The sequence below is a fragment of the Papaver somniferum genome, chromosome 5 (genome assembly GCF_003573695.1).
Source record: "Papaver somniferum cultivar HN1 chromosome 5, ASM357369v1, whole genome shotgun sequence".
Lineage (NCBI taxonomy): Eukaryota > Viridiplantae > Streptophyta > Magnoliopsida > Ranunculales > Papaveraceae > Papaver > Papaver somniferum.
Genome location: NC_039362.1, coordinates 169834830 through 169906918, shown reverse-complemented (window position 1 = coordinate 169906918; position 72089 = coordinate 169834830). Strand labels below are relative to the sequence as shown.

The following is a 72089-nucleotide window of genomic DNA, read 5'->3' as shown; positions in this document are numbered from 1 at the left end:
ACAATTCCTTTGGTTCTTATTCCAAACAGTAAAGGAACAACAAATCTGTTTGGTATCAACTCTATTCAACCAAGTGATGTGAGTCGGACAAAGACTCTTCTGTTTATCTTAACATAAACTCATTCGTCAGGTTCTTAGATGTATCTTATGTTCAACTACCAAAGGTAATTGTTAAGATTTTTCAATCAATACTTTTAACCACAAAGAATTGTATTGATGCTGATCTACACAACTAATCAATCCAATCTACCACAAGGATAAACCGATTATAGTTGGATCCTCTTATAACAAAACAAGTATTGTGCACACCAAAGATTATGAACCCCAAATCAGAAATCTTCAATGTATTCTTTGTCTTCAAATCTTCTTAGATATTCAGTAAACACATGCACACAACAACTTGAATTTCTTGTGGTCAATCACGCACAGAACGGAATCTGTTAACAATAGATTATCACAAGACCGTCTTTAGTACTAACAACAGTCTAAAGATCCCTGTCGAAACTTCGATCTAGTTTGAGTGAATCTTATATCAGAAGAGAAGATTCTCAAGCATAAACAAACTAGGTGCAATCAAATTTCAACCATCGTTAATCAATCAAATCAATCGAAAACACAAGATAAACCACAATTATCTAGTTTCCCACCAACGGTACTTGTAGAGCTTCGAAATCCCAAAGAAGACTTTAAACTGAGCGGTCCTAAGAGATTTCGCCTAATTAGGTTACTCTCCTCTCTGAATAGGCGGCTACACCAGTAACAACACAACCGAGGAAGTTTTCCGTCACGAAGGATTAGTTTGCTAGAAATGCAAACTTCAAGTATTTATAGACAAGGAAGTTTGGACACCAAGGAATTTCCAAAACCAAAAATATTCTCAATGATATTCAATATATTCCAAATTCGGTTTCCATAATTCCTGAAAATGCTCTGTCCAAAATAACGACCAAAAATCTCTTTGGAAAATCTCAACTAGTAAATGCACATTACTAATTCTCATTTTCCTAAAATAAAATTAACAACCTTAATTAAAAGATTCTTAACTTATTTATATTTCAATTCTGGGATTTTCTTCCTGTAGCTATTAAGGAATAACTTTGAACAATAAAAGATATACATTACTGTACGTGTTCAAAGTATACCGACATCCTTACTTTGTAAGTCCTCTTTCATACTTACAACCTTGAAACCGATTTGCCACACTTCCAAACAAGTTTAGAATTGGTTCATCTGACTTTCAAGAATTATGTGATTGATTAAGAAACACTCAATCACAAATCATGGGTTTAACGGTTCTACCAAAACAAGTTTCGGTTCTACCTCCATATGAGTACTGTGCATAGCCACACTAGCTTTCCGAAATCCGGTTGACTAGGTACTAGGATCGGTTCCCCATATATATATATATATATATATGGTATCTAAATTATATGTGTTGCCCATGTCCATAGGATCGTTTCCACTTTCTTCTACAAACTTGTTGCACCTCATACAAGGATCGATTCCCTTTTGTGATGTGTTGCACCTACTCATATGATCGGTTCCCCTTTACCCAGATTCAGTTCAACAAATTACAAACTCGATCATACCATCTCAGGTGATTACTTAAGATCGGTTTCACTAATAAAAGTCATACCAATACATAAGTCAGGCCTTTGTGAATAGTTTTACCAAGAACACAAATAATTCGTGAGCGGTTATACTAAATCACACATATTGAATGTTCACAAGATATGCAATGAATAACAATCCCAATAATGCCTGGTGATTTCCTTTTCGATTCATAAACAAGTTAATGAACTTACTTCCTTAAAACACATGTAAAAACATTGTTTCCTAGGATGAAATCCTCACCTCATATCAACAAAGTTTAATAGTAAGAAATAAACTTCATATCGTATTCCTTAATACTATGTCTATCTAGAGTGTTCATGATTCGCAGTTTTGTTTTCAATATGCACGACTTGAAAGATACGTTAGGGAATGAAACAGTTCAAGTCAAATATCACTAACCTCAAGTGGAAGGATGATGTTGTCGTTGTAGCTTCTTACTTCTTCACTTCTTCAAGTCTTCGCAATACTTGTAATGTCTCATATCCTAATACTTTCAAGCTAACCTATACGAAGTTGACTCTAGTACATAATAAAGCGACTCTTAAAATGAGTTTTGATTCACTAAAATATAACAACCAAACTTGACATACCAACACTTGGTGGGTTCAACCGAGCTATGCTCTAACATATACTAAGTTCAGTAAAAAATAAAATAACATTATTATTTAAAAACTAAACTAAAAATTAAAAAAAAAAGTAAACTAAACTACATATCTTAAGGGGAAAATATTATAGTTGGATTACTTTATCATCTTCGAAATTGTTGATATCAATTATATTCAACCTCTTCAAAATATCACTTTTATTTTGTCGATAACATTGTCACTTGGTTGGGCCTAGGTTACTAAGATCCATACCCATTACTACATTATCTTGTTATTGTTGCGATTGATGATTTTGTTGTTGGTTACACAACAAATTCTCATGGAATTGGGCTTGTCGCTGGGTTTATTGGTTTATTTCTTAATCATGATTCCTTAAAATACTAGTAAAATATTTTTGCATTTTGTTTATTGATACTTGATTTTTCTAGCTGGATTGAATCACTCCTCCGGCCAACTTTTATTCCCTGAAAATACCTTGCTCACGATCCTTCTTCAGCAGAACTTCTTTTTTAACACATGTTAGAGCATTACTCGGTCACAAGTATTGCTATCTCAAGGTTTTTTTCAAAACTATATCTTGATTTCTAGCCTACAATTTATTATATCTTAGACTAAGATAGAAATGTAGTTGAGAAACAGTGGATCACGACAGTTATCATTGCGTTCTACCGTTTGAAGGCGAAGATCAACCGAAGCTTTTGGAGAACTTCATCAACAAAGGGTAAGTGAAGACTGAACCACTTATAACTCAAGTTATATCCACTTTTCTATAATCTGAGACGATGTCTCAAAACTAATTAGACTATTATGCATAGACAAGAATTTCGAGTCAAGTTTATCTTGATAATTAATTCTCGAAATATAATGACTAATCTTAATGAACATTTGTTCATACTTGATGAATTTCGGTTAAGGAAAATTTATTGTTCGGAATCAAAATCGCAATTCAAGTTTATCATTCGAAAATAGCCTGGAACAGTGATATGTGTCATTCATTTTATTCGGGAATGTTTCGAATTGATTTAGAGAAAAATATAGAATTATTATAGATTCAGATACAAGACGATGTTATCAGTCTTACAAACTGGGAGAACTGTGATAAGTCTGAACCCGTATTACATGTACTTGTACACGTAGCAGACTAGCTATATATCGACTTACAAATTTGTGATATGCATATTATTATGCACATCATGTGAAAATACGTTTAACTCGTGAACCAGATCGGTATGCATACTTGTATGAAAACCATTTTTTAACTATAGTTACAGAAGCAGGATTTGTAACCAAACCGATACGCAAACTAAAACAATTATGTGTCCCGAACTCGGTTGTGGTTCCATACCGGTACACAAACCGATTCAGTTCTTTGAACTCTGGAACCGGTGACAGTCTTAAGGTTTCCAAACCGATATGCAAACTTTAAAATTTTTGTTAACTCCGGAAGTGGTTTGGTTAAATATTTACAAACCGGTATGTGTGTTGTGACTGAACCGACTCACGAACGGCAATGGTATTTGTACCTTGTTGATGTGATTTTAACAAGTTGTAGAAAGTGGTACTAAAGATTCGTTTCTCAGACTAATAGAGATTTGATTTTAGATTTTAATTATAAAAATAACTAGGAAATTAACAAAATATTGTAACAAAGTTGTGAGATACTGGGACTCGGGATTCCACCAAGATTCATATTCATGTGGTTCGTATATCAATTCTTTAGACAATTATAGCTCCAAAAATAACAATTATTGACTCTGAATTTTTGCCAAGGTAGATTTTGTAAAATATTAATTGTAAATGGTAAGCATGGACTATCAAAACACTTAAGCTAAGCATAACCCATCAAACTAAACCACAGCTAATTAATAAAAATCATGATTCAATTTAAATCAGTGCAAAAATTCATTAAAAAATTGATATAATTACCACAATGACGAAAAATGGCTTCCTCCATTGTCCCAGTGATGGGATTTAGCTCATCATGCTTAAAACACACTCAAAAGATTGATACATAGCTCAAATGGTGTTTAAGATATGAAAAAGTGCTAATACAGAGATTCATAACGTTTATAACTGTTGCAATGGAACTGTTACAGGAAACGATAAAATATATGTGTTGTAGAATGAACGACTTCTCTTGGGCGTAGTATGTTCTTCCTCTACACCAGCAGAAACCAAATTCCTGCAACTTCAACCCAATTTCTCAGCTCCATGTTCTTCCAAACTTCCCCAAACTCCTTCCCTCCCTTGTATGACCTCCCAAACATCTATTTATACACCACAGGCTATTTTAATCTCTCGCAAATCTCCTTGAAATCTCTTCTTTCCTTCCAAGCCAAGTCACGGGAAAATCTCTCCTGCTTCGCTTATACACGTACTCTGATTTTATTTTTAAACCAAACTCTCATCTGTTATTGAAACAGTCGAATCCGTTGAATACAGAAGGAGATATTATTGCTGATTCTTCCACGTAGTTACCAAAATTAAACCAAATACCCAAAGCTTGTCCCTGTTTTCCCGAATCTCATTCAAATCTTCTTTTACGTGTCTTCCAAGTAAAATCAAACGTCCCAGAGTATCTCAAGAATAATATCAAATCGACAGAGATCATACTTTCTGGTTTTGCCTATTTCCTACCCCTATAATTCCTAGATCCTATCTTTACTATGCAAACTAAAATTTGTATAACTCATTTTATATTGGGTAAACAAAACCCACTTAATGTTTTCTAATCTCCATATTAACCTAAAACGAACTAATTAGGTTTAGAAATTTATTTGTACCGCCTTCACCAGGTTTGCAGATCAAACCGTAACTACTTTGCATTTCCGTACCTTCTCTAATAGCATGGACAACTGAAGTAAAACTTCATTAATATAAAATTGAAAATTGGGCTAATTGGATTCAAAACCTAATTGAAAAGAAAAAAGAAAGACTGCATAATCGATTCTGCGATCAAAGTATATCTTTTGTGCTTCTCATTTGGGCACCGAACCTTTTTTTTTTCTTTTGAAGCAAAACCGAACCTTTACGAGAACATGTGAATGGGAAAAAATTGAATATAGTGGTTAATATATAGGGGACATGGTGGTGCTAAATTATGATAGGGAAAATGTATGGTAGGGTCTGTTAACCAAATGTTACAGTAGGGGAAAAGTTAGGCTGAGATCTGGGAGTGAGGAAGAAGAAGACGGTGGTTGATTAACTTTGTTAGATACCTATAGCGTATGTCAGGGTCTGTTTTGTTCACCTAACTTATAAAAAGTCAAACAAAATATAATGTGTAGAGTTGGGATGGGATACAGGGAAAATGAGGATAGGAAATAGGTAAAACCTACTTTCTTTATCTGTTCGTAACTAACAAAAATATGTCTGGAATATCCTTTTTCTCATGTTTCGGTCTAATCCGATATTCTAGCCAAATTTCACCAAATCTAACGACCATACCTTCTCTGTTTTGTTCATCCAAGTCATCCTAATAATAATCAGCAGTTGAGTCTCATTAAAAATCATCCAAGTTTCGAACCCTAATTTTCAACCTTTACGTTTTCCCGCCAAATTCGAAATTTTAAATGAAGAAGAAGGTACCCCTTATCCAACTGCCTGGGTGCCAATAATAATTTGGGTGCCCCTTATCCACTGCTGGGGTCCGTTTAATAATTTCCTCTGTGTGTCAATATCATTTTTCTGAGGTGTCTCCAACATACTTCCGGGAAGTCTTAAACACGTCCTCTGGGTGCCTTTAGCAATTTTCTCCCGAGAGTGCAAATTCCACTTTTCGAGCTAATTTCTCCAAAAACACCTACAAAGACATAAAAAGCCATAATAAATACAAATCGAGCACTAACAATACATACAATTGAGATCAAATTAGACACATAAATACGTCTATCAAATAGCCCCAAACTTATTATTTGCTAGTCCTCGAGCAAATCTAATCTAGAAAATAAAATCCTAACTCACTGTCGCAGGCATCGCGATTGCACTTAGCGTGTGCAACAAGCCTTTAAACCCCTAGGTGGCCCTAGTGGCGTATTTATAGTCTCGGGAGGGTTTACTAGAGATATACCCACAAAACCTTTCCTCCAGACCGTAGCTATCTATGCAGAACCTTGGAATAACACTAACGAACCTCCTTGGTTGGCATACTCTCATTGACTACAGGAGGAAGTACCTTGATGCGAAATTCCAATTGTTGTACCCGAGTTTACACTCACATACTAAAATTCATATATAAGTGACAGAGCTCTACTCAGATAGTCGCACCATGGACATCAATAAACTGAATCAACAAATCACACGAATAGATTAAGTAGATGTATATAAAGAAAACGTACATGGTTTTAGATGTTAACTAAGGTGAACGATGTTTCCCATATTTGTCTGAAGGCCACCGCCAAGATGAACCTATCCTAATGGATTGAGATACTGGTCTGACTAATATCAACACAACTGGCATATACAAGGGAAACAATGGTCGACAATCTTAATTCTAGATCAACTCAGCTGGCATATACAAGGGAACCACTGATCGATTTATTGAACAATTTATTCCGGTTGGTCAAATGGTCTGTTTTTTTTTTATGTTTTTATACAGTAACTCAATCACCCTACTTCATCCCAATGGTGGCAACAACTCGATGTGTGTGCCCCACCAAACCACTTAGAGAAACATATTTTAAAAAGAAAATAAAATAAAAACAGAAGGTGAAAAGGATTCAACGAGATATGACGTAATTACCATGTAATTTCTAACACCTGAGCTCTGTGCTTTTATGAATAGACTCTATTTAGATGTTTCCATCCACTCAGATTGGTTCCTCAACTCCTACAACCAAGATGCTTCCATCCAATTAGATTGTTCAGTTCCATCCTTAATAAGCATAAATTTCTAGGCTCTGGAGTTTATTGATGCAACTAAAAAGTTTCTCCCATACCCCCAAACTAAATCTAACATTGTTCTCAATGTTCTAAAGATAGAATTAAAAGCATGAACAATGAGAAATTGTTACCATTTGAAGCAAAAGAGTCAAGAAAGATATTACCGTGTTGCATGAGCATGGGTTACCTCCCAATTAGTGATAAGTTTAAAGTCTTCAGCCGGACGTCAAATACCACAAATGGTTAATCACCTTTCAAATCATATATCAATAGTCGACACAACTGTGGATCAACAATACCAAATAAAACTGCCACAATTATGAGACAACTGCACCGGATTAGAAAAATACATAGACATGACACAACCTGATCTAAAACTTCTTACAAGACAACTGGGTTTATCTGTGGCTCCCTCTTGGGATTCGTATGAGTGTCTTGACAAATAGATTCATTCGAACAACATGTCTCTAATAGCTGGATTTCCTCCTGGAAAGTATCACGAGGATCAGGTTGTGGAGTCAGAAGAGACTCAAGTAATACCTCAGGCACACTAGGATCGATTCCCAAGTTAGGGACTTCTAATAGGGATACTTGACAATCACTTTGGATAAGGGCACACCCAAGACAAATATTAAGGGCTATTTGACCATTATTACCCCCAAACTTAGGGTAGTCTGTATTACCAGACAAACCTCTAACTATTACTTGAATTTCCGGATCCTTGGAGTCTTTAAAATACTCAAGAGATTCTTCTAGTTCAACAGTTTGGTCACCTAACTGACTTAAGAGAATATCGTCAAATTCATCCAAAGAATATTCCAATAAAGTGTCGTCCCAATTGTGCTGAACTAAGTCCTTAACTAAAGTGTTTATCATATTCACTTCATACGATTCATCAAAAGGTTGTCTAGTAACATTATATACATTCAGTTCAGTGGTCATATTACCAAAGGACATGTTCAGAATTATGGTCCTACAGTTTATGACTGTGTTAGTTGTGGCTAAAAATGGGCGACCTAAACTCACGGGTATTTGAGCACTAGGTTCCTGAACAAGCTGAGTATCTAGAACAACAAAATCCATTGGATAAATAAATTTATCAACCTCAATCATGACATCCTCTATGACACTATGAGGTACTTTGACAGACCTATCAACTAACTGTAGAGTCATTGTAATCGGTTTCAACTTACCAAGACCTAGATGGTTATACACATGATATGGGAGTAACTTAACACTAGATCCTAAGTCAAGTAATTCCTTATCTACTGAATAATTACCGATCACACAAGATATAGTGGGACGTACAGGGTCTTTATACTTAGGGGTTGTTTGGTTTAAAAGAATTGAACTTACTTGACCAGTTAAAAAGGCTTTCTTATTGACTTTAAGCTTACGCTTTCGTGTACAAAGATCCTTGAGGAACTTGGCATAAGCAGGCATTTGCCTAATTTCTTCTAATAATGGGATGTTAATGTTCATGTGCTTAAATGTTTCCATTATCTCGTTGAAAGTCGACTTTCTCTTTGTTGGAGTTAACAACTGTGGATATGGGGTTCTAGGAATAAATTCGGACCTATGAGGAGCCGCATTAGCATCACTAGAAACTTTTTCAGTCTCTTCAGCTAGTAGTTCCTCTTGGTCCTCTTTGGAACTAGAATGGGAACTAGAAGGTGGACAAAATTCACTTGAGCATATGTTTTATCTCCCTTGAGATTAGGATTAGTTTGACTAGGGAACCTTCCGTTCTCTCGTTCACTTAGAGTCTTAGGTATTTGACCTACTTGAAGTTATAACTTAGCAAGAGTCTGGGCATTATTTTGTAAACTCTACCTGGTTTCTTGTTGAAATCTAAAGTGGTTGTTTGATAGCATTTCATGGTTATTTGCTAGCATGGTAAGAGTTTTCTCTAAACTAGACATTGTATTCTCTGGAGGGTTTTGGAACTGGGCTGGACATGTAAAGTTCTTATCATAACTAAAACCTGGGGGGAGCTTGAGAATTACTAATCTGACCTTGATTAGGACCTTGAGACCATGACAAATTAGAATTCTTTTTCCAACCGGGGTTATAGGTCTCTGAATATGGGTCAAACTTATGACGGTTATCAAACACGGAGTTGTTATAAAGGGCATGGGCTTGCTATTCACTAATATGTCCTTCCCAAAATGAGTTATTGGGCTCTATTCCACAACTAGATACTTGAAAGGTTTTAAGCCTATCATTTAAACAAAAGACTTACGTTTAAATTGACTTAATTCTAAAGATGCTAACCGTCTAGATAAGGCAGCAAACTTACCATCCGACTCAAAGCTCGAGTCTACCATATTGGTGATATTTCTATTTACCAAAAGACTTTTAGGGGGCTCTACACATGATTCCCACTGTTGGGATTTGTCAGCTCCGTGTTCTTCCAAACTTCCCCAAATTCCTTCTCTCCCTTTTATGACCTCCCAGACATATATTTATACACCACAGGCCATTTTAATCTCTCCCAAATCTCCTCGAGATATATTCTTTCCTTCCAAGCCAAGTCATGGGAAAATCTCTCATGCTTCGCTTCTACACGTACTCTGATTCTATTTTTAAACCAAACTCTCCTCTATTATTGAAATAGTCGAAAATATATAATACAAAAGGAGATATTATTTCTGATTCTTCCACGTAGTTACTAGAATTAAACCAAATACCCAAAGCTTGTCCATGTTTTACCGAATCTCATTCAAATCTTCTTTTACGCGTCTTCCAAGTAAAATCAAACGTCCCAGAATATCTCAAGGACAATATCAAATCGACAGAGATCATACTTTCTTTATCTGTTCGTAACTAACAAAAATATCTTTGGAATATCCTTTTTCCCATGTTTTGGTGTAAGCCGATATTCTAGCCCAATTTCACCAAATCTAACGACCATACCTTCTCTGTTTTGTTCATCCAAGTCATCCCAACAATCATCAGCAGTTGAGTCTCATTAAAAATCATCCAAGTTTCGAACCCTAATTTTCAACCTTTGTTGTTACATTTTCCCGCCAAATTCAAAAATTTAAATGACGAAGGTACCCCTTATCCAACTTCTGGGTGCAAATAATAATTTGGGTAACCACAAATGAAATATACCTTCATTTAGATATGGGTAACCGTACCTAAACGTGTATATTGAGTTTTCTTTACAATACTTAACCGAAGTTAGCCATATGAACACTTTTGTATTAACCACATTCATCTAACACTTCTAGATCAATTATGATGATCAATCAATCATGAAAGATAATCAAATGAATCTAATTGTGTTACTCATAGAGTTGTTCAATTGTATATATCTTAGGGCTCCACAAGACCCGACCATGATCCCCAAACCCGCCTGTACCCGCAAAACCCGTGAGTTTTTTGTCCAAACCCGCCCGCTGTGTGTGCGGGGTTGGTTATGAAAAAAAACCCGCTGTCTGTGTGTGCGAGGTTGGTTTTAGCTTATACCCACCCATACCCGCCCACAAAACCCGCAAATTATATACTATTAGATAGAACTAATCCTAGCCGTCCATTATGAACTAATCCTGACGTGCAGTCTTGGAACTATGCAGGTCCATCGACTAGACCAACTAAGATTCATCGTTGTATTTTGCTCCGTAGCCTCCAAAATGGATTTAAGGGTCGTAGGATGTAGGATATCCTCATTGAATTGCAACTGCTGAACACTAGCAAAATCTAGGCTGTAAACTCTTATTTTCTTGTCAATTCGATCCAAGTTTTTTTTTCCTTTTCATTTTAGGCTGCGTGCAGTGTTCAGCATTTGTGTATGTAAAAGTTTAGCAACCTGAAAAAGCATCTACATGAAAACAGTTTTAATAGAAAACTCTGAATGCTTCCTGTCACCAACTAGTATTCTGATTTGGAGTAAACAGTAGTCATTAGACTGTCTGTTTGTACAAATTAAACATTACTATAAGAACTCCGAACCCCTTCCAAGGATTAATAATACTAATTAACTTAATTAATTAAGCTATAATGATGTACTATAATAGTATATAATGATGTCTACTGAATGATTATAGAATATAAAGCGGGTTTAAGCGGGTTTAAACCCATACCCGCCCAACCCGTAGCGAGGGGGTAACAAAACCCGCCCGCTGTTTGTGGGTGCGAGGTTGGTTATGAAAAAAAAAAACCCGTAGTATGTGGGTGCGAGGTTGGTTTTAGTTTATACCCCCCATCCCCGCCCATGTGCAACCCTAATATATCTCATAGAAGTATACAAGAAACAATTGAAACAAAATCGGATTGATTCATGATTGTACAAAGTACTTATGCAAGAATCAATTCATGAATATTAAGCCACGGTTTGCAAAGTTTACATTTCTTAATTTATAAATGTATTTGTTCATGAGTATGAAAACATACTTAACCGAATTTAGAATTTTAACCACTAAGTTTGCAAACGAGTATGCAATTATAGTTCCGGACTTTGGTCTTGTCTAGCCGTTTGCAAACGGGTACGCAAAAAGCCATCCCGGACCTAAATCAGGTAGAACCGTTCGCATACTAGTATGCAAACTTGGTTCTCGGACTTTAACAGTTAAAACAGTTTGCATATCGGTATGCAAACAAGGTTTCCGGACCTGAATCATACCAAAACAGTTTGTATACTGGTACGCATACTGTTGTGTATCCAGACAATGGTTAATTGTTCTAAACTCCCATTTCAATCATTGAAACATCCTTAAAACACAATAATAGCCGTCTCACACAAACTATTAGCTTACAAGTAATTTTCAAGTGATCGAATGATCAATACGAAACATTCCGAGCCGACATCAAATGATTATTCCACACAAATCATGTAAGATGTTTCAAGGAAATTTTCACATGATCATCTTTTGACTTATTATTTAGTTTCCATAAATTGTTTCCAACTAAACACGTCAAGAATAATGATGAACGTATCTAAAGAAAAGAGATTCCAACACATATTCCGAGAAATATATAAGCGATTTAAGCTCGGCTCGAAATATCAAATGTGTATAATATAAAAGTGTATATAGCTATACGACTTAGTCTCATTAGGATATAGAATATAATAGACTTCTGAGTGATAGATAAGTTTTAGTCTCCACATACCTTTTGTTGATGAAGTTCCTCCAAGATCCCCTAAGTAGATCTTCTTCCCCAATCGATGAACGCCGTGAAGTCTAAAGATCAACTACGCATTCTATCCTAATCCGAGATATAGCTATAAGTAGATTAGAATGATAAACTAAACTTGACAAACAATCTTGAGATAACAACGTACATTGCGAGTTCGACCGAGCAGTGCTTTAACATATGTGTTCATGAAAATGAATATTAAGCTTTTAAGTTCACATCGGCTAGTTTCGGCTAACCACGTTGAACATAGTCTTTTACACGGTTCGATTAAGGTTTCACATAACCAGTGTGTATATTTTGCTTATGTAAATCAGATTCAAAGATTCATCAAACAGTGGATATTATTTGCTTGGTTCCAAAGCTATCTTAGCTTAAACCTAAAGCAACATATACTTTGAATCCCAAGTAACTGGGATCTTTGAATCCCAACTCTACTTTTTAGTGTGTCCTAGTTGTATCTAGAGTCGTCCTCTCCAGAAACCCTTTTAGGGTTTAGTGACTACAAAGTCTTCATAGGTATTCGAGAAGCCATGTCCAGTTAATTATCCTTTCTTGATAACTCGTGTATCCTGATCTTGTTCGATTGTTGATTTATCACTTGAATAAGATTGATAAAAATCACAAAGTTCTCTTCCTCTCAAACTTTGTGATTCCACATGTTTTATACTTGTGAGGTGAACAATAATCTAGGCTCACTTCGGGTTGCATAAGTCCGGATTTTGAGGTTATCTAGACTTTGTTTATTGCTATTGATTTCCACACCTTTGATCAAACTATTTGATTTTAAAAGGAGATCATATATATATGATTTATATATGGGAGGCAGATTGGTTCATTGTATTCAATTGAGTTGAAGAAACTCTTAGTTGGTGTGACGTCATCTAAGGGAATCAATTGCGTGGAGTCCTGTTGGGATTCAAGAGGCATAAGGAGCGCGACTGTACCTTAATTGGTAGGATGACTTTTAAGGCTCAACTACATTCCAGACCGAATTTAATTGGTAGTAGGCTAGTGTCATTAGCGGTTTAATACAGTTTGGTATTCAATCTGGACTAGGTCCCATGGTTTTTCTTCATTTGCGGGTTCCTTGTTAACAAACTTCTGGTGTCTGTGTTATTTATTTTTCTGCATTGTATTGTTTATCTTTATAAATGAAATATCACAAGTTGTGCATTGATCAATCATAGTAGAGACATCCGACCTAGTTTGGTGGGTAAGACTTGATTGATTCTTGCACATTGGTCTTTGGTAGCGTCCAAGTAATCTCTTTATGATTAGGTTCACAGACTTATTTCTATAAACGATCTAATAGAAAGAGAAAGAGATATAACTGTAGATAATCTTCCTTGATTGATTTTAACTCTCGGAGTTGTATTGAGTTTGTCCATACAGATTGCCTAAGAAAAAAGTGGTGGTGTATTTTAGTACCCTGCATTTTCAATTGGTATCAAAGCAGGCAAACACGCTAAGACCTAATAAGTTAGTGTTTGAAAATCTCGTGGAATTTGTAGTCACACACAAAATTGTCTCCTGCTGATTTTGATTACACCAAGTTTCCGGGACTTACCTCAAAGGATAACTCGTTAATTGATTCTTCTGAATCCATAGGAAAAGATCTTGTGTTATCAGTTTCTGATAATATGCTTCCCTTAATTACTAATGGTTTAATATATCAGAATCTGAATTAGAACTTACCAGAAGTTTAGAAAAATCCACTGAAATCATTGATTTTCAAGCCTCTAAAATTAGAGATCTTGAGGGAAAATTTGCTCGGGTATTTTGATGAGCTTGATAAGTCCCTTGATAGGGAACGTGAACTCTCTGGTTATATTAAGTCTTTTTCTGACGATATGAAAAGATCTGTTCAAGAAATTATTATTCGTAATGAAAAGATTAGTATGCTTGAAGATACTGTCAGAGAAAGTAAAATAAGAGAAGAACGTTTATTCAAGTCATACTCATCAGAATTGGACTGACTTCGTGTTGAAAAAGAGAAACAAGTTGGAGATCTACTACTAGATCAGGAACAGTGTATATTTTTGAAAGAAGAAAACTATGTTTTAAAAAGTAAATTTACCTCATTATCTGATGTTACTGTCCCTGTGACGTTATCTAGCATTGAAAAAGTTATTTCCGAGAAAATGTCTGATAAGAAACGTTTTCCAGCATCTAAAGAAGCTGTTAATAGAGACAACACATTTTTTTTATTCCACGAATCTGTTTGCAATGCGGAAAGAAAAATCATATTGCCTTGAATTGGAAAGAAACAGATCGTTGATCTTCAGAAACTGCTTAATTTTACAATTGAAGAGGTGAAAAATATGGATGCAATAGATTTAAGTGTGCGAAAAACCAGAAAAATTATAGAAGAAATAATCTGGGTGGTTCCTCACGAAAATTCTATAAGCACAATTACTTTCACAATAAAGTGTCTAACAACACTACAAATATCAGCTCGTCTACTGGTAGTGAAAGTAACTCTGGAAGATCTAAGTTCAGAAAATGGAATCCAAGTTCCTGAAATGAATCTCAAGAGGTCCTCGTCTCGCCTCACGAGGAAACACTTCTTCAGAAAAACGTTAAAAAGAGGAATTTTCGAATATTCTTGTTACAAAGGGAGTTAGATCAATTCATCACACAAAACATAATACAAGAAAGGAAAGAAAACAAAGACAACATCACAAGAAAGTTAATCTCGATTTATCACCCTCTGATATTAGTGGTGAGACTCTGTGTCATTTTGTTGATTAACCTCGACAGGTGAGTTCTTGGAACTAACTTGAGAGTTACAAGGACTATACATATATCAAATATTATCTTTGGTATCGATATTACTCAAGTCTGATTCTTGTTTGAGTGTTTCTAGTTGCACCTCTTCGGAAAAGGATTAAGCAATTGGCAGGTTTTGTTCATTTTTTTCAATACCTTCCACAACAGTATCCATCTAGGTGCTCTAATATGTAGTGTATCTAGTACACTAAGTTTATTGAGCTTAGAATATGTTTTTATGAGAAGGGGAAACTTGTCTTTTGTTAACTTTCAACCCAGTAACCTCCTCTTGTTTCGAACTATAATAGGTAAACTATGGTTTTGAACCGGTTCACGTAACCTAACTTGGAGCAGGTAAAACCTAGGGTTTCCTTATAAAAGGAGGTTGATAATTCCTATTGTTCATAAACCTTTTGGGTGAAGGGATACTTAGTCGAATTCTAGTTTTCAATGGAAATCTCAAAAAGACTCTTGAAACTATCGTTCTTGATGAAGATAACTCGAAGGAAGAAAGTTCTTGCCATGAAAGAATGCTGAAAAGGATTGCTTTAAGAAAAAAACATAACTCATGGATTGTTGATTCCTTTAGGGATCTAACTCATACTCAAAATGACACTAAGATTGAAATTACTAACCTCCAATTGCAATTAAATCAGCTCATCGACGGCCAGTTCAAGGTGATCGAAAATCAAAAAGTCAATATTAGAAACCAGAAAAAGCTCATATCAGAATATAAAAACTTAGACAACATATTCGTATTGTGAATCGGAAGGTTTGCATGCTATGTCAGCAACACAACACATCAACCATTCAACGGGTGAAAGATGTTGGTGAATCATTCTTCGATGGAGTTGCAAAAAGGTATGAAGAAATACATGTTATTTTCTTTTATTTTTATTTATCTAGGAAACTTCTAGTGAGAATTTATTCTTATATTTAAAGGATAACTAGGGTTTGGTATAACAAAAATTGTGATTACACAAGCATTTCCAACGTTTTTCATCTCGCATGTTTTTAGATTTATTTATTTAATTTCTAGAGTTGTTGGAAGATGAACTTGCAGTATGCAATCATTATTCGTTTAATTATTGAAAAGGTCTTATGAAATATATGTGTCTTTACGTTTTCGTGAATCGAGATGATATTTCATATATGCTCAGAAGTTAAATCTATTGTGTTTTTACAAAACGGAGAATAAAACAAATTATTTGAGAATTTTCTCGCGATATTGATATACTTGTGATCACACTTTTGTGTTTTTACTGCTTGACACACTCCGTAAGATTTTCTTATATTGAGTCATATCAATCAAAATTATCTTTTTGTCCGTAACTGGCGTTGAGATTATTTTAAAGTCGATTTTCCGGATACAAATCCTTGTGATTTGTTAATGTCCAACAAAAAAATTCTTTTTTGTAAAGCAAGGTCATTCATGTTGTTCTCTTTGGAATGACATCAAATGGGGGAGAGTTCTTAAATGAACTTGTACTTAATTGCTATATCTTTGTGGGGTGTATGGATGTGGAATTGAAAGGGGATGCTTGTATCTTTTTAATCTCTTAGATGAGCACTAAGTATTTATTACTATGTGATATCATCTAAATAAAGTTGATACGAGGAGTTTCATTTTAACTATGTTATAATATGGAATCTCAAAACTTCCTTAAAACTTGACGTATCTTTTGATTGTATTCATTATGATCCCGCGATTTTCGTACCTTTGTTAATTTTATTGACAAAAAGGGGGAGAATTATTTAGTAGTTTCATACTACAAACATATGGTTTACGGATCATTATTTAAGGGGGAGTGAATTAGTAATCTATAGGTTTTACCTATAATGCAAAATATGTAAGTATTGATTAAGGGGGAGAAACATATCACCGTAGTATTACTTGAGAGTTGGGATACGATTGAACTTTGAAAAAGGAATAATACTATGTTTTTGTATAACGTTTTCAAAAGTTGTTATCGCTATGGAATTGGTTCTTCAACAACAAAGATGCTGAGTTGAACACATTCAGAATTATTGCAGCTTGAAATTACGAAGAGTTCAAGGAGTTGAAGATTCCAAGGAAATCAAGACATGATGGATTTTAGAAGTTGTCAAAGATTTATTTTTTATCCATATGTATTGATAGTTTTGTCACTAATATTGACAAAGAGGAAGATTGTTAGAGCATTGCTCGGTCAAACTCACAAGTGTTGCTATCTCGAGCTTGTTGTCAAATTTAATTGTTAAAACTATATCTTGATTTAGAGTATATAATTAGTTAAGTCTCATACTAGGATAGAAATATAGTTGAGAAACAGTGGATCACGCAGTCATCATTGCGTTCTACCGTTTGAAGCTGAAGATCAACCGAAGCTTTTGGAGAACTTCATCAACAAAAGGTAAGTGAAGACTGAACCACTTATAAATCAAGTTATATTCACTTTTCTATCATCTGAGACGATGTCTCATAACTAATTAGACTATTTTGCATAGAAAGGAATTTCGAGTCAACTTTATTTTGATAACTAATTCTCAAAATATAATGACTAAGCTTAATGAACACTTGTTCATACTTGATGAATTTCGGTTAAGGACGATTTATTGTTCGGAATCAAAATCATAATTCAAGTTTATCATTCGAAAATAACATGGAACAGTGATATGTGTCATTCATGTTATTCGGGAATGTTTCGAATTGATTTAGAGAGAAGTATAAAACTACTATAGATTCGGATACAAGACAGTGTTATCAGTCTTACAAAATGGAAGAATTATGATAAGTCTGAACCCGTATTACATGTACTTGTACACGTAGCAGAGTAGCTATATATCGACTTACAGATTTATTATACGCATATTCTTATGCACATCATGTGAAAATTTATTTAACTCGTGAACCGCATCGGTACACATACTTGTATGAAAACCATTTTTGAACTGTGGTTACAGAACCAAGATTTGTATCCAAACCGATACGCAAACTAAAACAGTTATGTGTTCCCGAACTCGGCTTTGTTTCCAGACTGGTACACAAACCGATTCAGTTCTGTGAAACACTGGGACCGGTGACAGTCTTAAGGTTTCCAAATCGGTATGCAAACTTTAAAAGTTCCGTTAATTCCGGAACCGGTTAAATGTTTACAAACTAGTATGCGTACTGTGACTGAACCGACTCACGAACGACAATGGTATTTGTACCTTGTACACCTACTAACCATGTCGATTATATTTTCCAGTGTGATTAAATTATTTCTGCGAGATAATTTGCATTTGATTAATTATCTAAAACACTAGACTTATTTGATCACATGTATATATGTAACTCAAGATTAATGTCTTATTTGTTCATGAAAATGAATATTAAGCTTTTAAGTTCAAATCGGCTAGTTTCGGCTAACAACGTTGAACATAGTCTTTGTACACGGTTCGGTTACAGTTTCACTTAACCAGAGTGTATATCTTGCTTATGTAAATCAAATTCAAGGATTCATCCAACGGTGGATATTGTTTGCTTGGTTCCAAAGCTATCTTAGCTTAAACCTAAAGAAACCTCTGCTTTGAATGTCTATAAAAGGAGAACTCCAAGCAACTGGGATCTTTGAATCCCGAGTCTACTTTTTAGTGTTACCTGGTTGTATCTAGATTCTTCCTCTCTGGAAATCTTTTTAGGGTTTAGTGACTACAAGGTCTTCGTGGGGATTCGTGAAGCCAGGTTTAGTTATCTTTCCTTGATAACTCGTGTATCCTGATCTTGTTCGATTGTTGATTTATCACTTGAATAAGATTGATAGAAATCACAAATTTCTCTTCCTCTGAAACTTTATGATTTCACAGGTCTTATACTTGTGAGGTGAATATTAATCTAGGCTGCACTTTGCATAAGTCCAGATTTTTGAGGTTAGCTAGATTTTGTCTATATCTATCGATTTCCACACCTTTGATCAAACTATTTGATTGTAAAAGGAGATCATATATATATATATATATATGATTTATCTGTGTGAGGCAGATTAGTTCATAGTATTCAATTGAGTTGAAGCAACTCTTAGTTGGTGTGACTTCAGCTAAGGGAATCAATTGCGAGGAGTCCTGCTGGGATTCAGGAGGCGTAAGGAGCGCGAATGTACCTTAATTGGTGGGATACTGAAAAGACGAGGGTACCCAAATATACCTCAAGCCAAAACTTTTCCTACCTATAAGTCTTTTCTCCGAAAGTGATTGTCTATGGACTGAGTCGAGACAATGCAACTAATCGGTTCACACTTCGTGTGATCGTCTATGGATACGAGATCGAGACAATACAACAACGAAGTATGTTTACTTGATAAAAAGGTTCGGACTTAACCAAACACAATAGGATTGCTTATCAAGTAAATATGAATTAAATTTTGTGTAATTTACTTTAATTATAATAAAACAATTATAATACGGAAATATAAAGTAAATGACACAGCAAGATTTTGTTAACGAGGAAACCACAAATGCAGAAAAACCCTGGGACCTTGTCCAGAATTGAATACTCTCAGTATTAAGCCGCGACACAAAATTAAACCAACTTCGTATAGTTGAGACCAAGAAATTAAACCTATAGTTCACCTAGTTCCGTCTGTATTCCCACGCCTCCAACTTATGAATAAGTCACGTACTTGAGACAATTCCTTTGGTTCTTATTCCAAACAGTAAAGGAACAACAAATCTGTTTGGTATCAACTCTATTCAACCAAGTGATGTGAGTCGGAAAAAGGCTCTTCTGTTTATCTTAACATAAACTCATTCGTCAGGTTCTTAGATGTATCTTATGTTCAACTACCAAAGGTAATTGTTAAGATTTTGCAATCAATACTTTTAATTACAAAGAATTTTATTGATGCTGATCTACACAACTAATCAATCCAATCTACCACAAGGATAAACCGATTATAGTTGGATCCTCTTATAACAAAACAAGTATTGTGCACACCAAATATTATGAACCCCAAATCAGAAATCTTCAATGTATTCTTTGTCTTCAAATCTTCTTAGATCTTCAGTAAACACATGCACACAAAAACTTGAATTTCTTGTGGTCAATCACGCACAGAACGGAATCTGTTAACAATGGATTATCACAAGACCGTCTTTAGTACTAACAACAGTCTAAAGATCCCTGTCGAAACTTTGATCTAGTTTGAGTGAATCTTATATCAGAAGAGAAGATTCTCAAGCATAAACAAACTAGGTGCAATCAAATTTCAACCATCGTTAATCAATCATATCAATCGAAAACACAAGATAAACCACAATTATCTAGTTTCCCACCAACGGTACTTGTAGATCTTCGAAATCCCAAAGAAGACTTTAAACTGAGAGGTCCTAAGAGATTTCGCCTAATTAGGTTACTCTCCTCTCTGAATAGGCGGCTACACCAGTAACAACACAACCGAGGAAGTTTTCCGTCACGAAGGATTAGTTTGCTAGAAATGCAAACTTCAAGTATTTATAGACAAGGAAGTTTGGACACCAAGGAATTTCCAAAACCAAAAATATTCTCAACGATATTCAATATATTCCAAATTCGGTTTCCATAATTCCTGAAAAATGCTCTGTCCAAAATAACGACCAAAAATCTCTTTGGAAAATCTCAACTAGTAAATGCACATTACTAATTCTCATTTTCCTAAAATAAAATTAACAACCTTAATTAAAAGATTCTTAACTTATTTATATTTCGATTCTGGGATTTTCTTCCTGTAGCTATTAAGGAATAACTTTGAACAATAAAAGATAAACATTACTGTACGTGTTCAAAGTATACCAACATCCTTACTTTGTAAGTCCTCTTTCATACTTACAACCTTGAAACCAATTTGCCACACTTCTAAACAAGTTTAGAATTGGTTCATCTGACTTTCAAGAACTATTCTATTGATTAAGAAACACTCAATCACAAATCATGGGTTTAACGGTTCTACCAAAACAAGTTTCAGTTCTACCTCCATGTGAGTATTGTGCATAGTCACGCTAGCTTTCCAAAATTTGGTTGACTAGGTACTAGGATCGGTTCCCTACATATATATAGTATCTAACTTATATGTGTTGCACATGTCCATAGGATCGGTTCCCCTTTGCCTAAAAACGTGTTGCACATTTCCATAGGATCAGTTCCCCTTTATGCTACAAACTTGTTGCACCTCATACAAGAATCGATTCCCCTTCGTGATGTGTTACACCTCTTCATAGGATCAGTTATACTTTACCCAGATTCGGTTAAACAAATCACAAACTCGATCATACCATCTCAGGTGATTACTTAAGATCGGTTCACTAATAAAAGTCATACCAATACATAAGTCAGGCCTTTGTGAATAGTTTTACCAAGAACACAAACAATTCGTGGGAGGTTATACTAAATCACACATATTGGATGTTCACAATATATGCAACGAATATCAATCCCAATAATACCTGGCGATTTCCTTTTCGATTCATAAACAAGTTTATGAACTTACTTCCTTAAAACACATGTAAAACGTTGTTTCCTATGATGAAATCCTCACCTCATACCCATACATAATCACGATAGCATTTAAATGATTATGTCGATTTCTTATCTACAAAGTTTAATGGTTAAGAAATAAACTTCATATTGTATTCCTTAATACTATGTCTATCTAGAGTGTTCATGCTTCACAGTTTCGTTTTCAATATGCACGACTTGAAAGATACGTTAGGCAATGAAACAGTTCAAGTCAAATACCACTAACCTCAAGTGGAAGGATGATGTTGTCGTTGTAGCTTCTTACTTCTTCACTTCATAAAGTCTTCGCAATACTTGTAATGTCTCATATCCTAATACTTTCAAGCTAACCTCTACGAAGTTGACTCTATTACATAATCAAGCGACTTTTAAAATGAGTTTTGATTCACTAAAATATGACAACCAAGCTTGACATACCAACGCTTGATGGGTTCAACCGAGCTATGATCTAACAATCTACCCCTTTGTCAATTTTAGTGACAAAACTCTTACAATCATATGGATAAACAAATTACAAAAATTCATTACACATACGCTTGATTCCCGAATTCAACAACACAATAACCTGCATTCATTCAATCCTTAAATGCCGCTGTTGACATTATAATAACAAAGCTAATACTCCCCCTAAAGGTGAGATAGGTAGATTTCATAAATCCGCACGTCTTTGTTTTACCAATTAATATGATATGCTACTTCCCCTTAGTCTATGCTTTCACTCTTTCGTTAGATAAACGTTTAAGCACAAATGTTATTTTCCTTAGTGATACCAATCAATATAAAATCAATACCAGTATCACTTGTTTACTCCATATATTTCTCCCCCCTTTTGTCACAAAATGACATAGAAACGAAAAAAATAAAGGACAACACGAAAAGAATCTTACAAATCTCAAAATAAACTTGCAAACCTATAGAGTTAAGCACGAGGGTTCCACACACCATTTTTGATAACCAATATCAAAACCGAAACTACAAAGTAATTTGTTTTGATATGTTATCAAGGAAACAATTTTCCGAAGCAATTTTCCCAATTTAGTTTAGCAAACCAAAAATCAACTAAGCAACTTAGTCCCTTTGCTAAACCGATTGTACAAATACAACCGCTTCATTTGATAAGACCAAAATAAAGATAACTCTATTTTTCTCATCAGGTTCTAATTATCCATATAACTTAGACCTTTCAATTTTAAACAAGACAAGTACTAGGTTAATTAAATAGCATTTATTTTTAAGGAATTTGATTAAACTTGAATAACCGAAACCTCCACTTTGATAAGTTTAACTTGGATAAACTTAGGTTCTCTCATCCGGAATCGAATTGGACTAAACAATCCATCCCTTAAACCTTTTCGTTTAGCCATAAATAATTCATACAAACCAAATAAATCAACTTGAAAAATTATTCACCTCAACCGGAAGCAATTGAATCAACATAAGCATTAAAACACTGCAATTGCACCGAAATTTTGTAAGCCTAAACAATTGATACCACACAATAAAGCAAGATAACAATAGTTTTTCTTAACCAGAAACAATTGAATCACATACACATCCATACGCACATCATGGAATAAAACATCAATTGTACCGAAATTTTGTTAAGCAAAAGCAGAATATATATGAAATGAAAATCAGGCTTTTCTTAAATAGGAGATCAATTAACTAACAACATTGTTACCTCAAATTTCGCATCCACTTCTCCAATATGTTTGCATCTTCTTCCAGGGACAAATGATATCGAAATATCATTATGTTGTCATCCTTATGCATAACAAAAGATTAAAAACAACCAACCTTTACCAGAGAAAGGTTGAAAACCGGTTTTTAACTATTGCAAGAAAAAGTTGAAAACCGTCGAAACACATATGCTTTTATGATAAACCAAACCGATTCAAAATATTGTGACTTTTCACATATTGTTTCTACCAGAACCCCTCATGATCCTTTGATAAAGCCCACCAACATGGGCTAGAACTTAATCCTGCTAAATCAAAAAGTCACCCAAACCATAAGAGTTCACAATATTATGAGATCGAATATCAAGGTAATAAAACTGAAATCAAACATCCCATAAACATCCATAGCAATAATAAAGCATTCAAGCACATGCTATGCAATTCAAAAACAATCACAAGAAAAATTATAAATCAAATAATTTTGTTCATAATAGTTTTATTCGTAATAGACCTAATACAATCATTGAAAGAAATCAAAAATTGATGTCTATTTTCTTAGATTAAGTATTACAGCATATAACTTAATCTCTAGTGGTGCACTTGTTGTTCATTGAGGTTTCTTCAGTGTTCATACTTTTAAAGCATGTCTCAAGAGACTTGTCAACAACCACTTCTTGTTTCTCAAGCTTTTCAACTTGAATCTTCACATCAGCAATATCAGCTTTTCTTTCCTCAATCTTATCTTTGAGCCAATCTTGATTTCGAACCGTTATAATGAGATTGGTTCTTAGTTCCTCAAAACCTTGGATATAGTCAATCATATTGTCAGAACAAATCCACTTGGTTTTGGTTGGATATTGCAGGTTGTAAGCCAAGAGACATGACTCATCTTGTGAACCAACTGAACTATCATAATCATAATCAGACATGATTTTTGATATGATTTTCTTCTTCCTCTCTTATTGATTCCTTGACAATCTTTAACCCTTTGAGCTTCCTCCTTATTAGCCTTTGACACACTGCGAGTTATTGGAGGCATGCTTGCTCATATATAAATATATATATATAGGATTGATCAGGGTATCAGAATACAGACAAGAGATAGTTTCCCTTTAAAAATAGACAACTTCCGGACCGAAAGATATCCGGGGAAACCGAAAATATTAAACAATATATTTCCTTTTTCCGAACTTCCCAAGTTGGAAGGTTTATTAAAATTCGAAAATTCCAAATATAACCTAATTTTTGGAATATCATGATAAACATGAACATTTTTAGACAACTATGGATTCACAGCTATCCATAAAGTTTCACAACTTTTATGATAAACAACTACACAAACAAATGTGCTCTAGATTTATTGTGCCTTTACCATCCATGAATAAGAGCACGAAAAGGATGAGAATGCACAATTTTGATACAACTAGGTTGCATCGGAGTAAGCTTTTTCTAGATTACAGTGAATATCAGAAACATAGTCCATGTTTCTCTTAGGGAATTTCTGCCCAAAATATTTTCTCCCAAGACGATGATCTTTTCTAACTCTAGAGATATGACTGGAGAAATTGTACTGAGGTGAGAATTCTCGGAGATAGATAAATCTCTCTTAATTCTTTCAATGAGATTTTCATAAGATTTTCTCATTCTAAGGACTTCCTTATGATTCACATCAGTGTGATTATTTGAAACAATAATCGGAAACTCCTGATTGTTTCTTTTGGCAGAGATTCTCTCTTTCCATTTCTTCTGGAGTCGTTCTTCATCAAAACAAGGATTGTTTCGATAAGGATGAGGAGGAATCTTTTTCCAGAAGCGATTATCAACTCTTTCCTCAGATTCTTTTGAGTTGATCTTATCGGGTAGCGATATAATATGTCTTTCTACCGAGGAATGATCTTTCAGTTTTTTAAGACAAGAAACTTCCTTCAAAATTTTTACCACCGTATGTTGAAGAAGTATAAATTTCCCGTCAAGTGACTGAAAATTGTATTCCTTAAGATCACGTTCACGGAATCGGTTCAAAGTTTCCTTTGCACAAGATTTCGTTTGATCAATAGTAGATCTAGAAGCTGGTTTTTCATCCTCTTCTCACTTGATGTAGTTAGGCAAACTACCATCATCTTGATCTGTTTCAGATGTGACTAAACCGGTTTTATCACAGTCTGTAAAAGTCGAGCAAGGACTTTTAGTTTCCTCGGCATCAGAAGAAATCACAACAACATCATTAGTCAGAGTCATAGGACGTATCTCTTTAACAGTAAGAGATTTACCAAGAGCTTCTAGTTTGACAGTGAGATCCATATTCTCTTTAGTCAGACAATTCAGTTGAATGTCTTTATCTCTGATCTCCTGGTTAAGAATATGTGTATGTCTTTAATAACACTACTTTAGAATACAGAGATTTAATAGGCTTTAGGAGTTTTACCAACTCTTATCAGCATATTCCTTTCTATCAGAGATGGACACAGATGTTTCCGCAACTCTTGGATCATGAATCAACGAAGCAGTAACATCTTCAACTTTTGAGTATTCAATATCTTGCATAACATTAACTGAATCGACCATTAGATTCAATTTCTTATAGGTTGGATCGTACCAAACACAAATTGTTAGATCTTTTCGTGTTTGACTGCTCTGATACCAATTGAAAAGGCGAGGGTACCCATATATACCTCAAGCTAAAACTTTTCATACCTATAAGTCTTTTATACGAAAGTGATTGTCTATGGACTGAGTCGAGACAATGTAGCTAATCGTTTCACACTTCGTGTGATCGTCTATGGATACTTGATAAAAAGTTTCGAACTTAACCAAACACAATAAGATTGCTTATCAAGTAAATAGGAATTAACGTTTGTGTAATTTACTTTAATTATAATAAAAAAAATTATAATGCGGAAATATAAAGTAAACGACACAACAAGATTTTGTTAACGAAAAAAACCGCAAATGCAGAAAAACCCCGGGACCTTGTCCAGAATTGGATACTCTCAGGATTAAACCGCTACACAAAATTAAACCACCTTCGTATAGTTGAGACCAAGCAACTAAACCTATAGTTCACCTAGTTCCGTATGTATTCCTACGCCTCCAACTTATGAATAAGTCACGTACTTGGAACAATTCCTTCGGTTCGTATTCCGAACAGTAAAGGAACAACAAATCTGTTTGGTATCAACTCTATTCAACCAAGTGATGTGAGTCGGACAAAGGCTCTTCTGTCTATCTTAACATAAACTCCTTCGTCAGGTTCTTAGATCTATCTTATGTTCAACTACCAAAGGTAATTGTTAAGATTTTGCAATCAATATTTTTAATCACAAAGAATTGTATTGATGCCGATCTACACAACTAATCAATCCAATCTACCACAAGGATAAACCGATTATAGTTGGATCCTCTTATACCGAAACAAGTATTGTGCACACCAAAGATTATGAACCTCAAATCAGAAATCTTCAATATCTTCTTTGTCTTCAAATCTTCTTAGATCTTCAACAAACACCTTCATATAACAACTTGAATCTCTTGTGATTAATCACGCACAGAACAGAGTCTGTTAACAATGGATTATCACAAGATCGTCTTTTAGCACTAACAGCAGTCTAAAGATCACTGTCGAAACTTCGATATAGTTTGAGTGAATCTTATATCAGAAGAGAAGATTCTCAAGCATAAACAAACTAGGTGCAATCAAAGTTCAACTACCGTTAGTCAATCAAATCAATCGAAAACACAAGATAAACCGCAATTATCTAGTTTCCCACCAACGGTACTCGTAGAGCTTCTCAATCCCAAAGAAGACTTTAAACTGAGCGGCCGTAAGAGATTTCGCTAATTAGGTTACCCTCCTCTTCGAATAGGCGGCTACACCAGTAACAACACAACCGAGGAAGTTTGCTGCCACGAATGATTAGTTTGCTAGAAATGCAAACTTCAAGTATTTATAGACAAGGAAGTTTGGACACCAAGGAATTTCCAATATCGAAAATATTCTCAAAGATATTCAATATTCTCAAAGTTTGGACACCAAGGAATTACCAAATCTTCGTGTGCAGCACCACTTTTACATTTCCAATACAAGAATGCTCAGGCCTTTTATAATGCTTTCATATTATTTTATAAGGAAGTTGGATCATTTTCATAAGCATTTCCGTTCTTCGAGACAAAGATTTCATGAATACGTCTCCAAAACAGAGATGATTGCTGAGCACCAATAATATTATCATTACCTACATATACATAAACAACTGTAAGATTAATTTCTTGTTGTTGAACAAAATTCCTAATAACCGTATTGAATTTAATTAAGAGAAGAGAACTTAAGTAATAGAGGGATACGAACATCAAAAAAATTGAATAGTAAAACTCATTTGATTTAGATGACTTATGTTTGGGAATAAGAACTTTCTTATATAAGAAAATATCTAGATCTTTAAAAAAAAATCGTTGGAATCTGACGACGGAATATATCCGCCAGGCATGAGAGAGGTGTAAAAAAAATGTCATGCAAATATTAATACTTATACAAAAATAAGCTTTTATAAGTTTGTAAAGTAAACTCCGTATTCGTATGGACTGAAAAAAAGACTGAGCTTCTGCATGATTAAAAAATCCAACAGCTATATGCCATACCCTTAGAAACTGTTTACACATTCTATAGAAACATGCAAAAATAAACATCAACTATAGGTCTAACACATAGCTGTGGGATGTTTTCATTAAATTTTTGAAAATAGATTCATTTTTTCGGACTGATCAAAAGAAAAAGACCCATTTTTATGGACCGATTAAAAGAAAAAGACCATTTTTTTTTATTTTGGACATATCAAAGAACAAGACCCATACTTCATATTTGTGATTTTTTTTTTTGTTTTTCGCTAAATGAAAAAAATCTCTTTGGGTCTTTAAGGTGATCCATTACAGATGATCACGTTGCTCCGTTGAAGTTGACTAGTTGCTTCACAACTCCTAAGGCAGAAAATCCTCGTAGGAAAGAAAAATATCCTTAGATGGGAAATTACCTTGCCGGTGTTTGTTGTTGTCTCATTAAAAACCTCGCCGAGTAACAAAACCCTGTGGGAAAAAACAACCTCGCTGAAAGAAAATAGTTCAACACACCATTAGATGCTCCCCCATGATGTCAAACAATTTTCATTAGTCTAATGCATTCAAAAGGAGTTTATCACACTTTACTTTGGTGACTTGAATGTTTATAAGACCATGTTGATTCTGGAAGTTGCGTTGCTTAACAGACTATCACGTTTCATTTCTTTGATTCATATATTTAGTAATATCAACGCGGTCTTTATGTCTTCAACGTTCAACATACTTGATGTTTTTGGTGTGTTGTCTCGCTAAAAACCTTGTCAAGTAACAAAACCCTTTGGGGAAAAACTATTCTCGATAGAAGGGAAAAAGAGTACAACATAGCTTCAATTTTGAAGTAGTCGACATCATATCCTTGGATCCTGCCCCCTGATGTCGACATCCCCCCTGATTACTTTCAGAGTTGTTCCATACTATTCCTTTAGTCATGTACTTTTCAAAACTGAATATCGGTAAATAGTCTACCATATATCTTCCTAATTACTTTGAGTCGTGCTTATAACGTTTTGGAGTAATAATCACAGGAACACATAAAGAGACGGGAGATTTTCTTATCAGCGCTGAATTGGGGGCCCCAAAAAATAATTAGGGGCCTCACCAAATTTATACCCACTCCATTCATGTTAGGAGGATTCCAAAATATAGTGAAAATACTATTTTGCTCTTAACTTAAAATTCTATTTACCCTTAATCCTCCATTTGATTTCCATCTTTTAACAAAGAAAACATAATCTCTTCTCCCTCTCTCTCAACTATCTTCTCTTCCATTGACGACACGAAGAAAAAAAACAATCAGTTACAGTTAAAGGGTCGTCAACCCGAAAGTTTTAAAGACTAACGATTTTTCATATATATGTAGAGATTACGAAAAATCGTTAGGATATACGGGGAGGGAGATAACGACCCTAATACTGGTTTTTCATTTTTGCTGCTCTAAACTAGAGTCGTTACCGAAACATATAAGCATATAACGATCCTTTGCGAACGACACCATTTTAAAAGTTAACGACTCTACGTGAAAAGAAAGAAAAAAACGATGCCTATTTTAAAAGCTAACGATTCCATGTGAAAAGAAAGCAATAGATGGTTCCCAAGTAATAAGGGTCGTCAAAAAGAGATTTTGCTACAAACAACTTAGAAGCTAGCGACCCTTTGTATGTTTTACATGGGCTTCATATGAAAAGAAAGCTAACGACCCTTGTTACAAAGAGCTTTGTTAGAATTGTCCATTAACGACCCTTGATATGTTTTCCAAATTAATACTTTCCTCCACGACCCTTGTTGGAGTCGTTAACTTTGAAAATCGTTAATATGTAAATTTTTTAGATGACGACCCTTGTTAGAGTCGTTAGTGTTCATCATATTACCATGACGATTTTTCATAATCCGAAAAAGTTGCAGGTTTGAGTCGTCAACGGTGGTATCAATTAATTGACGACTTTCTAGAGTCGTTGGGGTATACATTCCTCGACACTAACGACTCTTTCTCTGAGTTCTAGCATAGTGTTTATGGATCGACTATTTCTTCATTTTGAGAATTAGTTTCTTCATTTTAATCAATGGGATCTTCATTAGCACCCACATTTTGAGATGACGACATTTCTTTAAAAATACTTTTTTTTTGCAAATTTTAATTCTAAAATCTGACTTTAATCTAACCACGCTAATTAACTTAACTTAATTAATTATTAACACTAATCATCTAGGGGCAATTTAGCCATTATATTTTTTTTGGATAAGGGATAATCCCCAATTAGGTTTTGATGACCTTTTTTGTCATGTAGCATGAGGCCCCTAATTATTTTTCGGGGCCCCCAATTCAGCCCCGTTTCTTATTGATATGAGAGAGGGGTTACATGGATACAATATTCTATATATACATGGAAACGCAAACTCTAGATAACTAGTTGGACCACACATCTATGAACCGTATGCCCTACAACATTTAACAAATACTTATGAATTTTCCTAATTATAATTAAACACTAAACCTGATTAGTGAGGGATAGACTAATAGATAGTGAAAATACATACATAAGGTGTGGTCCTGATTTAATATTTAAATTCACCTTTTGTTTTTTTCTTCTATCCCCTAATTATATAATTAATATATCCCAATTACTCTTTCCAAGAAAACAGTGGTGCCAAAAAAAAAACGTTCAGGGAGACTTAGACCCATTAGCTTAATATAATATTTCGCTGCTTTGTTGGCCCATATTGTTTGCTATCCAACTACCCAACCACCACAGGATGTTAGGGAGCTAGACACGTTTCTATTTTCAAATCCGTTCATCAGGAAAGATTGAATATTTGTACGGCAGATGAGATTGAAACAGAAGATGAATATTTAATCAGTAAAAAGTCTGGTTTAGTTCTCTCACTCTTGTTGCAAGAACTTCTGAAGCTCTGAGTGAGTGTCCTCTCAGTTTCAGAAAATTCAATCTAAAGAACAAAAACACCTTCAAAACTAAACCCCAAAGGGTTTTCTCACAGTTCCTTACTGGGTTTCGTTCTCTACATTTTCATTTCTGTAAGTTTTACCCCATTTTAGTATCTTTTTTCTTTTCCTTTTCTGATATGTCTATGGTTGATGTTTATTTTTGCATGTTTCCATAGAATGGGTAAACAGTTTCAAACGTTATGAACTATGAACCATATAATCTAACACATAGCTGTTGGATTTTTGTATTGAATTTTTGAAAATTGACCCATTTTTGGGACTGATGTCACTGATCAAAAGAAAAAGACCCATTTTATGAACCCATCAAAAGAAAAACACCCATTTTATTTTTTGGATATATCAAAAGAACAAGACCCATAGTTCATATTTGTGATTTTTTTTTTTTTTGCTAAATTAAAGTATGGATTGTTTTTGGAATATTAGACTATTAGAAGGTTGTGTTTTCACATTATGAAAACTGAAGGTGTATCAAAGACTACCAATCATGTTAAGAAGGATGCTAGGCAGGAAACTGAACTTGAAGTTAATGAAGGTGGGGGTGGACTACTTGGAAAGGAGCTCAAATTAGGTGAAGTTATTTGGGTTAAGACAAACCCTTCTTCTTGGTGGCCTGGACAAGTATGTTCGTCAGTCAGTTACTTTATTCTTTTATTCCTCCTAATGAGTTCAATTTATTTGTCCCGATACCTAGTGAGGCAATGTCGTTGTTGTTGCTAGATTGTGGATGCATTTACAGTGAGTGGGACAAGGATACCTAAAAAGCGAGAAGCTGGTGAAGTTCTTGTTCGACTTTACGGGACTTATACTTAGTATGTGATGCTATCTTTGTATGAACCAATTTATAATTTTCATAAGTGTTTTCTCTTCTCTACTAATTTAGTTTACTTTCCTTTATTGTAAGCTTGTATTGGAATCCAAAAAAGTACCTTGGCGAATTAATGGAAGTGAGTGTTGATTTTTGCTGGCCTATTGTTGTTGTCATGATGTTGCTTCACATTTTATTTTCAAGTCATTCCGTATTTCTGCAAATATGATGACCATTCGTTACCTATGGATACTATTCAGGCTCTTAAGGTAAATGATGGCAGCTCTACGAAAATGTTTCAGAAAGCCTTGCAGCAGGTATAATTTTGTTTATCGACCACTAATTGGGTTCATCATTTTTGTTTTTAGTTTGTATATTTTAATGTATTGTCTCCAGGGCACATTATGGTTGTTTTTTCTATGATGGTTATGCTTATAGGAAATCGTTTACACGAGATCTAGTTCATTGAAGAGGAAATACTCTGATCACAAAGGTTAGCCAGTCCTTTCTAGTATTTGATGTTTACTGCTTGTTTCAGTTTTTCATTTCAAGTTTTTAATAGTTCAATTTTGGTGAAAGTTTTACCATGTGCATTGGAATTGGTTGGAATATATATTCAAAGTTTGCATCATAAAAACAATTCGGTATGATGATTGTCAAACTAATAATCCATATCATCAAAGTAGGCATCAGGTTGAATGGTAATATTTTGCCCCTAAAAAGGTGTTAATTAGTTTCCTATGATATCCCTAATAGTTTGTGTGGGAAGGCCTTGTTTTATACCATTGTAGATCGGGTTGGGATGGGTAATCATTGGATCTTACTCTAAATTGTTTCTTTTCTTGTGAATTGTGGGAACTTAATCTCGCATCGGGTGAAGACTTGAGACTTGAGAGACTTTGGATAATTAAACCTCCCAAGATGTGACAAAATGCTGATATGCTGTAGTAAAAGGTGTCAATGCAGTGATGTAAAAAATATACTGGAATTGATATTATTTATGTTTCGTGATTCCATGGATACCCCTAAAGGCTAAACTATAACACTTCTATCTTTTGCACATATTACTCATTACTAATCGTTAATTGTTGCATTTGTTTTTTCACTTTTTGTATTAGTAGAAAATGCTAAAGATGGGGATCTGAGTGATAGAAAGTTGAAGCAAAACAAAGAAGATAATATTCAGAAAGTAGGTGATAATTGAGTTCTGTTTTGACGTGATTTTAATACCTGTGTTCCTCAAACATGTTTTCCTTGCAGTTTAGTGCATAGTGTTAGAACTAACCAGATTTGTTATTAGCAGCAGGATAACTCAAGTACAGTGCCGAAAGTAAGCAGTCGGGAACTAAGAACAAGGAAGGTTGAATTTGAACTTGGACTCTTATTTTATATGTACCATTTATTTGATTTGTCAAGTTGGTTGTTGCTGACCTGTATATCTTCATTTTCCCGGTGTGCCAGCATCTGCAGTGACACTAAGTTTTATAATTCTTTCAGGACAAAGGTCAGTCTGGAAAACAAGACGGTGCCAACTCAGCTCAAAGAGATCTCTCTTTAGGAACCAGGAAGGAAATTTCTAAAAATGAAATCCCAAAGCAAGACGGGTTTAGAGTTGGCCCCCGAGTTTTAAGGCCAAGGAAGGTAGAACATATTGTCTATTTCGTTCTGTTAACATTTTTTTTTTCCAGTAAGATGGTTTTGCAATTCCTGACATTATGTACCATCTCCATTAGGCCCAGGATTTGCCCTTAAAACTAGAAGACGTCCGTCGAACAAAAATGAAGGCAAACAGTGGGGTTCTCTCTTCAGGGGGGACTAAGAAGCAAATTCCTAAACCTGATATCTCAAGGCAAGAGGGGAAGAAAAAGGGACAGAAGGCAGATGAAGAGTTAGCCAAAAAAGAAGAAGCGGGGGACTCTGTGAGTATCCTTTCCTGTTATCGTTAGTAAATTATTTGTCCTTCCATCATTTGCCATACTTGCATATACTGATCTATAAATCGAACGTCATTCCAGGAAAAGGAAGTCTCAGAAAACCCTCCAAACTTGAGTTCTCGCCGAGTTAGAGTGATGCAAAGTCTTGGCCTTGCAGCCCCTTCTGAATCCCCATTCAAACCAAAACGTCTCGCACTCAACTAATTTTGCATCTGCTACTAAAACAACACAACTAATTTTGGTTCTGCAGTTACTAAGCCACAAATATGAAGCACAATAGTATTGCTATGCGACCAAGAAGAGTCTCGTTTTTTTTTGTCAGATTTTGTGGAGGGGCTTATTCTTCCATATCTTGATCGGCTGTTTCTTGGTCATGGTTGCAACTTGTAATAGACTTCTAGTTTTGTCTGTAATTATGTGGCTCTATCGGCTAATGTCATAGCTTACCATCTAGCTAACTTATTGTCTATAATATATATGACTCTGTTACCAGGAGTCTTAATCTTCCTCTCTCTATTTTGAAACTTTTGGGAGAGGATTGTTCATGTTCTTGAACTATCTAATGCTAAAATCTAGTAATTAAAATGTGTTTCATCTGTCTAAAAGCATAATAGAACCCAACGAGTTTGAAGCTTCAAGATCTTGCTTTCCAAGACTCAATTGTTTGGATCCGACCTGAATTCTGACTGAAATGAGCTTTTCATAAGAACATGACGTTGATGTTTGTATGATCTAATTTTTATTATTACATCATGGTTATGTATATGGTTTTCACTTCACGTGACATAAACATCCAAAAACACAACCCAGCAACGTTTGGTGTAAAGAAAACATGGAATTGGGTACACAATGTTATGTCCAACCGAGTACTCTTTGACAGATATTCTCCAAAAATTTCCTCTGTGCGACATCTCTTATCATTCAAAACGGACATTCTTTTCTTACTATTTGTCTCCTGACTTATATGCGTGACATCACAATTGAGTCAGGCTTATGGTTGGTGTAACAGCAAACAGTCATACACCAAATTGTGTTGTGGCCTCCACCAGCCTTGCACTTTTCTAGTGTGTTCCTGCATCATATCTTGACACTGCGAAAAAGGATTTCAATTTTAACCTCTAATTATATCAAGATCTTCTTGTTTGAAATTGTGAGATAAAAGATGCCCAAAGCACTAATCTAAAAGGCTTCCTCCTTCATTATTAGAATTGGACCCCTGCATCACCACCACCAATGGCCATTAACAAAACCGTCTTAAATCGCGCAACTCAACAATATGCCAGCCGCATGTCATGCAAGTCAGATCTTTTCTCACTGTCTCTTTCATTCGCACAGCAAAAACAGAATTTTGATGTTGCGATTGTTTTGATCTTTTGGGTCCACAGATGAAACCAAACAAGAAACAGATATCAATATGTAATCTTTTATCTTGTTCTTTCTTCTTCAATCTTTTGGCTAGTTTTTTCTCTTTCGGTAATTTTGGGGTCAGTGAGTCAAAGATTTTGACCAGAGATGAATGGTGACTGATGAGTCAAACATATTAGAGTGGTCCTACTCCAATTGGGTCCACCTATATGATGTAATGGTAGTAGTATCAGTTTGTTTTCTACCGTAATCTCCGAAATTATCAGGCCGGTTAAAAGGCATTCCAGTAAAATACCCTCATAATACATGGTAAAAACTGACGAAGAAAGTTCATGCTTATAACTGGTGGAGCCGTAGAGTTATATGGTGGTGCCATCCAGTGCAGTTGAACTTGGAAGCCGTGTACATTATTTTGCCAATAAAAAAAATGCAAGAAAAAACACCTTGCCGACTCCAAAAGATCATTCCTTTCTCATCTCTCTCTCTCTCAACATTCGGTTGTGGTGGTTTTGGGTAGTCATGTAATAAGTGAAAATCAGCTAGTGATCGCACAGTCATTTTCCTAGAGTATGGTAGAGTGGAGACTAGAGACTGGACGCCAGAGAGAGTTGTGGCTTGTCGTCGACTAATGGTCGCACAGTCCTTTTCCAATGTTATAAATAAGAAAATGAAAGAAGAATAAATAAAGAAAAGGAACTAATACCGCCGTCGAAGATAGACATAATGGTCCCAGGAAATGATTGCGTCACATTCCCCACTTCTCCTTTCCCATTTGCTCTCTCTTTTAGACTTTTACCACCTCACACTTTTCCATCTTTACCATCCCATTTTAATCTTTATGGCCTGGATTTATCTAAAGTAATATATTTCAAAAAACAATATTTTCTCCATAGAGCCAGTAATATGGATTATTTCTCAACAGGTCGTCTTTCTGTTGTTTTTCTCTGTCAAAGATAATTTCGCTATCAGTATCAGAATAGTTATAGAAATGCCTGTCTGTTGGTTGGTTCCCTGCTTTCTTTACTACGTATGATTTGTCTTTCTTTTTGATCTCTCATTGTGTAAAATATTTTCATATTGCGATATTCAATCAGAGCCAGAGTCTTTTCGTTTTTGTTTTGAAATCGTACATTCTCCTGTCTTTTCTTTCCTATGCACCCTCTCCTCTTATCTTTTACTTTACACAGTAGTGAGAATTGATTCCTCAATAAACTTAGGAGATGATGCAATCCTATGTATTTTACCGATTATAAAAGGTTATATCCTTTTAGCTTCCTTAACATCAAAAAGCCTCTTGAGCTCTTATATATTCTGCTGGTATATACTCTTTTTCGGTTCTTGTTTTCAGAATATTGTTCTCATCTCTGGAGTATAAATTAATTTTTCAAGAAGCAGATTTTACTTCTCAGTCGGTCAAGTTCTTTATTTTTTATGTAAAAGAAAGCACTTTTTAATTAGCTTTTACTGATGCAATATATTTAGAAAAAAAAATGGTTAATAGCATGCCATTTTGAGTTGCATTTATTACTAGCGATTTCCTTTTCCTTTGTTTATCAGTACGACAATGATAAGGTAATTTTCTTGTTGATCATCATAACATGCATTTTTTATCAAACACTTTATGCTTTTCTTTCCATCTTTCTCCGTAGCTTTTTTTGACTTCTCCCCTACTCATATAGACTTCTTAAGTTTCTTCATTTTCATCATTCCACATTAGAAACCAGTGCTATAGACAACAGAGAAGAGAGACTGAAGACTGAAGAAGATCAGAGTGAAGAGAAAAAAATGATTCCTTTTCCAAACTACTATGGATCAGTTGATACTTGGGCTGCGGCAGCAACCAATAATTCAAATCACAGTGTTGGTTATAATTTACCACATCAACAGTTTCACTCATCATCAACAACAATGGATATGGGAAGTAACGATAATAATGCAGGAATTGCTACAACTTCATCGAATTCAAAATCAATGACTGATCAAAAAGCATTAGCGGCATGTAAGAGTCATAGTGAAGCTGAAAGAAGAAGAAGAGAAAGAATCAATGGTCATCTTGCTACTCTCCGTACTCTTCTTCCAAACACCATCAAAGTAAGTTAGCAAATTTCTCTGTTGTTCTTTTTTGTTTTGTTTGTATCTTCTAGATATTGTGCAGAGGGTATTGATGTAAAGTGAATATGTATTCGAGTTGCAGACAGATAAAGCATCTCTGCTAGCTGAAGTGGTGCAGCATGTAAAAGAACTGAAGAAGATAGCAAATGACATTACAGGAGCAAACAGAGATGGTGATGGATGCTACAATAACACAGCAGAGTGGTGGCCATTTCCACAAGAAACAGATGAACTGACACTAAATTATTATTGTGAAGCATCATCTTCAACATCAATGGATGAACTGTTGTTATCCTCATCGTCCTTGTTGTTGATTAGGGTATCGTTAAGTTGTGACGACAGACCTGACTTAATGGCGGATTTAACACTTGCGTTAAAATCGGTAGGAGCAAAAGTTGTGAAAGCTGAGATTACTACTGTTGGTGGAAGATTGAAGAGTATATTGATTATACAAAGTGGTGTTGGTGGTGGTGGAGGAAATGGTTTAGGGGATTTGGGTACATTAAGACGAGCGTTAAAGGCTGTTCTTGATAAGCCTTCACCATCTACATCATCGTCAGTCTCTGTTGGGAATATGGGAGCGCAAGGGAACAATAGTAATAATAGTAAAAGACCACGTTTTTGTAGAAGATTTGGTTCATCATCCCATAGTGAACTTTAGACTTGTTTTTTCTTTTTTCTTTTGCTTAACAAACTTCAGTTTTAGTGGATTTGGAGAAAAGAATAGGAGGGGAAGAAAATACATGGGGTGGGTTGTTTTGATTTGTGTGGTTTTCGAGTTTATTACTGTAGTTCTTTGAGTTATGGTTTTATGGTGCAAATTAAGGTTTTAAGTGACGTGAATGTAATGTAATTAAATTGAATTTCTGAAGGTCTATTTTGAATGCCACAAATCAAGGTTGATGTTCAAATTTCTTACTAACACAAAGATAACCTTCGGATACCAATAACCTGAGTTTGAAAGTGAGCAAATTCAAGAGGCAATGCGGTCACAAACAGTCAAAAGATCTCAAAGATCACCGAAAGAGAAGGCTGAGCAGATAAACTCCCGCAAAACAAAGTAAGCCCAAAACCAGACCCAATAGGCCCAACACCCAAACTCCGCTACTGAGTAACCTTTGGCATCTAGTTTCAGTTCATATGCATAGTTAGAAACGAGATGACTTTGTCGGATTAGGTAAAACGACAATCACATCGCCTCCATTTGTCTTCCTTGTGCAGAGGCAACAACAGAGAGGTTTCGAATTAAACAACAAAAACCAGACACCCGAATCCGTTACTTTGATGCTTTTTTTACAATTTGAAGAAGAAATTTTAGAAATGAAAGTTAAACCTTTTCTATTGTAGAGTTTGTTTTGCCATTTCTGCCCAAACAACAATGGCAGCAATTCGTCCGTCTGTTCTGTTGAAAGACTCGTCAGTAACTGTCTCTATTGCAGATAATTGCTTTACAGGGGATGGCAATACCAAAGTAAGTTCCTTTTTCTTTTTTCATTTGATTTGATTTCATTTAATGGATCTCTCTCAGTCTAAAGTGTTTTTTTGATTCTGCAGATTTATAAATTTCCTAATCAACATGCAAAATTTAAGGATAACCATTTGAGATTGAGATTGGAGGCATCTAGGGAGTCTATAATGATGACCCAAAAACAAGAAAACCACAAACCCAATGTAGAAAAACTGGATCATGGGCAAGATCAATTTAGTAAAATGAAAGAGAGGTTTTTGACATTCAAAAAGGAAAAATACTTGTAAGTATAACTAAGTAAATGTATGCTGTATTTTGTTTTACATTGTGGAATTACTGACTCAATTTTGGAAATTTGAGCAGGAAATACATAGACCATTATAGTAGCCTTGCCAATGCCCAAGCACCTAAGGTATTGTTGACCTCCTACATTTTTATGCTGATATAGGAGTGAATTTTGTAGTCTTTGTGTTCCTTTTTCTTTTCTTCTCTAACTTACAGTTTTGGAAAACAGTTCATGGTGATTGCATGTGCCGACTCTAGGGTATGCCCTTCTTACATTCTTGGGTTTCAGCCTGGTGATGCGTTTATGATACGGAATGTGGGCAATCTGGTGCCTCCTTTTAAGGTAATGAACACTGAACTTTCTGTCAGATTCTTAACATGTTTATCGCCTCAAATATTAGTACCAGAATGAGTTGATTATATCACTTCTCATCTTGCAGAACGGACCAACAGAAACTAATGCTGCTCTAGAATTTTCTGTTAATACTCTTGAGGTGCTGTTAATTCTGTCCAATTATAGCTATTAGTTGATTAGAAGCAGTCATTGATTATTCCTTTGTCATTAAACCATAATACTGTGATTTTTTTACAGGTTGAGAACATAATGGTCATTGGACACAGCTGTTGTGGCGGCATTCAGGCGCTAATGAGCATGGAAGAGGAAGTTAGCTCAAGGTAGGGTTCAATTTTTTCCGTCTGTGTGTGTTTTTGTGTGTTGATTACGATACATATCCTCCTAAACTCATAGTCTAATGTTCTTCAGTCCTATTGCTCTATGATTTTCAGTAGCTTCATAAAGAGTTGGGTTATTAATGCAAAAGATGCTAGGTTAAGCACAAAAACAGTTGCTGCAAATCTCAGCTTTGACCAGCAATGCAAATACTGTGAGAAGGAATCTATCAGCAGGTCCTTGCTGAACTTAATTAGTTACCCATGGATTGAAGAAAGAGTCAGAAAAGGAGTACTCTCGATTCATGGTGGCTACTACGACTTCATCAACTGTACATTTGAAAAATGGACTTTAGATTACAACTCCACCAGTCCCAAAAGCAAAGGCTACAATCACACCATAAAAAATCGAGAATTCTGGTCCTGAGTATCAATCTCGCTGTCTACTTCTAGGCTTCCAGTGGTATGGTGTTGATTCATTACAGCAGCTGCATTTCAATCATACTATCTGTAGAGGCTGCCTTTTCGAGCACCATCTAATCGAGGTTCAGGTTTGATTTACTTTATTACTCCAGTCTAAGTTAATTTATTCCTTCAGTCAAAGAAGGAATAATATGTCATGTTGTTGTGTTGTTGTATTTGAAATGTTGGTAGTTCTTAGGCATTCTTTGTATCCAATTTATATGTATCGAGTTTCTTTTTTTCAATCATATGTTGTGGTACGCTTCAGAATGAGTTTAATACAAGATAATTTATTTTTAGCTTCTATCTATTCTCTATCAAGGTGACAGGTGAAAAGTTAAGCAAACAGTGCCAATTAAGTTCTTTGTAATGTGAGCTTTGACATATCTCAATTACGGATCCCTAACTTAGCTATGCATCTATTCCAGACACCGCAGACTTTTCACAAACCTTCCCTATGTAATACCGTTCATGCAAAACATAATTGACTAATTGAGGCAGTCTCAAACAACATTTTACAGTTAACTACTGATAATTTTGTTCTCTGCTCTTTATTCTTCATATTTGATTCAGCATGGCTCCGCAATACCATCACTGCTTCTTCCCTCTTCTTTTTGTTAGTCTATGCAGCTCACCAGTTTTTTGAAACAAATCCAACTGATCAAGAACTTCCCAAGCTCACATTGCCAAGATCCAAATTACCATATCTTCTGAAGATATCATGCCAGCACTTGTGCTTGGCTTGAAAGTGGTTGTTCAACTTTGGGCAAGGTGATATAACCCAGTAGTAGGCTTTGGTAGAGCTGGATTTTCAGTTTTGGGCAATGGTGCCAGCTTCGGCTTTGGTAATGTTGAGATGTTTGCTAGATATGTTACCTTCTCTTCCCAAGCTTGCCGCGTCCTTGACTACTTCGCCAAACCAGAATTGCTGTCCATAGGTAAGATTCCTACTGATCTGCCTAAGCCAAAATTTCCTCCAAGACCCAATTTGAAGTTCCAAAGCTGCCAAACTGTCTCCTTGCTGAAACTGCCAGAGTTGGCTGCCAAAAGACCCATTCATCTCCCTGAAAAGACGGTTGAGAATTAACCATTCCCCTCCTATGAATCTTCTCTGTATTTTTCACTTTGCGTCTCCAGTTTTTGGGGCCTATGTTAAATGTTGTGTGAATGCATTTCTCATGTTAGAGTTAGATGTCACGAGTTCTACTGGCACATATTGGCACCATTACCTTTTTTCTTTTTTTCTTCTTCCATATTTCTTTTCTCCTTGTAGTGTCAGAAAGCAGGTTGTGTAGATAGATGCAATTGATATAAGGGGTAAAAGAATCATACTCTTTGACACACCTTACCTACACAACTTTCCTAAAAGTCACGGCAGTTCAAGTCTTTCCTCAAAGAACCACACTCTTTGGAACCCATTGCATGCATCAATTCCCCTGCTCTCCTTTATCTATATATATCTTCATTATTCCTTGATAATCACACACTCCTCTGGTTAAGATTTTCCAACACCTACCTGTTTCAGTTATGGTTGCATATCACTCCCACCAGCTATCTTATATGCTTCCTCTACTGCTCATTAGTTGTTTGTATCTGACATCGACTAATCACGTTGCAAATGGAGCTCGCAGTCTTGTAGAGAAAGAGCAATTCCCATGTAATCCAACAAAATCAACTTCACATCCTCGGGAAAAAGAGAAATTTAAAACTCCATATACTCCCATAAAACCAGAGCATCCAAAGGATACGTTTCACAAACCGGAGCATCAGAAGGATTCATTTTATAAGCCAGAGCATCCAAAGGATAGCTTCTATAAACCAGAGCATCCAAAAGATAAGTTTCATAAACCATAGCATCCAAAGGATTCATTTCATAAACCAGAGCATCCGAAGGATTCATTTCATAAGCCTGATCATCCAAAGGATACGTTCTACAAGCCCAAATTCCCATCTCCACAACCTCATATTGAGAAACCGAAAATTCCATACACTCCAAAACCAGAACATCCAAATGATGGCTATTATCAACCTGACCAACCTTACTTACCACCTCCACAACCTCAGGAACAGCCGGAATCGCCACCTTCGCCTACTGCTGAAATGTCAAAGCTACCACCCATTCCAAAGATTGTAGTTCTTCCTGTACCGAAGCCTATCGAGTTCCCACCACTGCCTAAAATTGAAATTCTACCGGAGTTGCCACCACTGCCTGAAGTTAAAATTCCTCCTCTACCGAAGTTGCCACCATGGCCTAAGATTGAGTTTCCTCCTCTGCCCAAGCTGCCACCGTTGCCTAAGATTGAGTTTCCTCCTTTGCCAAAACCCAAGTTTCCAAAGCCTGAAATGCCAACCTCGCCACCAAAACCCAAATGTCCTCCTGAATTGCAAAATATGCCAAAACCTAAACTACCACCATTTCCCAAGTTCGAAGAACCAAAATGGCCTTCCCATCCTGTATAGGATCACACTGTCATTTTCTCTTCGTCGCGCATCATCACTTGTCTGGAGCGATCATATTTACCTTTAGTAAATAAATTATGCGTCATCTCAAAGATTAATATTTCTAGTTGTTTTTTACTTTTCTTTTTCCGCTAGAAATACTAGCAAGCTTGGTTATTTTCTATGAAAGCAAGATATGAATGTTATTTTCTTTTAAGAAATTGGATGTAGTTGATTTATATTGATGAATGATATTTGAGTAAGGACACAGAGATATAAATTTAGAAAGAAATTTAATTGTGAGGGCGTTAACTGGGCACGGCTGGACCCTGAAAACAGTAAAACCATGATTACAGAGTTGCATACAGCTTAACTCACCAGAGAATTCATTGACATGTCAATCTTAACAACACTGAAATGCCCAATTAAAAGACTAAAAATGAGCTTCAAAATCTTCGCACTCCCTGCCGTAATTTACCACCTTCAAAAAAAAAAAAAAACCTATTTTGAGGCATACTAAATAATGCCAAAATAGGGTCACTAAATAAAAAACAACATCATCCCTTATCCACCCTTTTTGACAATGACATAACTACCCTATTATAATTAGTGTTAATGATTATGTATAGATTTCATTAGCTAGGAATTTTAAGGATCGATTAAAAATTAAATTATTAGTGGTGAATTAGTAGATAAATCAAATTTATGTGAGAGAGTTGGGATTTTTGAGAGGAAGAAGAAGAAGAAGTGAAAAAAACTTGGGTTTTCAATTTTGAGATTTTAGTGATTAGAAATGACCTAAATGTGTGATTCAAATCAGAGATAGACTTCTATACGAGGTTTAATTTCTTTTTGTAAGTTGAATCTGTCAAAAAATTGAATTTTTAAAACCCGGATCTACTGACCCGATGAACAGTTCGGCTGATAACTTTTCAGCCGAACCTCCGTTTTCTGAAAATATACCTAGGTTCGGGTGACAAGTTATCAGCCGAACCTACGTATATTTTCAAAAAACTGAGGTTCGGGTTAAAAGTTAGCAGCCGAACTTCACTCTGTAAAAAAAACTTGTATTACTCTTGTTTTCTATTTTATTTGTTTACTTAGGTGAATCATTTAAAATCAATGGAAGTGGATGCAAAATAGCTATAAAGTGAAGTTCTCCAAAGATCCAAGTGTCTAGAGCCAAAAGAAGTGGAAGAAGTGCGACAAAAAGGAGCGAAGAACGTCTAAAGCATAAGAAGGACTAGAAGGTCAAGTTCAACTTATCCAAATTAAGGATTTCTTATCATCATATCGAAGAGAATTCAATTTTGAAAAGAATGCAAAAAGAATGAGGTCATTCTGACATCGGACGAAGAAGTTATGGCCAAAACAAGGTTGATACTTGAAGTTACAGAGATAGGTTCGGCTCAAAAACATGCAGCTCGAGTCAGCCGAACCTGCAACATAAAAATCAAGTTTTCGGAAGATTTTAAGGTGAAACATTCGACTATAAGATGATCCAATGACCTAAGTCGAACCCACAAATGAGTTTTGAACAAAGTATCCAGGAGAAGGTTATTTTTTTTTATTTAAGTTCGGATGATTCGAACAAAATCTAGCAAACTCGCATTAGCCGAACATAGTGTTTCTCTAAATCATACATTAGGTTCGGCTCAAAATTGATACTCCAAGATCAGCCGAACTGATCTTATGAAAACCCTAATTTCATCTTTGAAATCATATTCTATGGATCAAACAAAATAAAATCAATCAAAAACAAGATGGGTTTGTTACACATACATTCTAAAATACATCTAAGAGCAATTGTGATTTGGACTTCGCACTCCAACATCACTGATTTTGATTCTTGTTTGCCTTGCTTGATCAATTTCGTGATTGATCAAGCAATTGTGATTTGGATTTCACACTCCAACATCACTGATTTTGATTCTTGTTTGCTTTGCTTGATCAATTTTGATTTCGCACTTCAACATCACTGATATATAGGTAATTGCACTACATTTAGATACCCCTTATACACCCAACCTAGATGGTATAATGAATGAGTATGCCTCAAAAAAACTGAGTATGCCTCGAAACAGGTTTCAAAAAAAAATACTTTTTAACACCTGAAAGGTATGGGCCCGAACAACTCAACCACACTGGAGCCCAAAACCAAATTTAACTACAAATTTCTCAACAGACTGTGATTGAACTCTTCAAAATCATCTACTCACATGGGTTTGACATAACTCATCCAAAAACGGCTCCTTATTATCACAGGGAAGGAGAGTCTCATTTCATGTGAGTAGGATGGTCCAGAGGAGTGCAAAAAGACAATATTGTCTAGGATATAGTTTGTATCAGCATAATACAAGCTACCCATTCTCTGAACTTAGCAATAAGGATCGAAACTTGAAAGGAAAGCAAACAAGCAACATGCAAAACAAAGCAAGAAGAAGTGAAAAGAAATCAGGATAGCGGCCGCTCCTGGACGCAGGTTTTAACTGTAAACACGTTCAAATTTCTTCCCATTTCTTTCAATAATCTTACAATCTCAGCATTTACCCTACAATTTCACTCTAATTTGACCAAATTTCTTTCAATTCCGAAACAAGCTTTTTAATATGTCATTTTATCATATGGTTAATTTCTTGAAAAAAAAGTTTGTCGGACTCCCACCGTGAAACTGCTCATGTAGTTCATCTGAATGCATCTTGCACTAAACACCAGTTATAAATTATCCAACACATCCTTTAACTGATTTCACTATATTTCATACCCAAAGTTACAAATGAAAGTTTGAAAGCCAATTAAATGGGTCGTCCAAAAGGAGGTCTCATTTACTATGACTATACTACATGACCGCATGTGATGGTGGACGACGAAGAAACAAAAATGCGACAAAATAAAAAATAGCTGATATTTTTAGCCATATCGAAGAGTTTCTAAACACTTTCCATTTATCAAATAGACTACAAAATGTTTCAACTTTTAAAATACTCATCCGACTCCATGGGTATCCTACCCTGCACAAAAAAAATAATCAATAATTTAAATGTAATAAAATGGAGACATCAATCTTTTGCCACCCTAAAACTGAACGGGGTTTGAGAATGTCTAATCATGTCTTTTATAGCCAGGAAATGGGACATTACCTATTCACAGGCATCACCAGGAACAAGATAAGTTAATTATTTACCGCCAGTTACTGGACTTCAAGCAAGAAAGAAGAAAGAGTCTGTTTTCAGGACAAAAGTGATTCAGAATTCTTAGAACTGCTTTGCACTTATTCGGAGATATTATAAATTGTCGTTAACTCCATGCTTTATATTATAGCCAGGAAAGTACATCAAACAAGTGCGGCCAAGATAATAAAAGATAACATAGTGAGAGATATGACCTTGAGATATTATCGTGTTGCATTTGATAGCTCTCTCAACCGCTCTTCTTCTTTACGTCTTATTGGAAGGCTATCGCATGCACTAATTCTTAGAATTATTTCGAAAGTGAACATGGGGATAAATACAAGGTCTCTTAGTTTTATTATCCGTGACAATGCCACGAATGTCAAACCGAGACTTTCTCTCGGCTCAATATCCACCACAGCCTGATCAAGAGTCAATGCTTGACTTTTGTGGACCGTGATTGTCCAACACAAAATAAGCGGGGTAACTGAGTTCGCTGACACATGACTCCTGATGTTGATATCCAATTTGTTGTTTGCGGTGTGATTGGAATCACATTTAATTTCGGATATAATTTTTTGTCACGTGTACTTATCAAGTCCACCATAATAACAATAAGCATATCTATAGGTGACTTCTCTCCGTTTTTATACACAATATCCACAACTACTCCCCTTCGGCCATTAACCAAACTGTATTTTGTTATTAGGTTCTTTCTCAACATCACCCTTGATCCTTTTGAAAACAATTAAATTTCTTGTAACCCTTTAGCTTCATCGGACTTTGGACACTTGGTTGTTTCACAATTATTCTTCGATTTGATTCTTGCAACGGGATTCCTAAGCTTCTTGAGGCGTTCAAGGTTATATTTGGATGCATCAGACTTGGTGCGAAATAGATGAAGAGCATGTTTGAACTTGTTTTGTTCCTCGATTGTCAACACAGAATAATCTCCAGTGCTAAAAAATTACCAATCTCTAGAAGTAGACTTGTCATCACTGAGTCGTAAGTTGACTCTTCATCTCCTGACTGGCGGAATACTTCTTCAAGTCAGATACAATGATCAAACAAAGAGTAAGTTATAGAACCATACAGTTGGAGTGTACTTTTTCCTCCTTGAACATACAATGAAGTGTAAAAAACAGGTGGCAATTGTCACATATCACCCACAAGCACAACAGAAACATTTCCAAAAGGATCACTGTTTGCAAAAATATCTCTACATCGAAGATCAATATTTCCAAACATCTTTCTACCAATCATACTGTATGCATCGATCACAATAAGTTTGGTATCTTTAAAATACTTTTGCATGTGCCCACATTGTACATGGTCCAAACATTTGTAGGATTTGTTTTTGTCCACCGATGTAGCAAGTTCATGGTGGATGGTTGCACCACCGATGTTAAAAGCAACTACACCAGTTGGTGCCATGATCCTAACAGCTTTAATATTTTGAAACAATTCTCTTGTTGAATGGACAATAGCATTGATAAGAGTGGAGTTACCTGTGCCTGCTCCTTCACTAATAATCAAACGTATGGTAGAACCTACTCTCATTGACTGTAAAACCATATCATGTGCGGTCTTTTATTGTGGAGACAAAGAACTAAGAGTAATATCTAGATGGGTAGGTACATATTCTTCACTTTTCCCTTGCTCTGTTTGTCCCAATGTGTGTATACATATTCTGTCAACGTCTATGGATGGGTAATTACTCCAAGCTTCAGACCAATTATGTGTCATATCGCGAGTCCGTAATCCAAGTTCAATATTGCATACCGGTGCAACATTGGGAGCCATTGCTGCTAACATCATCCAATCCTCAAGTGGTTCATCTTTTGGATCACTTTCATTTTCAAAGTCATCATGGGTTGGTTGATTTTTAATGCCACGAGAAAGATCAGCATAACATTCAGACCACAAATGGAAACCTCGTTTCGCTTTTTCGATACTTCTGTAATAACTATTTAGCAAAACTTGTTGTCGGCAAAATGATTTCCATTTTTCAGTATTTGGCGTGATATCACCTCCCAATTCAGGTAAAATCCTAACTACAACCTCAACCTTGAACGTGCACCATCTTTTACGACAATAATGGTGTTTCTTTGCCATTTCAATAAGTGGTGTGTTTTGGAATGTTTCCGATCTTTCCAAATATCTTCCAAAGAAGCTGGGGTCGTTTCTCGTCGTTCTCCGTTATTTTCATTTCGTATATGATGCAAATGCGAGATGAATAATCTATTCTCACTCAAGTTCAGAAGGATAAATCTCCTTGATGATTCATTAAGTGAATAATCTATTCTCGTTCAAGTGATAACTCATTAATAAGTGACACACCTGTTGTACGGAAATATCCCTCTCGGATGCATTTTTGATGAGTAATCGTTTTATAAGATTAAAATGTGTATTGTTTTCTCTCTTTTAATTAAGCTGAATTGTACCAAACTCGACTTTATCTAACCATTTGATATACCAAATTTCTTTGAAATACAAAGATTATCAGCACCCAACTCAAACAACTCCGTAAAATTGATAAAAATATATGTCAGTTTTTTCTTCAATTACTCTATTTCCTTCCAGTTCCTAAGATCATCAAATATTCATTAATTTTTTTCCAGATTTATGACAATGTCTTCCTATCAGTACAAATTCTCAGTAATTTCTACATTTCTTCAAATTTGTGGCAATATCTTTCGATTTCGTTCAAATTTAAAATAATTTGTTTCAGTTGCGTCACAGTTTTCTAAATGTTCATTGAATTGACCAATTGTAAATCCAATTTTTCATTGATTCAAAATCCCTACAACCAATGAAACTAGGCCTATACTACCTAATACACCACGGTTGCTGAAGGTTATGATGCATTTTGGTGTCGGCCTCACTGTTGCACAGTCATCCAGATAACAAGTATCCAACTGTAAAACCATTATAGAAACAAATTGTTGCGCCACAAGAACACACCATACAGTTTTTTGGACTATGTACCAATAACAGGGATACGCCAGAGCAGGACAACCCTTAAAAATGAGCTAAAATGCACCAGTAGGGGTGTGCAACGGACGAAGGTTGCGGATAAGGGGTCACCCGCGTCCAATCCGTTAAAGTTGCGGATTTGAAAAAATCCAACCGTGTCCGACCCAATCATCTGCGGATTTCAAATCCGCGGATGATACGGACCGGATGCGGATTAACCGCGGATAGTCAAGAAAAAAAAAAGTTAAACAAACTAAAATACCGAGTTCAAAAACTAAAATACCAACTTCCAATATTATCCTATGAATTAACACCTTCGTCGAGTCTTTCTGTTCATCAGGTTAGGTACGAGCTTTTTAAGGAAAAAAAAAACTTCTAAAAGTTTAGATAGTGCCTGAATTTTGTTATCTTATGAATACTGGAAGACCTGGTTAGATTAGACTTCTGTTTTCCATATCCATTAAAATTGCTGTCTACATATATGTATGAATATGCACATACATCTCCTCTCCATTGTTTTCCACAAAAACGCAGATCACTCAATTATTTTGAATAAGTAAAATTTTTGCTCAACATATGTTGTCAGATACATCAATAAGTATTTCGTGGAACTTAGGTGCTTGGGTATTTCTTATAGCGGTTGTCTATATCACATTTTGCCACTGCACACGTTGGTATTGTTGTGGTGGAAGGCCAAGCTACGATATCGAGAACCCACCGCCGCCACCACCTTCACATACACGCAAACAACAACAGCGTTCGATTTCTCATCATCATCGCCATGGTTCAAATCCAGCACATATTGATCCTTGTGATATGCAACAACATATCAGGATAGTAGCTAACAAGGGTGCTAACGAAGATCATCTCGAAGTATCAAGCAGAGAGATTACCACTACAGAATTTCATCCTAGAAGCAGCAGCATTTAGCAATTAGCTTCCTTGCAGGTTTCTCAACAGAGAGCCCCGCCTTCGGAATATCAACACTTAGAAATAAAATACCAACTTCCAATATTATCCTTAGTAATTTTATTAAATTCCCTTACTACCCTACGGTGCGGGTGAATCCTCGGATTTACAAAACCAACCGCAACCAAATCGCTAAACCTTGCGGATTTGAGAACTCACCCGTGTCCCGCTCATACACTCTTGCGGATTGATTTTCACCCGCAATTTTACGGACGATTACGGATGAAATCCACGGTTTCGGTTTTTCTGCACACCCCTAAACACGAGCATGCTAAGAGCCTCTAAAAAGTTATACATGGGCCTTAGCATTCAACAGTCCTTTTCGCAAGTTTCACAACAACCTGTTTACCTTTCTAGGTAAATGCTTTTTTTAATGTTGATCAAGTTTAGATATTGGGCATTAAGTCCACCTTCATATTCGTTAATTTATCCCTACCAGTCCTATCATGGCCTTTTGGTGGAAAATTGGGTTATAATAGAGGATGAAAAACATACAGATGAATGATGTATCCCTAACTTCGTGATTCTCTCGATTCTTTTAAACAATAATTCTATTTTTCTCATATAAATTGGTGAGTACAACAGTTTAATGAATTATGCTTTCAGGATTTAATGAAACCCTAACATCGTAATCGAATTCAAGGATTGTACTTTCTTGACCCGATCAAGAATACACTGTTTAAGATTGTGAAGATGCTATTAAAGAAAAAGAAAACAATAAGTTTTTAATGATTGTTTTCAAGAAAAACGTCCACTGCTATTTATAAAAAATTTCATGTCTTTTGGAGATGTTTGTTCATCATAAATAGACACTTTTGGAAATGTCTGACGTCTATCGGGACCGGTCGTAGCGGCCATCAAACATAATGCATACATTTTTAAAATACCCAACACCCTTCACCACACAAGTTATTGGTGACAAGAAGTAAAGTGAATGAGGAGAAAGAATGTATTTTGTGAACATATCAATTCCATGACTTGCTAATAGTAGTAGTTTCTAATCTTTTCAACTAATAAAATTGAGAAAACACGAGAGTTTACTTTATCCGTTTGTTTAAAGAAAAATTCCAAGAGTACTCTTTGACATACCTCACCTGATAAAAAGCCTTAAACATTAAACCCAACTACGCATCTTTCTTCATAGGTCATGTCCTTTACAAATCTCCCTTTATATATGCAACATTACGTAGACTATAAGATCATTTCAATGCATACTTACTCGATATTCAAGGGCTCATAATCCATTCTTCTTCTTTGTTTTCATTCTTCTCCTAGCTCACTATCCAGCCATGAATGCTAACCACAATTACCAGAAAGTATATCCTCCTATATTCCTTTTGCTTCTCGTCATTTGTTTGTTTTTGGTGTCAAGTACTAATGCCATCAATGCATCTCAAAATCTTTCGGATCCAACTCCAACAATTCACTGCCAAAACGAGACCTGCGATGCATATCAGTTGACGAGACGACACGAGAGTTCCCCTGAAATCCAAACTTCTGGTTGCCACTACTGGCGTCTAAAACTGAGAGCTCAAAGTATAAACTGTGAACGTTGTGACCAATGTCTAAGAATGAAGTTCTATCTATACGGAAGTCCAAGCTGCTACTACTGTCTAAGGCTGAAATACCTTCTCTCTAGAAGCCCGAGTTGTCACCGCTGCCTAAGACTCAAAGTTCTTCTCCACCTAAACCCAAGTTGTCAAACCTCAACATGTGAACTCTGTCGCCGAGGCATATCACCAGAGGCTCGATGTCTTGGTGATTCTCTACCCAACCCCAAACATCCACTAAGGAGGACTAGTCAACATAGACAACCTGAGAGACGACGAAGGACAACCCCCACGACTCATCACAATCATAAACACTATCATGATCTGCCTGGAAGTGGACCAGAAGATGATGATATTGACTTTGTGCCTAGGCACCGGTCGAAAGAAGTTCATCATCATCGTCATCATTTGCCCAAGCGGGAAGAAGAAACAGATGATATGCCTAAGCATCATCCAGTAATGCATCATCATCATCACCTGCATAAGCCCTTGCCAGAAAAGAAGAATCTGCCTAAGACGGAACCAAAAAAGCATCACCATCTGCCAAAAGCTCAGCTGGAAAAACATCATATGCCTAAGACCAAAACGAGAAAGCATTATCATTTGCATAAACACTACAGCCCTCCAGCACCCAATCCGGAGGATCTAACGGATTCTGCAGGACCAATGAGTGCTCCCTGGTCTGCCTCAGAATCGGCTAAACCTTGATTATTGTTTTAAATTGATTAATCAGTTCATACTTGGATATCATATATGTTAATCATGTTTCTCCAATTAATCGTCTCTCTGAGTTTGTTCAAGGCACACATGTTAATGCCACATATATTTCGTGTAATTGTTACAAAAATAATGGACTAGCTAGGTTAGATTCCTTGAATTTCATTGACGCCATTTTTGTTTCAGCAGCTTGCAAATTTGACCCCAACAATGGAAAAGTCTCATCAGAAGTCAAGGCCTCTGGTTACCCATGCAGCCGTGCCCCTTCTGGACCGAGGGCATGTTATTATTAGCAAGTCTCCGAATGAGATTCAAATTCTCATTCTCGGGAACACTTTCTTTGATATTTTAGATTATATCGATCAGGTGTATAAGTCTAAACCCTATATAAAGACGGACTGACGGGCACCCATCATCCTAGAAACGTCCTAGAGAGGGTGCTGCAGCAGTAATGTTGTTGTGGTGTCACTTTTTTTTTCTCTGTTCTTTGTTTCACACCAGACCTCTCTCACTAGTCTCTATATGTGCACAGTCTTTTCTGATTTTACGCTTTTTACTGTGTAATGAGAAAACCTGCAGAGAAATTTACAAGCCCCAAAACCGTGTTCTTTCTTGTCACTTTTATCCAAAACCCCGATCAGAAGATTACTCTCTCTGTATACAGATCGATTCCTCCACTACCTCTCTCTCTTCATTATAATTCAGTCCTATCATCATCTCATTTTTTTTACCTGTTTTCAGAAGAAGATAATGGTCAATCTCAAACTCCAAGACAAACCCCATCCCCTCATCTCCTCATCCCTACCCCTTTTACACCTTTTCTAATACACAGAAATTTAAAGTGAACCCTGAATCATCAAAACAAAAATGGGTTCTCTTCTTTCATTCAACAACCATCAAATTTAACTAAATTGAGGCTTAAAAAGAAAAATCACTGTATTTTCATCATAAAAAAGAAAAGAATACAAGGGCTAAAACCAAAAACAAAAAACAAATGAAATGAAAAAAACACTATTAAAAAAAACATTAAACAAAGGGGGGAAGTCAATTAACATAAAATCTAAAAAAAAAATTAATCAGAATTTGATGATCAGCTAGCTAGACGAGAGAATCAGTATGGTGGAAGTGGATGATGATGTGATTGCTGTCTTGGTGTAGGATCCCAGATAACATCATTAGGGAGATGATACATTGGTTGATGGTGATGATCATTTGATGGAGAAGTTGTTGTTGGTTGTGGTGTTGAGTGACTATCTCTTTCTTCACTACCAACACCACCGCCACCGCCACCGCCACCACCAGTTGTAGTGACTCCACCAGAAACTGAAGAATTGTTGTTGTTCCTGACTTGTTCATTATCATCATCTTCAACAGGTAATCGATGAAAACTAGGATTATTAAAAGAACTAGCCACGACAAAAACAGTACTAGCAGCAACCAAACTACCAACAACAGACCCACCAAAGATTTGTCCTTGAGGACCAGCTAATGAAATCGAAAACCCACTTATAATTGCTGATAATGAAGAGCTCGGAGGAACAAAAGTCGCCGAAATTGATAAAATTTCAAATCTTCCATGAAAAGTAACAGTTGCACCTGGTGTGGTCGAAGGTTGATGGAGACTAACATTAGCAACACTTCCTGAACCGGATAATACACAAACGCATATATTATGTCGCCGGGAGAAACGCGTGATAGCATTTATGATGTCCACACCAGTTGGTATCTCAAGCACATGAGGTCGCATTGCACATTCATCTGTTGGGATGTTTTGGGTTATTACCACTGGTGGTTTTGGTCTATTTTTTGATCCTGGTGGTCTTCCTCTTGGTCTTCTTACTACTTCAATGGTAGCTCCATCTCCACCACCAGCTGATCCTGAACCAGACCCATTGTTGATAAGTAGTAGTTGATTGTCTTTCTTAATTTTCTTCGTTGGTTCTTGGAGATTGATGGTACTGTTATTATCGTTACTTTTACAATCATCTTCTTCTGATGTTTGGCATTGATCTCTGCTACTTAGCTGTTGCTGTTGTTGGTGATGATGTAGTTGCTGTTGTTGGTGCTGATAATGATGTTGCTGCTGTTGTTGGTGATGAAACTTCTGAAACATATTGTTGGGATTTTGTGTAATTTCATGGTCTCTTCCTTTCATCTCTTTTAATTGATTATTTTTTATGAAAAGATCTCCCTTTCTTTTTTTTCCTGGCTTTCGCAAACCAACAAAACAGAAGACACACCCAAAGATGATGAGAAAGGGGGGTTTTGTTTGAAAAAAACTAATGGAAGATCTAAAGAAACGGGGTTATGTTTGAATAAACAACAATATCTAAACAAATGGAGAGAGTATATAGAGAGGAAAAAAAGATGCAGAAGCAGAGAGTGACGAGGTTGTGAGAGAGAAAGAAAAAAAAAAGACAGTAGTGGTTGAACTTGTAAACCAAGGAAAGGTGCAGCGATTTCACCACTTGGTTTGGTTGATAGAGGATTGGTATGTGACAGTAGTTTGTGGGCCAATTATATGGTGAAAGAAAGATAGATGTCTTGGCTAGGATCCAAAACAAGCCGGCTCCGAAGCTCTTAAAATGGTTCATGGTTCGAGCCTGTTTAGCAACTAGAAGCACGAGTTAATCTCATGAGGAGTCGGAGTGAAGTAATTTTTCTTGGCAATGAAGATATTCTTTTACTTTTAAAAATTGTTCTGAAAATTGATTTCTAAAAAGAAGGTTCGACCATTTTAGCAATCGGAAGGTGGAGTTAGATTCCAGAATTCAAAGCAAAGTAATTTTTCTTGTAAAGGAGATATCGTTTGCTTTCAGAAGTCATTTTGAAATTTGGTTTTCAAACTAATATCTTACCTTTCGACTTAATTGAAACTAAAAATTAATCTTTGGACGGTATTTAAAACATATATTAAGTACTTTTAACAAGAAAAACTTCCCAAGACAAAATAAGAAAGCCAAGATGTAGACGAACATGAGCCCTTAGTGCAAAAGACGTATAAAAGAAATTAGAACCAAAGTAGACCTGTCGATATCCGTTGGTACCAATTAAAAGATACATCGGCAAGATACAACCAATACGACGAAACATGAAATATCCACACTAAGGGCAAAACATGCTTGTACTTTGCAACTTGATTTCAACTCGTCCAAAAATGAGCTCAAGTAAGGCTCACACAACTTGTAGGAGTGAAACACAAGTTTGTAACCTTCAAGCATGTACGTGCGATTGTAACTTGGGAATCATCTTTTGGAAGTAGGAAGGATTGGGCTGAACTTCCATATCCATAGTACATACATACTACAAGATCTCAAACTAGGAAGCTTTAATTTTGAGGGAGAGAAATGTCCAATTCGTTGTTTCCTTGCTTTGTTTCTTTACTTTGTGGATGTAGCTTAGCTTAGGTCTCAACCCTTCATCACCGCCTTTTGACCAAAAGAGAGGCCATAGTATTGACATTCCAACAAATTAATAGCCCTCCTTTAATGCCTTTTGGACAAACTCGTCATTTTGTCTGCGCCTCTGTCTGCAAGTGCAAATTGATGAATGAGTGTCATCCTGCTTGTCTTTGAAATGTCGAAGCAGTTCTTCCCCTTTAGATAAAGAAAACAAAGCATGCCCACATCCTTTGACGAAGAAACTGGATTTTTATAGTCATTTAATGGAATAAGAAGAAGATCAAACAAGTACAACTCCTACCGCACCCTTTTTCCATCAAAGGGTAATAAATTCAAGTTTTGGTTGGTGGACGGATAGATAGATGGGTCCGTTTTGATATGACATTACGGTCCCATCCCACTGTTTTTGTTTGGAATGGATAGATCTCGTGTACAAGGACAGCTTAACAAATTGACCGATAAGGCATTAAGTAAAGAGATGCATATTTGGTCCTAATCATATATGTTTTGGCTGGATAAGTTTTTAAAACATTTGATTAGGAGGAGACACGACCATGCAAAAACAAAAGGAAGCCCAAGATTGAATTGTGTATATCATCGTTGTGGGAATTCTAGGAGGTTTCACTTTCATCTTTAGAACCGAAGTTCTTGACTAAAGATGCTAGAAAGTACGGCTAGACATGCACCGTAAAGAACTTTGCTTGACAATAGAAAGAACAGAACTACTACAAAAGAGCTTAAAGAAACATTGCGGCTTTTGATATGTTCGTGACAAGTCTCTGTTCATGAAAAGTCTCTACCTGTCTAGTAGAAAAAAGAGGAAAAGAAATACGACTATGATAGCTTAGGCTGGCTAGTTGTTCTCCCTGAGAAAAAAGAAACTAAGATTTCAGATTTATCAAATAAATGAAAAACAAAAAGTAACATAAATAGATCTTCCCCGATAAAAGTTCTTTGTAGTATAAAGTGCCGTGGAACACTGAACTTAAACGTATTAAAAAATTGATCGGTTTATCCTTTTTTTTCTTTCTTTCTTAATAAAAGCAGTCTGAAAATAATAATACGAAATTCATTCTACTCGATAGCTAAACACATCATTTCCATTGGTATATTTTGGTAATTGAGTTTTTATAATAATAAAAAAAAAGGTCACCATGCTTGACTAATCGATTTTGGGACAATGTCAAGACCGTCGCCTAAATGTCGAGCGGTATTCGATTATGCGTAATTGAACTAGTTGATACAAATATGATTTCAGGTCTTAAAATTTCCCAATGAATGAAAAACGTTCACTATTTCCGACAATTTGTAATTAAATACTTCAAATGAATTCTCATCAGCCATACGCAGATTTTTCAAGTCAGAAGTTAGGTTTTGAAGCGTGCTTCCCTTTCTGCGGAATTCCCTTCAAATAAGGTTTTAAGATATCCCAAACATCTTTTGATGCAGTGCACGTAGATACACAATGTTGAAGATCTGGTCTTATGACGTGGATAATAACATTCAATCTATCAGAGTTGTGTTTAGCAACACTGATTCCAATCTCGTTATATGTTTTTATGCCTTTAAGAACAACATTAGCTCCTTCTCCGACCATTAATGTATCTTATCCTCTCACAACAAGAACCCATGTCTGAAAGTCGCGAGCTTATAAGAATAAACGCACAACAGTTTTCTACCACAAGTAATTTTTTCCATCGAAGGATGGTGGTACATCAATAGAGATTGCACGCCTGTCAATAATGCAAATCGATTCAAACACATACTTATTAGGTCTAACAGTGTTTGCCTGCACTGGTACCAATTGAAAACATAGGGGTACCAAGTAAACCACCAAATTTTTGGTTCGACAACTTGTATGGACAAAACTTGATATAATTGCAAGTAAACCAACTTAATAATCCTTGACAATATGTATATAGAGTTTCTATATCTAACCTATACTCAATCAGTATGTATATAGACACAGAGTCCGCTGAACCTGATTGTTAAGCACAGTACTTATACGATCTCAAAAATCAATATTCAAGATCAATTTAGTCGTATCCAAATAATCCAATCGGAATTCTTCCAAGTAATTAAACTTGTTATCCATCTTTCAAGATACGAATTCTACAAGAAACTAGTTTCGTAATCGATTACAACAAAGCGCACGTATCTTATTAGATAAAATACGTACAAACCCGTGTAAATCCAGTTATTAAGATAAACAATATAATGTGGAGAAGGAAAAGCACAAGATACCAGAAGTTTTATTAATGAGGAAACCACAATAGCAGAAAAACCCCGAGACCTCGTTCATTTTTGGACACCAAACTGTATTAAGTCGCTACAGACACTAGCCTACTATCAGTCTTCGGACTGGAATGTAGTTGAGGAGGAAACCACCCTAACAGGTTAGGGCTCAACTACATTCCAGTCCGAAGTTAACTTGTAGTAGGTTAAATTCTGTAGCGGCTTAATACAGTGTGGTGTTCAAATATGGACTAGGTCCCAGGGTTTTTCTGCATTTGCGGTTTCCTCGTTAACAAAACTTCTGGTGTCTGTGTTATTTCTTTTCCGCATTACTTTTCTATATAATTGAAATATCACAGGTTGTGCGTAGTTTAATCAATTGGTAAATCCAACCTTTGGTTGTTGATTGAAATTGATTGACACTTGAACATTGGTCTTTGATACCGTTCAAGTTGTTTCTCATAATAATCAGGCTCGCAGATTTCTATCTGTTTGATTTGATGATTACATTGAGAAACAGAGATATAACTCTTGGATATATTTTCCTTGATTGAGTCTGACTGTCTAGTTGATTCTCTTGGAATTATATTGGAGTTAGTCCATACAGATTGCCTAAACGAAATATTGGGTGTGGTTGTTAGACCCCCGCTTTTTCAATTGGTATCAGAGCAGGCAAACACATTTAAGACCTCATAAGTCTGTGTTTGTAACAATCTTTGGATAGATTGTCTCATATTTACGCACATAAAAATGTCTCCCAAAGTTTTTGATTATTCCAAATGTCTTGGGCTTACCTTAAAATATAACTTCTTAGATGATTCTTCCGAATCCTGACGTAGAAAATTTTTGCTAACAGATTCTGATAACATTCTCTCTAGTGAGACAATTGACGTTATGTCAGAAACTGAAATGAAACTCACCAGAACATGAAAAAAATCAGCTGAGATTATTGATTTTCAAGATTCTAAAATAAAGTCTCTTGAAGAAAAACATGCTCAGCTCATTGGTAAACTCGAGAAGTCTCTTGGTCGAGAACGGGAACTCTATAATATCGTTGAGTCCTTCTCTAACAATATCGAAAACCTTGTTCAAGGAACTACCTTACATCGCGAAAAGATTAGTGTTCTTGAAGAAGAATCAATTAGAGAAAAAAGTTTGATCGAGACTCATTCATCAGATCTGAACATCATTCGTGTTGAAAAAGAGAAACTGGTCGCATCACTTCTCTATCCCAGGAACAGTGCAATTCCTTGAAAAAGGAAAACTTTGTCTTAATAAACAAATCTTCTTCTGTGCCATTCTATAATTCTCATAAGGGATTATAGTACATGAAGAAAATTACTCCAAAGGAAGCTTCTGCTAAGAAATGTTTACATAACTTGCAGTCTTCCAACAGGTTCCTTCCGATGTCTCTCTTCCACGAACCTTTTCTTTCTGGGGGGAAAAGAAATTATTATGATTCACACTGTTTTGCTAGAAAGAAACAAATTTCTGATCTTCAAAATCTACTTCTTTTTTTTATTGACAGAGTGAACTGTCTAGCGACATCTACAATGAATTTCATTCCTGCAGAAAACCAGAATTCTCGTGCACAAGGTTTCCAAAGTCACTCTTCTAGAAATCTCTACGGGAGTTGTGTCCCTCTTAATGGTGCTAATTGTACGCTACAAATGTACACATTCCCAGAGCTAATGAGAATAAATCTGGTAGACCTAAATCCAGGAAGTGGAATTCTCTCAATTCTGACCCTCTGGAGCCAATCTTTAGATGTCCTAGATTTAGTCCTCATAAAAATCCTTTTGATGGACACTTTAAAAGGTTTATGTCTTATTCCTCTGGGGTAAGAAAAAACCGAAGGAAGGTAAAGAATACGAGTCTCAAATATTCATATGGTATTTACACCTCATCTCTCAATATTCATCGTGGGATTACATCTCACTTAGCTACCTAGATCTAGGTAATTTCATCCTTGTATCTAACTTGAGAGTTGCGAGGATGACATTTGCGAGATGTTCAGGTCTACTGTAGGTTACCATCTGTCTTGTTTTTGAAATAGTTGTTTTCTTCTTTTGTGAATGTTGAGTCATATATTGACTCCTAGTAACTAGTGTATCTTTTTATTATGCTCTGATTTAAAGTAAATCTTTTTATTATTGAGCTATGAAGGTAAGAGATATCTGAAAACATAGTGTATTTCCTTATTTTTTGATCTTTTCTTGATCCATTAACCTTCCATAACTGTTCCACGAACGTCCGTGTCTTACTTGGGAGTTTTTAGGGTTTCCTTAATAAGGGTGTTCTTCTCTTGTTCGTAAACATATATATTTTATATTGTTTTTCCTTTTAGTAACTCTTTGAGAATTTCATTATGATCCCGCTAGTTTTCGTACCTCTGCCAATTTATATTGACAAAAGAGGGAGAATTATTTTGTAGTTCACACTACATATACATATGATTTATAGATCATTATGTAGGGGGGGTTCCATTATGAGATGAAGAGTTGATTAAGGGGGAGTGATACATATCACCGTAGTATTATTGTCAAAGTTGTAACACAATTGAACTTTGATGCTGTGTAATAATATTGTGACATTGTATAACAATATGAAAACAATCTTGTTGATTATTTTTATGTCTACGGATCTTCAACAACTATGATGCTGAGTTGAACACGTTCAGAATCACTGGAGTACTTGGAGCGACGAAGAATTCAAGGAATGTTGAAGAACCAAGGAAATCAACATTTTGATGAGAAGCTACAAAGTTTATCTATTTTGTAATCCATATGTATTGATAGTTTTGTCAGTAAAATTGACAAAGGGGGAGATTGCTAGAGCACTGATCTGTCGAACTCGCAAGCGTTGCTATCTCAAGCTTGTTTGTCAAGTTTAGTTGTCAAAACTATAATCTTGATTTCTAGTCTACTTATAGTTATGTCTCGGATTAGGATAGAATGTGTAGTTGATCTTTAGACTTCACGGCGTTCATCGATTGCAGACGAAAAACTACTAAGGGGAGATTGTGGAACTTCATTAACAAAAGGTATGTGGAGACTTGAACTCATCTATCACTCATAAACATATTCTATTCTATCTCCTATTGAGACAAAGTCGTAGAGCTATATAGACTTTACATTATACACATTTGATATTTCGAGACGAGTTTAACTCACTTTTATCTTTCTCGAAATATGTGTTGGAAAGATTTTTGCATTAACCACGTTCATCATTATTCTTGAAAAAGTCAAAAGATGATCAGGTGAAATCTTACATGATTTGTGTGAGACAGTCATTTGATGTAGGCTCGGAATGTTTCGTATTGATCATTCGATCACTTGAAAATTGCTTATAAGATAATAGTTTGTGTGAGACATCTATTTTCGTCTTCTAAAAATCTTTCAATGATTGAGATGGAGTTAAGAGCTCAATCCCATGTCTGGATACATTACGGTTTGTGTACTTAGTGTACGAACTTTTTTGACGAAATTCAGGATCGGAAGTTTGCATACCCTTTCGCAAACTTATTCAACTGTTTAAGTCAGGGTACTTAAGTTTGCATATATTCGCAAAATGGTTTAATAGTGGAAGTCTGGGAACCAAGTTTTCGTACCCGTTCGCAAACGGTTTCAACCGAGTTCAGTCCAGAGCTAAAGTTTGTGTACCCGTTTGCAAACTGTCGGCTTGTGACCAATGTCCGTGTTGATGGTGGTTTTTATCTTAGGGCGAAAACTGTAAAAGTCTGTCTACCTGATCCGGCATCAGAAGTAGTAGACCTTGATATATCTATATTTCGCAAGGAATTTAGAGAATATATCAGAATTTGATGAGTGCCTATGTATATCTTCACATTATATTGAAACTCAATCTTCTAGATGAATTTTTCACTAGTATAGAGCCTAATGAATATTTAAGCTCCTAGTTGCATTACTCACTAATGCCGGAGCCTGCCTAGTGTTTTCCTATGCTATGTTCTCAGCTGAACTCTCAATATTGACATGACATGACGATTAATGTTCACTCGCAACGGAGTAGCATAAATCTCCCGAAGTGTCAATATCGAGACCTGCATGAAAACACTCACATAGGCTACATCACCCTCTGACAAAGAGATCAGCGTGTTCACACACCTTTTAATTGAAAGTTGGCGCGATCGAACGCGTTTAAATTCCTTAACGGAAATCTAGAATGTCCATATAAGTCTTAAAAAACGATCAAGGCCGCATGATTTGGACACACAATATAGGCCTAGTCTACTCCTAGCGGAACTAGGCGATCACCAGGATGACCACCAGCGGGCCCACTTATACCCCAACTGGTCGGACTCCACCTAGCACACTCTAACGTCATCGAACGCTAACCCCAAACATGGGTAATCGCGTTGTTGAAGAAGAGAGATCAAACGAGCTAAGACCGGCCAAAACGGTCTCAGAAACATCACGACCGTTCAACTTAGCTAGCCTAGTTGGACGGCTTAGATCTTCCTTCGATTGATTAAAGAAGTGCTAACGTGTTCACCGTCGACCCAACTCCACACTTGGTCGATCGAATTGCTCATAGCAAGACCAGAGCCCGTCAAATCGCCGACCCAAAGTAGCGTGAACGCGCTGCTTGAAAACCCTAAAAAAGCTTTGTGGCAACACACTACCGTCGCAAATCGATCATGACCACCCATCTTCGCCAGCCGAATCGAGTGGCTTAGATCTAATTTTAGATGGTCCAGGAGATGTCAGCGTGCTCATGAGAGGCCCGTCTTTGCACATGGTCGAACGACCTGTTGAAATCAGCGTCCAGTGCTTTGATTCGATTATCCGAAAGAGGGTTGGCTGCACGACCTCTAAACCCTAAATCGAACAAACGACGTTATGCAACTGCCACAAATCAATCGCATTCGTCCATCTTTTCCATCTTGGTCGAACGACTCAGATTGGATTCTAGATGGCCAACAGGGTGACGTTGTGATCACCGGCCACCCCTCTTCCGTGAGGAGCGATCAGCCAAGCCGCAGCTTGCTCATGTGGCCTCCAAGCGATCACCCAAAAGTGGCCATTCCCGCTACTTCAACAGCAGTCATTAACTGCCGCAAGTCATCTCAGTCACTCAACTTGGCTAGACGATTTAAGCGGTCCAGATCTAAACTGGATCGATATATAGGATTTTAGAATGGCTACCAGTCACCACTCTCCTACAGGGAATGACCGGCTACTCCTTGGGATGCATGTGTATCTCCTACCAACTCCTTGAAAGAGAACATTCACGCTCCTTTTAAGACGCTAAGTTCTGCGACTGACTTAGACGAGCTTGGAAACAATGATGCTTTATATACATCGATTGTAAACGATGTTTTATAAATATTGTTTCTACAAATAATTTTGACCTAAAAGCACCATGTGCTGCTTTTAACAGCAAGTCTCATGACTTGACCCATTTACTCGAGACATCAAACATGTCACAAACTGGGGGATGCTCACTGGGGTATTGGTCTGACGGTTTACAGCGTGCGGCGTGCAACACGTCCATTACAAGAACGTGTCATGGAAGAACGGAAGGTTAACAACAATGAGAATAGTGGGTGAAAGTGTGACCATTTTTTCTCGTAGTGGAAACGTGGTGATCACCAACTTTTACACAACTCCATTTCTCCACCACTTAATCACCTCCACTTCCTACGAGATCAGGGGTGCTCGAACATGACTTGTATAAATAGGAATTCAACCTATTTCGACAAAAACACAAGTGTTATCAACACAAGTAGCCAGAAACCATTTTCTGATACAAGTTACAAAACAACCACACCTTCATAATTCAACATTCTGATCTCAAACACCTTCTTCGCTTCCCTCCCTGAGATCAACCCTTCTCCTTCCCCTTGTGACCGAAATAAATCTGGAACATCGATTTCTTGGTTTAGGCCAGAGTCTTACAGATTGATCTATCGAACTCAAAAGTACTCCTGTGCAGTACATTTGTTTAGGGTTTGAATTCGTTTCTCATCAACACACCCAAATTTACCAAAATCTGCATAATCAGTTTTTACCTCAAAACAACTGGCGACCACAGTAGGAGATTGATCTCTCGGTTGCAAAAAATCATTTCCCCTATCCAGTTTTCAATTTCCTAAATTTCTCAATATGGTTGATCTTAGGAATTGTTCAGAAACCCTCAATCCCAATTTTACTTCTCCCAACACTAACAATACTTCACATGTTATTCCTGAATCCGTTCTTTCATTCAAAACCCTCATTGAGGCTATGGAGTCTCAATATTTAACAACTATTCATGATTTGATGAAAATCCTGAATGATATTATCAGGAATCAAGTTACTATTGTCAAGATGCAGGACATAGTATTTGCGCTTTTGAAAGTCCTCACGGATCAACTTTCAATGGAACCAACGCGCATTCATTCTGAGGAAACGCCACCAACAATCCATTTTGGATCAATACTAATGGTAGTAGTCCTTCTTCCAAGATTCATATTCTTATTCCCGGTGAGGAAGATGAAGCCTATGGTCACGTCAAATGGAAAGGCAACCATCAACCTAACGTGTCTTCTCATGAAGATCGAGAGATGTTTCCTCAAACTCAGAAAGAAAACTCGTGGGATTTATCACGTTCTCATCAGAGTCCTCGCAATGAAAAGGTTATTTCATTACGTGCGTCCTTCCTGGAAAATATCAATTCCCGCATTATATCAGAAGCTGCTAAGAGATCCGTTGTTGCTTCACTCAGTCAATCCAAACCGTCCCAGAATGAAGAAACTCGTAAAGATGTTCAGGAAAGCAAGTGTCCTTTCAATAAAAGATCCAACCTCCAGACAATCGCTAGTGAGGGTAGAAAGAGAATGCATCTGGGTAACGGCTATCAACAACCTAAACATGTGGCACTAGCATAACAGACAACTCAAACCCAGAAAGCTGCGACTAAGACGCCCGCACAACAACAATAAAATGGAGAGGCTGCTCTAATTTTCCCGTGTACAATTGAAGAGGTAATAGAAATCCTAGAAGCATGGATTCAAGATGGCGTCATCAATCTACCTCCTACCAGACATCCTCCAACCGAAGAAGAAATGGCAAACCCAAAATATTGTCGTTACCATAGGTTCGTCCATCACCCCACCAGTGATTGCAACAAATTGAAGCGCATTTTCAAAGAGAAGGTAGATGCAGGAGAACTTCAACTAAGCGTTGAAAGAGTGCACAGAGATCCTCTTCCGGTCAGGAGTTGCATAGTTTCTAGGACTCCGTCCACGAAACCATACAGACCATGATGGAGCATTCATGCAAGAAACAATAGGCGAGTATCCGCACTCAGGGAATCAGGGAGGAGCTGCTTCACCAAAAATAAAGAAGGCAGAATAAACTCACATACGTGATTTATCAAAGCCCATCCATGTTCATGGTCGTGGACGACCAAGGGTCGTGCTCGTAGCTGCCGCTCTTTCCTTTCAAGATCTATGGACGTAACCACCACTCGTCACTTCCAAGGTTCGTGCCTGTAGTCATAACTCGTCCCTATCAAGGATCTTGATCGTATCCATCCAATCTCTAGCACTTGTTTTGTACATAGTCATCAACGGATGCAAGAGGGTGATACCCTCATCATGGTCAACCCATCGACCATACATGATGAACCACGTAAACTGGGGACTGAGGCTCAGCATGAAATTCCTTCGCCATCAGTCAAGGACTTCTTCAACACAAGAGAGACGATCAATCAAGAAGCATGTAATTTGCAAGGGAAAATCAAACTGAAGGTTGGTCGAATCCTTAACTATTATTGTTATCTCCCCTATTTCGAATCACCGGAGAGAGCGTTGCATGCGTTGAGATGTTACAATAGAAACAATATTCTTTCCCATGAGGAGAAACACGACTTGCCGGCCAACACTATTTGTGTGTCGTCTTCCCATCTTCCATATCGTATCGCCTCAGAAGAATGGGAAGAACTCATTTTTCTAAATCAAGGGTTAAGGGAGGCCTCACTGGATTTATCTCCAGAAGACGCTTCAATGCACACTCTCTCCTGAAGACGCTTCAACGCTCTCTCCAGAAGAATCCGCTTCAACGCTCTCTCCTGAAGTCGCTTCAACGCTCTTTTTCCTAAAGTCGTTTCAACACTCTCTCTCCTGAAGCCGCTTCAACGTTCTCTCTCCTGAAGCCGCTTCAACGCTCTCTCTCCTGAATCCGCTTCAACGCTCTCTCTCCTGAGTCCGCTTCAACGCTCTCTCCAGAAGCCGCTTCAACACACACTCTTTCCTGAAGCCCCTTCAAAGCTCTCTCTAGAAGAAGCCGCTTCAACGCTCTCTCTTCTGAATCCGCTTCAATGCTCTCTTCATAAGAAGCCGCTTCAACGCTCTCTCTCCTGAAGCCGCTTCAACGCTCTCTCTAGAAGCCGCTTCAACGCACACTCTCTCCTGAAGCCGCTTCAACGCTCTCTCCAGAAGAAGCTGCTTCAACTCTCTCTTCAGAGGCCGAAGCCGCTTCAACACCTCAGCAAGCCACACAGACCAACTGCATCATGTCTGCCACATCGCCAACAAAATCAGAATCAGTGTTTTTAGATTTTCAATTTCCTATGGAAGGGGTGCATGAGCTGCCAAAAGTTTGGATATAATACAAATTTATCAAACAAGACTCTGATCAATAAGTGACGAATCCAAAAGATTGCCGCCTTCATCAGTTCGTCAACCACCTTACCAGCAAATGCAATTGAAGTACGTCTTTTAAGAGAAAATAGGATCAGGATAATTACATATGGGGACTGCCAGCACAGGATGCCTTCACGTCCCTTAACCAGGTTATTTCTGATATAGCATCATCACTGTCAAAGCTTTACGAGCCGCAGGAAGTTCTCAACATGAATCCGTACACTGCATAAAAGACTCCAACGTACGTCGCAGAGATATTTTCATGTATCCGGCCACGCCACAGATCTAGTAAACATCTACACCTCCTTACAAGACTACATTGTATTCCCAAAGCCAACTCAAAAATATAGCTCTTGTGACCAGACGGAAGTGTAACTGGGGACTGCTCATTGCATCCCATTCCATACAACAATCTAAGATTCAGAAGATGATTCAAAGTATGTCGCTTGGAACGAATTCGTTGAAGACTTGATAGCAACACGTCGGCAACGGAACACCTCTCAACTCATCTAGTTCACTCAACGGCTCCGGAAGAACTTGCCCATACAAGCTTTCCAAGCATGTCATCAGCAATCAGAAATGAAAGAATAGGTCTATGAGCTAAAGAGTCAGAATAAATACAATTTCGTGCCAGTCAATGCTCAAGAGTTTAAAGAACATTTCAATTGCAACTCAGCAGTCCAGACACTAAGAAACTTAAAGTCAAGGCCTCTTGCAATTGAGCGCAATGGAGTTTGGTAAATTTCGAAACCCACTGGAGAGGTTAGATACTCATTCTTCTGGAGTCATAACCTTATTACACATTCAGGAGAAGATCGGTGGTACTGTTGGATGGATACATGCGCAAAATATAAAAGAGCACCTACCTTGAGTTCTCCTGGATCGCCTTGCTGATGATTATAACTATTGGAGATTGCTTTGTTTCCGTTGACGCTCGCTCTACCGACGCTAACAAAGAAAGTCATTCATACCGAGCTAAATATCCAAGTTTGATCAACCACCCATGGATATTACACTCACAGCTAAGATACGAAGACAAGATGAACTTACCTTGTCGCTGACGATTGGCACGCTTATGATCGAGCTGCTGACAGTGATGAAGAGGAGTCGCCCGCTGCAGACGAAAGCACGGAGCCATACGAGCAACAAAGACAGAAGAGGGTCGATACCCCTTTCCATACGAACGAAGTTTCTAGAGTTTGAACAGCCGAAGGATTCCTTCTTGCTCCATGAACGAGAACGGATGACTGAGCGCGCCGCACACATACCCCATAGCTGAGCTAGAAAAACGCTACTACGAGAGCCACTGGCCGCATGATCCCGCTTCTGAAGGTCGATTTGGATTTCCCTGGTCTTTTCAATTTTATTTTTCGTCTGTCACCATCTAGTGCATACCCCGAAACAATATCAATGTTATGTGCTAAGAAAGGGACTTAATGTTGATGGTGGTTTTTATATTAGGACGAAAATTTTAAAAGTCTGTCTACCTGACCCGGCATCAGAAGTAGTAGACCTTGGTATATCTATATTTCGCAAGGAATTTGGAGAATATATCAGAATATGATGAGTGCTTATGTCTCTCTTCACATTATATTGAAACTCAAGCTCCTAGATTAATTGTTCACTAGTATAGAGCCTAATGAGTATTTAAGCTCCTAGTTGCATTACTCACTAATGTCGGAGCCTGCCTAGTGTTTTCTTATGCTATGTTTTCAGCTGAATTCACAATATTGACATGAAAAGACGATTAATGTTCACTCGCAACGGAGTAAAATAAATCTCCCAAAGTGTCAATAACGAGATCTGCATGAAAACACTCACATAGGCTACATCACCCTCTGACAAAGAGATCAGCGTGTTCACACACCTTTTAATTGAAAGTTGGAGCGATCAAACGCGTTTAAATTCCTTATGGGAAATCTAGACTGTCCATATCAGTCTTAAAAAACGATCAAGGCTGCACGATTTGGCCGCACAATTCAATAGGTCTAGTCTACTCCTAGCGAAACTAGGCGATCACCAGGATACAAGCGGGCCCACTAATACCCCAACTGGTCGGACTCCACCTAGCACACTCTAACGTCATCGAACGCTAACCCCAAACATGGGTGATCGCGCTGTTGAAGAAGAGAGATCAAATGAGCTAAGACCGGCCAAAAAGGTCTCAGAAACATCACGACCGTCCAATTTAGCTAACCTAGTTGGACGGCTTAGATCTTCTTTCGAATGATTAAAGAAGTGCTAACGTGTTTACCGTCGACCCAACTCCAAACTTGGTCGATCGACTTGCTCATAGCAAGACCAGAGTGCAACAAATCGCCGACCCAAAGTAGGGTGAACGCGCTGCTTGAAAACCCTAAAAATGCTTTGTGGCAACACACTACTCTCGCAAATCAATCATGACCACCCATCTTCTCCAACCGAATCGAGTGGCTTAGTTCTAATTTTAGATGGTCCAGGAGATGTTAGCGTGATCACGAGGGGCCCGTCTTTGCACATGGTCGAACGGCCTGTTCAAATCAGCGCCCAACGTTGTGATTCGATTAGCCAAAAGAGGGTTGGCCGGAGGGCCTCTAAACCCTAAATCAAAAAATCGGCGTTATGCAACTACCGCAAATCAATCACGTTCGTCCATATTTGCCAGCTTGGTCGAACGACACAGATTGGATTCTTGATTGCCAACAGGGTGACGCTGTGATAATCGGCCACCCCTCTTCCGTGAGAAGCGATGGGCCAAGCTACAACTTGATCATGTGGCCTCCGAGCGATCACCCAAAAGTGGCCATTCGTGCTACTTCAACAACAGTCATTAACTTCCGCAAATCATCTCAGCCACTCAACTTGGCTAGCCAATTTAAGCGATCCGGATATAAACTGGATCGACCGATAAGATTTTAGAATGGCTACCAGTCGCCACTCTCTCCTATAGGGAATGACCGGCCACTCCTTGGGATGCGTGTGTAGCTCCTACCAACTCCCTGAAAGAGAACTATCACGCTCCTTTTAAGACGCTAAGTTCCGCGACTGACTAAAACGAGCTTGGAAACAATGATCCTTTATATACATTGATTGTAAACGATGTTTTATAAATATTGTTTCTACAAATAATTTTGACCTAAAAGCACCATGTGCTACTTTTAACGGCAAGTATCATGACTTCACCCATTTACTCGAGATATCAAACATGTCACAAACTAGGGGATGCTCACTGGGGTATTGGTATGGCGGTTTACAGCGTGCGGCGTGCAACATGCCCATTACAAGAACGTGTCAGGGAAGAACGGACGGTTAACATCAATGAGAGTAGTGGGTGAAAGTATGACCATTTTTCCTCGTAATGGAAACGTGGTGATCACCACCTTTTACACAACTCCACTTCTCCACTGCTTAATCACCTCCACTTCCTACGAGATCAGGGGTGATCGAACATGACTTGTATAAATAGGAATTCAACCTATTCCGACAAAAACACAAGTGTTATCAACACAAGTAGCCAGAAACCATTTTCTGATACAAGTCATAAAACAGCCACACCTTCATAATTCAACATTCTGATCTCAACCACCTTCTTCGCTTCCCTCCCTAAGATCAACCCTTCTCCTTCACCTTGTGACCAAATTGAATCTGGAACGACCATTTCTTGGTTTAGGCCAGAGTCTTACAGATTGATCTATCGAACTCAAAATTACTCCTGTGCAGTACATTTGTTTAGGGTTTGAATTCGTTTCTCATTAACACACCCAAATTTACCAAAATCTGCAGAATCAGTTTTTACCCCAAAACAGTCCGGAACTTAAGTTCTCGTACCCGTTTGCTAACTTAAGTGGTTCAAGTTCTTAAATCGGTTAATTATGATTTCATACTCATGAACCAATACATTTATAAATTAATAAATGCAATCTTTGTAAACCGTGGCTAAAATGTTCATGAACTGATTCTTTTGAATCAATCCGATTTTGCTTCAATTGTGTCTTGTATACTTTTACGAGAATATAAACAATTGAACAACTCTATGAGTAATACAATTAGATTCATTTGATTACTAATTGATCTAGAAGTGGTAAGATGAACAAGGTTAAAAGAAAAGTGTTTATATGGCTAACTTCGGTTAACTGTTATTAAGTCAACTCAATATACACGTTTAAGTACGGTTACCCATATCTAAATGAAGGTATATTTCATTTATGTGTAACAAGCTAAAGACCATCTAACGGTGGAAAGATATTAGCTTGAATCTTGAATCAGGTTTCATCTAACGGTGAATATTGATTGCTTTGTTCCAAAGTTATCAAACCCTGATTTGAAGAATATATCAGGGAGAACTCTAGCAACTGGGAAGCCTAATACCTACACCTCCTGTATGATACTAGTTGTGACTAGAGTTGATTCTCCTTTAGTCAAGGTTTTTCCTAAAACCATTATAGGTTAGCGACTTAAAGGCTTCATTGGGATTTTGAAGCCAGACCCAACTATTTTCACTGTAGTTGCGTATTCCGATCTTACTTTGTTCTATCGTATTGAGTACTATCTTCTCTAAGATTTGCTTGAGATTTATCTACGATAGGTTAGATATAAAAAGTAATCACAAAGCTCTTCATCTCATTCTTTGTGATTCCATAATAACTTGTTCTACTACCGTATGTTTAAATTATTGTGAGGTTATTGATATTTCTAGGTTGTTCTTCGGGAACATAAGACCGTATTATCAGTTAGTTCTTGTTCACCTTGATTTATTAAAAGACGGAACAAAATTTCGTAGGTATTTTTGTGGGAGACAGATTTATCTATTCAAATAGACTTTTCACTGTGAGACAGATTTGTTTATCAAGTCTTCGACATTGGGTCGTAGCAACTCTTAGTTGTGGGTGAGATCATCTAAGGGAATCAAGTGCGTAGAGTCCTGTTGGGATTCAGAGACGTAAGGAACGCGACTGTACCTTAATCAGTGTGAGATTGGTTAGGACTCAACTATATTCCAGTCCAAAATTAACTTGTAGCTAGTCTAGAGTATGTGGCGGCTTAATACAGTGTGGTGTTCAAATCTATACTAGGCCCCGGGGTTTTTCTGCATTTGCGGTTTCCTCGTTAACAAAACTTCTGGTGTCTGTGTTATTTCTTTTCCGCATTATATTTTCTATATAATTGAAATATCACAAGTTGTACGTAGTTCAATCAATTAGTAAATACAAACTTTGGTTGTTGATTGAAATTGATTAACACTTGAACATTGGTCTTTGGAACCTTCAAGTAGTTTCTCATAATAATCAGGCTCGCGGATTTTTATCTGTTTGATTTGCTGATCACATTTAGAAACAGAGATATAAATCTTGGATATATTCTCCTTGATTGAGTCTGACTGTCTAGTTGATTCTCTTGGAATTATATTTGAGTTAGTCCATACAGATTGGCTAAACGAAATATTTGGTGTGGTTGTTAGACCCCCGCTTTTTCATAGTCTTCTATTGTAGTTTGAAGACCTTGTTAGAGCATTGCTCGGTCGAACTCGCATACGTTGCTATCTCAAGCATGTTTGTCAATGTTAGTGATCAAAACTATAAGTCTTGATTTCTAGTCTACTTATAGCTAAGTCTCGGACTAGGATAGAAAGTGTAGTTGAGCTCAAGACTCCATGGCGATCATTATACAAAGACGAAGAACTACTCAAGGAACTGGTGGAACTTCATCGACTAAAAGGTATGCAGAGACTTGAACTTATCTATCACCCAAAAGTCTATCTGCTCTATCTCATATCTTTGATTATACACATTTGTTATATAGACTAAAAGGTATGCTATATAGACTTTGATTATACACATTTGTTATTTCGAGCCGAGTTTATCTCGCTTATCTATTTCTCGAAATATGTGTTGGTAAGATTTCGCTTTGGCCAAGTTCATCTTTACTTGTGACGAAAGTCATATTAAGTTTCAATTACTTGAAAATTGCTTTGACGAAAAATAGTGTGTGAACAACAACTATATAACATCCTCTAAGAATGTTTCAATAATTGAAATGAGAGTTTAGATTATATAACCATGGTTGGATATAAGTATTGTGTGGTAACTCATACATGTACAAGTCCTTATTCCTTAAACCAAAGTATGCGTACTT

The 72089-nt window shown here is 36.7% G+C and overlaps 5 protein-coding genes across 6 annotated transcripts; 4 read left to right on the top strand and 1 right to left on the bottom strand.

Annotated features, from left to right (window-relative positions):
• The first annotated feature begins 30756 nt into the window (after window positions 1-30756).
• Window positions 30757-33941, top strand: LOC113278113. The gene is made up of 11 exons (XM_026527038.1): window positions 30757-30840; window positions 31195-31389; window positions 31489-31580; window positions 31673-31715; window positions 31837-31893; window positions 32015-32069; window positions 32698-32765; window positions 32880-32936; window positions 33074-33217; window positions 33310-33495; window positions 33592-33941. The coding sequence occupies exons 2-11, from the start codon at window positions 31222-31224 to the stop codon at window positions 33712-33714; spliced, it is 993 nt and encodes a 330-aa protein (XP_026382823.1). The 5' UTR covers window positions 30757-30840; window positions 31195-31221; the 3' UTR covers window positions 33715-33941.
• A 2409-nt stretch (window positions 33942-36350) lies between these two features.
• Window positions 36351-37865, top strand: LOC113278112 (transcription factor bHLH30-like). Its single transcript, XM_026527037.1, has 2 exons — window positions 36351-36966; window positions 37070-37865. Exons 1-2 carry the CDS (start codon window positions 36661-36663, stop codon window positions 37646-37648), a joined length of 885 nt encoding a protein of 294 aa, XP_026382822.1. The 5' UTR covers window positions 36351-36660; the 3' UTR covers window positions 37649-37865.
• Window positions 37866-38151: 286 nt separating this feature from the next.
• Window positions 38152-40175, top strand: LOC113278111 (beta carbonic anhydrase 5, chloroplastic-like). 2 transcript variants are annotated; one of them, XM_026527036.1, is made up of 7 exons: window positions 38152-38458; window positions 38542-38738; window positions 38819-38867; window positions 38970-39083; window positions 39181-39234; window positions 39333-39415; window positions 39530-40175. In XM_026527036.1, the coding sequence occupies exons 1-7, from the start codon at window positions 38366-38368 to the stop codon at window positions 39834-39836; spliced, it is 897 nt and encodes a 298-aa protein (XP_026382821.1). In that variant the 5' UTR covers window positions 38152-38365; the 3' UTR covers window positions 39837-40175. The 2 variants fall into 2 exon arrangements, with proteins under 2 accessions (XP_026382821.1, XP_026382820.1); XM_026527035.1 differs by having other exon boundaries at window positions 39527-40175.
• A 1796-nt stretch (window positions 40176-41971) lies between these two features.
• On the top strand, window positions 41972-42331 carry LOC113280021 (protein PELPK1-like). The gene has a single exon (XM_026528659.1). The coding sequence runs from the start codon at window positions 41972-41974 to the stop codon at window positions 42329-42331; it is 360 nt and encodes a 119-aa protein (XP_026384444.1).
• A 10272-nt stretch (window positions 42332-52603) lies between these two features.
• On the bottom strand, window positions 52604-54648 carry LOC113283600 (AT-hook motif nuclear-localized protein 28-like). The gene has a single exon (XM_026532926.1). It carries the CDS (start codon window positions 53845-53847, stop codon window positions 52804-52806), a length of 1044 nt encoding a protein of 347 aa, XP_026388711.1. The 5' UTR covers window positions 53848-54648; the 3' UTR covers window positions 52604-52803.
• Window positions 54649-72089: the final 17441 nt, after the last annotated feature.

Excerpts from the sequence above, each read along its gene's own strand:
- LOC113278113 (XM_026527038.1), top strand. The coding sequence starts at position 31,222 with ATGAAAACTGAAGGTGTATCAAAGACTACCAATCATGTTAAGAAGGAT. Across the intron at positions 31,894-32,014 it reads TTCAGAAAGCCTTGCAGCAG|GAAATCGTTTACACGAGATC; the intron begins GTATAATTTTGT and ends TTATGCTTATAG. Across the intron at positions 33,496-33,591 it reads AAGAAGAAGCGGGGGACTCT|GAAAAGGAAGTCTCAGAAAA; the intron begins GTGAGTATCCTT and ends ACGTCATTCCAG.
- LOC113278112 (XM_026527037.1), top strand. The coding sequence starts at position 36,661 with ATGATTCCTTTTCCAAACTACTATGGATCAGTTGATACTTGGGCTGCG. Across the intron at positions 36,967-37,069 it reads TTCTTCCAAACACCATCAAA|ACAGATAAAGCATCTCTGCT; the intron begins GTAAGTTAGCAA and ends TTCGAGTTGCAG.
- LOC113278111 (XM_026527035.1), top strand. The coding sequence starts at position 38,366 with ATGGCAGCAATTCGTCCGTCTGTTCTGTTGAAAGACTCGTCAGTAACT. Across the intron at positions 38,868-38,969 it reads CCAATGCCCAAGCACCTAAG|TTCATGGTGATTGCATGTGC; the intron begins GTATTGTTGACC and ends TTTGGAAAACAG. Across the intron at positions 39,416-39,526 it reads GAAGAGGAAGTTAGCTCAAG|TAGCTTCATAAAGAGTTGGG; the intron begins GTAGGGTTCAAT and ends TATGATTTTCAG.
- LOC113280021 (XM_026528659.1), top strand. The coding sequence starts at position 41,972 with ATGTCAAAGCTACCACCCATTCCAAAGATTGTAGTTCTTCCTGTACCG.
- LOC113283600 (XM_026532926.1), bottom strand. The coding sequence starts at position 53,847 with ATGAAAGGAAGAGACCATGAAATTACACAAAATCCCAACAATATGTTT.